The 72,089-nt window shown below is 36.0% G+C and overlaps 1 protein-coding gene and 2 long non-coding RNA genes across 24 annotated transcripts; all 3 read right to left on the bottom strand.

The window, feature by feature from the left end:
• Positions 1 to 19,324: 19,324 nt before the first annotated feature.
• On the bottom strand, positions 19,325 to 25,413 carry LOC145164673 (uncharacterized). Of its 9 annotated transcripts, none has more exons than XR_013739849.1 (15): positions 25,286 to 25,413; positions 24,846 to 25,201; positions 24,586 to 24,771; positions 24,370 to 24,498; positions 23,892 to 24,073; positions 23,666 to 23,803; positions 23,341 to 23,382; positions 23,205 to 23,252; positions 23,083 to 23,107; positions 22,252 to 22,333; positions 21,280 to 22,082; positions 20,943 to 21,034; positions 20,776 to 20,857; positions 20,195 to 20,351; positions 19,325 to 19,587 (listed from the first exon to the last, which is right to left on the bottom strand). It is a non-coding gene; the product is annotated as an uncharacterized LOC145164673 (long non-coding RNA). The 9 variants fall into 9 exon arrangements; XR_013739843.1 differs by having other exon boundaries at positions 23,205 to 23,238; XR_013739845.1 differs by lacking the exon at positions 23,341 to 23,382 and having other exon boundaries at positions 21,280 to 21,407; positions 21,812 to 22,082; positions 23,205 to 23,276.
• Positions 25,414 to 25,743: 330 nt separating this feature from the next.
• On the bottom strand, positions 25,744 to 60,072 carry LOC145164618 (transcription elongation factor SPT4 homolog 1-like). 14 transcript variants are annotated; one of them, XM_079083352.1, is made up of 6 exons: positions 59,866 to 60,072; positions 59,631 to 59,722; positions 59,434 to 59,495; positions 55,602 to 55,653; positions 29,861 to 29,924; positions 29,143 to 29,282 (listed from the first exon to the last, which is right to left on the bottom strand). In XM_079083352.1, the coding sequence occupies exons 1-6, from the start codon at positions 59,899 to 59,901 to the stop codon at positions 29,277 to 29,279; spliced, it is 312 nt and encodes a 103-aa protein (XP_078939478.1). In that variant the 5' UTR covers positions 59,902 to 60,072; the 3' UTR covers positions 29,143 to 29,276. The 14 variants fall into 14 exon arrangements, with proteins under 14 accessions (XP_078939473.1, XP_078939505.1, XP_078939478.1 ...); XM_079083357.1 differs by having other exon boundaries at positions 29,146 to 29,282; positions 55,602 to 55,657; XM_079083347.1 differs by lacking the exons at positions 29,143 to 29,282; positions 29,861 to 29,924 and adding an exon at positions 25,744 to 25,991 and having other exon boundaries at positions 55,602 to 55,657.
• LOC145108586 (uncharacterized) lies at positions 50,663 to 51,082 on the bottom strand. Its single transcript, XR_013708407.1, has 2 exons — positions 51,050 to 51,082; positions 50,663 to 50,956 (listed from the first exon to the last, which is right to left on the bottom strand). It is a non-coding gene; the product is annotated as an uncharacterized LOC145108586 (long non-coding RNA).
• Positions 60,073 to 72,089: the final 12,017 nt, after the last annotated feature.

Genomic DNA, 72,089 nt, shown 5'->3' with positions numbered 1-72,089 from the left:
ATGGTTACGAGTATCTTCACATTTACCTTATAATTCATGGCCTTAAGGTAATTAGTACCACAGAGTTTCTACATATAAAACTATGGTACTACAATATTTTTCCTTAATACATTAAACTTGGAACGTTTTTGACATAAAACGATAATGTAAAACTATATTTTGATAATGATAGTAACATTTGGGAAAAATGCTCTTTTAAACATGAAACAGCCGGGTCTTAGTAGAATACTACTTTTAGTAGAGACACTATTTATTTTAAACATGAAACAGTCGGGTCTTGGTAGAAGACTACTTTTAGTAGAGACACTCTTTCTTTTAAACATGAAACAGCCGGGTCTTGGTAGAAGACAACTTTTAGTAGAGAAACTCTTTCTTTAAACATGAAACAGTCGGGTCTTGGTAGAAGACTGCTTTTAGTAGAGAAACTCATTCTTTTAAACATGAAACAGTCGAGTCTTGGTAGAAGACTACTTTTATCAGAAAATATAGGATTTTCTGGAAGGAATTCAAATACTTTATAAGCTTTTATCACCATCATCTAATGAGATTATTTTGAGGAAAAACATGTATTTATATCAATGTCATTAAAATACTTATGAACTCACCAGCATTAAAATGTTGATCCTCTCTTTCAAAATAACTTGTATTCTCAGGTCGTCCGTAGACAGGTACACTCCGGGAGCTTTTGCGAAGTCAGCCTTGTACCGAGCTGCACCTTATGTTATTCTGTATATCTACTTCTGATGTTGTTGCTAAATGTAACCTATGTAAAAACTTATACTATTAATGCAATGGTTGTACTTTGATTACTATACTGCATGTGTTGTGATACTTGACATGACGTCCTCCACCCAGAACATTTCCGCCGTTCCGGTTTTGGGGTGTGACAGATTGGTATCAGAGCATTGTTTATAGTGAACTCAGTATATCAAATCATAAAAGATATACAACCTATAAATACAATGGGATAAAAACACTCTGACCAAGAGTTATACTTTAAAATATAACCATATTTTACAGAAGTATAAATACATCCAGAATATAAAATCCCGAACAAGTATCACAAGAAGAACAAGAATAAAAGTCTTTGGATGTTGAGCATTACCGTCAAACCTGGGCAGTTATGTAATCGTAGCTGGAATAAATATAGCCTGATCAACTATATTTATTCGAGATGCAACTAACGTGTGTTTGGGAGTGATGGTGGTGTTGCAATGAATCTGAAACTTACCATATAGGAATGCTAGAGCCGAACATAAAGTTTAAAATACTATAGGAGTATTTTATGATACTAAAAGACTAACAATAAACCCAAAGCATGTTCAGAAGTTCTAGAATCAAACATGTAATTAAAATACTATAGGAGTATTTTAGGAACCATGAATAACCTTGCGTAAAAACTAAAAAGACCCTTATGGATCGGTCTATGATTACAGAGTGTATGCTCCCAAGGTTATATATAGTGAGGATCTCATAGGCTAAGAATGTGTGGTTTCGTTCTACTTCCTTTTCCTTGTTTGGATGTGGATATAGAGTAGTATCACATATTCGAAGGTCTATTAGATCTAAGTTATATATGATTTGTGTACACTATGTAATCATAGAAGGACTCGATATGGATCACACATTAAAATGTTTTAATAATCCCTTAAGATTCTCTAGACATTCGCATTCTCGCATAGACTCCTTTAGAAAACCTTATCCACTTCAATAATCGGCAGAGGAGTCGATAAAGACCCAGAAGTGGTTCATTGAGAAGATTTCCAAGTAGGAAATAAATGAACAGTGATGAAACTATTGAAATCACCATGTGCCTATACCTTTTATGGACATCGGTGGGAAATTCGCCTGAATTTTCGAGATTCCAGTCATCCATTATGAAGTGATGACGATCAGAGTCAAAATCGGAAGTGAGGCAGAGCAGAAATTCAATATGTATACAGGAGAAGAGAACCCTATATAAGTACCCGAAGAAAACCAACGTTTATTCCAGTCAAGAGTAAACGGAGAACAGAAGGAACCAATGTATGAAACCCGAGAAGTGTTCTACCCCTATAAAGTCACACTAATAACCCCTAAATTAATACAACTTAGTGAGTTAGTGGTTACACTACTCACACTATGTGTTAGGCAAATCGTCTTTCCTGTCGCGATTAATATAAATAGATCGGATCACAAAATCTCAATTGAGAGTGATTAGCCCTTAGCATTCATGAATCTTTTCTTGTGTAATCTTCGTTCCGAAGTTCTTTCAAATCTTTTCAAAGGCGGAGAGTGAACCTCTCCAATATAAAGATAACTTAGTTGGAACGACACCCATTTTATGGCTTTCCGATACGTTTACTCTACCCTGTTACCTGCATCATAGGGATGTAGGTCGACACTTAGATAACCATAACTCAAAGCGCGGGAGAAATTTATCCCTATTATAGTAAAGAAAGATACGTCTAGGGGTAACCATCGTTTCTCATCAACTTGTGCTCCTCATCGTATAGGAAAAACCATGCCTCCGAAGAAACGTAACCAACCCGCTAGCAAGACACCGACTCTTCAGATCGATGAAGCTACGTTCCAAGCTGTAGTTTCAGCAGCCGTAACAGCTGTCATGGTTCACCTGAATGCTAACAACGCAGGAGCCGTAACAGCTGTCATGGTTCACCTGAATGTTAGCAGGAGCACTATCGGGAATCCCGATCATAGCAATGGGCAGCAGCAACCAGCACCAGGGTGTAAAGCCACCCAAGAACTCCAACCTAATCCCCTGAAGAGAAAGTTTGGGAGCAAGAAGGGGAGTACCTCGACTCAAGGACCTTCCGAAGGGCAGCAAGCTGAGGTAGTCAATACCCCTGTCAACCCACCTGTGTCGACACCAAGAAGGCCATACCTAGGAAATTTCCCCCACTGCAGCAAGTGTAACTACCATCATTATAGAGACTGTCGAGAACCCTTTGTGTTAGGTGCAACATGAAAGGGCATACTGCTCGCAACTGCAGAACCCCGGTTGAGTTCATTACATCAACCACAAATGTTGGGACCAGTCCAATATGCCACCTATGTGGTGAAATTGGGCATTTCAAGAGGGACTGCCCAACTGAAAGAAATGACAAAGACACAGGAGGAGTTTAACCCTAATACCTAGAGGAACATCAAGGAACCCGGTAGAATTTTGGTACGCTTCTCAACCTTAAGTAGCTAATCGAAAACTTTAAATAATCAATTCTAATTGTAATTACTCCCTCGTTAAGGCGAAAGTCGCAGCACTGTTGTAAAACTTAAAAACCCATCAGGTAAAGCTATGATGGCTTAGTATATACGTTAAGGCCATTTATAATTAGGATTGATAGACCTCGAGTGAGTTATGCGGCCTTATCTCATGTTCCTTATTTGGTTGTGTATTTAGGGCGGAGTCGCTCAGTCAACGATCCTTTTAATCTTAATTATACATGACTAGTGTATACTAGGCGATTATAGAGAGGCCTCGTGAGAAATCTATACATGAAAAGTACATCTTTCCAAAGTATCAGGACCCTAGCGTCCAGAGTCAGTCATGTCGGTCCAAGTATTCGCGGTAATAATACCATGGACGAACCCGAAACGCTAAGAACTTGTGTGCTCTATTCAGCACATGGTCCTATCAATCTCCATTCCATATCGTGTCGATGTTCGTTAATTTCGACATTACCGTCAGCCATGGTTCGACTTGGTTCGACCATGCGAGAATTCCAAGTGTTATGTAAAAAGAACTTTCACCTTATCCTAAGCGTCAAATAAAATTCATTTCGAACCTAATAGAAAACCTAATGCGAACCATCGGTTGTCTCTCTCATTCAACCTTTAGAAGTACCCAGGAGGGGGGTACCACGCGTTGTTGACCAACCCCATTAGACATTAAAAAGCGAAAGGCACTGCAGATATCCCGGAAGACAATAACCGCCCGAGGCCTACTCAATAGATCCTCCAGAAAGGCCACTTGCACCGCACGATCAAGTTCGTGAATCAAGAGAAAGAACTCGTGGGATTAACTTACTACTACTGAGTATATGCATTAGAGTGGTATATAATTTAGGTCAATAAGATTTAAGATGTGTGCTTCCTCCCTACTCCCTGTTCCTTGTCTGGCTGAGAGTCTGGGGTGGGACCACACATCTGAACATCCTGTCAGTCTCAATTTTATACGACTCATATACACTGAGTAATAGTGTTGAGCCAAGTATGAGGTCTACCACGAACCTTAAAATAAAACCCTTCATCATATACCCATAGGAATGGAGCTGAAGTCAAGAGAACAATTGTGGGTTGAGCTACTAAAATGACTACAAATTCGAAATTTGTTGTCATCCCGGTTAAGCCAACATAGTAGCTGACACCCTCAGTTAGGAAAAGTAACTCAAGTCGTAAGAGTCAAAAACATGGACTACGACCATCCATTCACGCCTGATCCCACGAATTAAGCATCTCAGTAGTGAGCCAAGAAACCTGGAAAGCTGTGACAGGATAAACCCTGATAAGAATGGATGAAAAAATTAGAGGTGCTGAGTGGCAGAGTCTGATGCCATCTAGATTTAACCTAGATAGAGAAACTCGGTAACATCGGAAAAGTAGTTGCAAGGGATGCTCGCACTACTCAAGCACTTCTTTCATCCAGATACAGACGAGAAGTGCCTAGGTCGAAAAGAGTTGTGATAGTGCCTCGTCATGTGAGAAAGTTACCGTCGCCCTATAGGTGATAGTCTGCATTCACCAAAGTTAATACTAGGATGCTAAGAACCGCATAATTACCTTCGCGACCAAGAATACTTGAGTAAAGTAGGCAGCGAGTTGCGTTAAGCTTTATAACCCAGGTCATAAAGAGATTGTGGACTCGACACCAGTCTTGGTGTTAGTCGACGGGTTATACAAGACCGCGCGCTTCCTACAAACTAGAGGAAACAACCATAATGGAGAAACTAATGGAGCATGTCTTAGAGATTTGTTAGACTACTAGGTGTTCCAAGGAATATTATCTCTAAGAGATAGTAGAACCACCTCCCGAGATAGTCAATCACTTCAGAAAATCTCTACAGGCGAATCTAGCCCTGATCACAGACTGCTATCCATGAAACAGCGAACCGAATGAGAGAACGATTCCTTCCGATTAGGGATTTTGTTGTGAAAGCATCTATTAGTCTATGATGAAAAATTTGAGTTATCTGTCGATGTGCTTGGTTTTGGAATGCTGAATAGGATTCTTGGCAATCTGGATTGCAGCCTCATTGTCACAAAAAATAGGGGTTTCTAGAAAGTTCAAACCGTAATCCAACAGCTGATGTTGGATCCATATGACTTGAGAACAACAGGCAGAAGCAGCGACATATTCCACCTCCGTCGTTGAGGTTGAGACTGTATGTTGTTTCTTGCACTGCCATGACACCAGCCGATCTTCCAGAAACTGACATGCCCCAGAAGTTGACTTCCTATCAAGCTCACAACCTCTGTAATTACTGTCAGCAAAAGCATATAAATCAAATTTAGAATTTTTCGGATACTAAAGACCCAATTTTGGGCTGCCTTTAAGATACGGAAAATTCTCTTGACAGCAATTAAATTGGAGTGTTTAGGATTAGCCTGGTAACGTGAGCATTGACAAACCACGAACATGATGTCTGGCCTGCTCGCGGTCAGATACATCAACGATCCGATCATCGATCTGTATTCAGTCTGATCTACGGATTCACCTTCAGGATCTGAAGTCAACAAGGGTCGCTCAGCCATCAGCGTCAAAGCAGGTTTTGCTTCTCTGAACCCGAACTTCTCTAGCATATCGTCAACATACTTGGCTTGATGGATCAGGATTCCGGTTGAATCTTGTTTGACCTGAAGCTCCAAAAACATGGTCATTTCTCCCAGAGAACTCATCTCAAACCTCTTCTTAATCACAGCTTCGAACTCCTTGCACAGTTGTGGACTCGTTGATCCGAAAATAATGTCATCGACGTATATCTGCATAAGAATCTGATCGGTACCAATATGCTTAATGAATAAGGTTTGATCGATTTTCCCCTGTGTATATCCATGCTCGAGCAAGTGCTTCGTAAGAGTTGCATACCACGCCCTTGGAGCTTGATGTAACCCATATAAAGCCTTGTCCAACTTGTAGACGTGATTCGGAAATTTCGAGTTGACAAACCTAGGAGGTTGATCAACGTAGATTTCTTCCTTCATAGTGCCGTATAGGAAGGCAGTCTTGATGTCTATTTGGTAAACCGTGAAATTCATGTAAGAAGCATACGCAAGGAAGATACGAATAGCCTCCAAGCGAGCAACCAGTACATAAACTTCGGTGTAGTCTAGACCCTCTATTTGTCGGAATCCACAAACGACCAATCGCGCCTTATTTCGCACAATAACTCCTGAATCATCTTGCTAGTTGCGATAAACCCAGCGCGTGTCGAGGGACTTCTTGCCTTTAGGTAATTCGACCAATTTCCAAACCCCTAACTTTTCAAACTGATTTAGCTCTTCATGCATTGCATCAACCCAGTTGGGCTCATTCAGTGCCATATTGACATTCTTTGGCTCTATTTGAGATATGATGCAAGAATAGAGACATGTGCTGACGTCTCCACTCTGACTCCGCATTTTAACACCTTCGCCCAGCTGACCAATGACGTTTTCGATCGAGTGATCACGTTGAAGTCTGGTGGGAAGCTCCTGGCAGATGTCGTTGAGCATTACGGGAAGGTTGTTGATGTTGATGTGTTCGTCATCTGCTGTATCAGACACTTCAGATGAGCTGGAATCACTAGAAGTGCTGGCCACATACTCGTTAGCAATCGGCTCAGGAAAGAGTAACTCCATGAAAGTCTGAGTTGCAGTGGAAGTGTCTCTGGTCTTGAAGTCTCTTTCCACAGGAGTAAGAGGAGTGGCTTCAGCATCTGGATCAGTTCTTTGACATGGCGAACCTGAGGAAGTACTTGTAACAGCTTCATCTACCGCAGGAGTCGTAGAGGGCACCATTGGTGGTTTGTACACAACAACATCTTCTTCTTCTTCAATAACTTCCTTCAAGTCGGAGCAGGAACCAGATAAATCATCTAAAGGCACATTTAACGATTTGAAAAGAGATGTGTAATCAAACAACCAATCTGGACCAACTCGGGCATCCGTCTCGTTCTCCTCCAACCAGCGCATGTCGAAGGATTCTACAATTTGTTTTGTCTTCTTGTTGTAGACCCTGTACGCCGTGCGAGCAGCATAACCCACAAAGTAACAATCATCAACCTTGGCGTTAAATTTGGGGTTGGATTCCAGATAAAAGAGGGTGCAAGGACAGCCAAAGATACGGAAATGACTAACAGATGACTTGTGACCGTAGAGAATCTCGTACGAGGTCTTCATCTGAGCTTTGTTGATCAGAACGCGATTTTGAATATAGCATGTCGTGTTGATCACCTCGGCCCAAAAGAAAGCTGGAAATTTAGAGTCACATAACATCGTCCTTGCAGCGTCTTGAATTGTACGGCTCCGCTGCTTAGCAACACGATTTTGTTGCGGTGTGCGAACAGCACTGTATTGACGCACTATCCCTTTTTCGGCACAAAAATGATCAAGAACGACATTCTTGAATTCCGTCTCATTGTCAGTTCTAAGCGCCTTCACTCGGTGATTGGTCTGATTCTCTATAATTACAATAAGCTTCTTAATCAGGTCAGCAATCCCAGCCTTGTTGGACAAAAAGAAGACCCACGTTAATCGTGAGAAATCATCTATCACTACCAAGCAGTATGAATATTTGTTGATGCTCAGGACGTTAACCGGACCAAATAAGTCCATATGCAACAATTGGAGCACCCGGTTGATCGAATTAACCTGTTTTGGCAGATGTGGCTTTCTGTGATGTTTTCCTTGAGCGCAAGCCACACATTTTTCAAACGTGATAAAGTGTTTAACAGGAAGCCCACACACTAGTTCATTCTTTGCAAATCAATTCAGGTTCTTGGCGTTAGCATGTCCAAGTCGACGGTGCCACAGCATAGCATTGTGCTCAGAAACCTTTGAGAATAGACAGGTGACCTGTTCAGGGAGATTGTTGTTCATGTCAATGATATATGCATTTTCGTCCCGTTTCGATTTCACAAGAATCCATTCATCTGGGATGACAATGCCTAGCTTCAAAATTAGACATTCCTTATCGGTGAAATGCGTAGAATATCCCTTGTCGCATATCTGAGAAACGCTTAACATACTGTGCTTCAACTCGAGCGCATAGTTGAAATTCTCGAAACTTAGCACTCCATTTGAAACTACTCCCCTTTGAGTGATTTTACCTCCATCTCCTCCCGCAAAGGAAACATAACCCCCATTAAATTTTTGAATGTCATGTAGTTGGGAGATGTCTCCGGTCATGTGCCTGGAACAACCGTTGTCGACATACCACGGTCTGACGACATTCCTAAGCGGTTGTTCCTACACAATGAGCGGGATTATTTAGATTTAGGGACCCAGGTCATAACAACCGTGGGTTTACCCTTAACATTCACAGACTTTTCCTTTTATTTTTCTAATTTTGAATTATCATCAGATACAGGATTAGAAGATGACGATGATTGGACAGGAGTTGATTTGGGCACCCACTGATAATTAGGTTTTCAAAGATTCACATGTCATTTAGAAATATTTTTCCTTTTCTTTAATCGTTTAGACTTTCAACTGGGATTAGTCGAAGATCCAGACGCACCCTTTGACGAAATTGACCTTGGCTTAGCCGTATACGATTTCGGCAAGGCACCTGTGGCTGGTTTAGTGAAAACCTGTTTGTTCATTTTAAGATCAACCCTTTTCTTTTCATTACTAACTTTCCAATCAGCATCACGAAAACGATATCTTGAGGACTTTCTCGTTAAAGACCTTCCTCGAGACTCATTTTCTCTCCTCGGTGTGAAAAATGTAGAAATGCCCTATTAGGACAATTTCGAGCAATGTGGCCGGCAGTTCCACAGTTAAAACAAAATTGTTTTTTATCATGAAAGCTGGTACTGCCTTTCTCTGATTTATTTTCTTTAATGACACCCTTACTTTTCCCACAAGTACATGTGCAAGGATCAGGTTGTGTGATTGGTGAGGGTGAAGTGGATGTGCTTGAAACAGGAACATCAATATTATCAAAGAAATCATCAAACATATCAAATAAACTTGAGTTATCAGACTTTGACGCAGAATCATCACAAGACACAACATTAGTTTTAGAATCAGAAATAAAAGTAACATCATTTGAAACAAAAACATCAGGTTCTGAAACAATATTATTATCATACACACTTTCTTCAGCTTCTTGCTTGAGTTGACTTAATGGTTGATCTGCATAGGAAGTAGAAATATTAGTATTTTCAACCTGAGGACCATTTCCCGACACAAATACATCAGGTTTGCTATATTTGAGATGTGTCTCTCTGTTTATTTCCTCTTTTATCAAAGGGTTATATTGATAGGTGTGATTAAAAGGAGGAGGAACTTTATCATATCCTAAACCCTTTTGTTGATTATCTTTGAATCTCAAACTATGTTCTATCATGGATGCAACTACTTCACTTGACACATCAAATTTTCTGAAATTAAAATCCGCATTTTCAAACTTATTTTTCAATGTGTCAAGTTCAGCAGTTAACTCCGCAAGTTGTTATGTCACATATCTATAGTTTGCACATTTATTGTTGTATTCTTCCTGAAGTTTCCTAAAATCTTTTGTTTTGGCTTCTAATTGTGCTTGTAGAGGCTTTTGTCCTTTCCTAAGTTGATATTTTTCGTATTTTAGGTCCTCGTTCTCTCTACGTAACAATTATATATGCTCAAGTAAATTTTTAACATTATCAATGCATGTTTGAGAACAAGAAATTTGACTTACCTCTTTCTTCTCAGGCTCTGGAGTAGTGGATACCATGAATGCAAATTGCAACTCCATCATTTCTTCCTCTGGGTCCACCTCAACTCTCTCTTCAGGAGTGTCATTGGCCTGGGCCAAGTAAGTATTTTCAGGTCCTGAAATGTTTAAGGCTTGAATCTGGTCCTCCCAGTCAAATGACTGAGCTACCACTGCCAGATTAGCAGTCTCATTGATAGCAGCAGAAGCTCCTCGATTGTTTCCAACTGGCACCATCGTTCAATCATTGTTTACCCTCCTGTCAGGCTTCGAACAATCATGTGCAAAGTGACCAGGCTCGTGACAGTTGTAGAAACGAAGCTTTCCCTTGTTAAAACCCACCTTCTTATCAGCATTTATTCCCCAATTGTTCTTCCCTGTCTTCTTTGCAAACTGCTTCGCCCTGAATACTGCCATCGCGATCTGCCATGTGATATCCATCTCTTCAACATCTTCAGGATGTATCTGATCAAGGTCTGCAAATGAAATTTGAGGAGGCAACTCTCCAGCAACAAAGGTGTTGTAGCAATTAACCAATCCAGATGCAAGAGCCATATTCTTTTCAGCATTTTTTTGGAGCAGATACTGGGGTAGGAGCTTTTGAGGAAGAAACAGCTTGTGTATAGGGCATTGATGGTGAAGCAACAAAAGGTGATGGTTGTGGAGCAAGAAATAGTTGACTTTGTGGTTGTTGAAAAACAAAGGCTTGACTTGGAGGAGAGGTAAAGGATGAAAAGGTATTGTTTGTGGAGATCCCGAGATTAGCAGCTGAGTAAGAATTCACATGATTGATTTCCCTTTGTTTGTCATCGAGATCACAAGCTTTGATGATTGCCATTGTTTCAGCCAGACTAAGTCGGTTAAGATCTTTTGTTTTCTTGATGACAGCAACATTCATATCCCATGCCTTCGGAAGAGAATTTAGAAGCTTCTTGTTGATTTCTGATCTAGGCACATAAATTCCGGCTGAACTCATTTCAGTAGTGAGTGTGGTAAATCGCTGTAATTGAGCTTCCAGGGTTTCTCCAAGAATATGATTAAACATATTGAACTTTTGTCTCCAGATCCTTATTGACCATTGTTGACTCTAGATCCTGAAGGTGAATCCGTAGATCAGACTGGATATTGATCGATGATCGGACTGCTGATGTATCTGACCGCGAGCAGGCCAGACATCATGTTCGCGGTTTGTCAATACGCACGTTACCAGGCTAATCATAAACACTCCCATTTAAGTGATGTCAAGAGAATTTTTCGGTATCTTAAAGGCAGCCCAAAATTGGGTCTTTGGTATCCGAAAAATTCTGAATTTGATTTATATGCTTTTGCTGACAATAACTACGGAGGTTGTGAGCTTGACAGGAAATCAACTTCTGGGGGATGTCAGTATCTGGGAGATCGGTTGGTGTAATGGCAGTGCAAGAAACAGCATACAGTCTCAACCTCAACGGCAGAGGCAGAATATGTCGCTGCTTCTGCTTGTTGTTCTCAAGTCATATGGATCCAACATCAGCTGATGGATTACGGTTTGAACGTTCTAGAAACCCCTATTTTTTGTGACAATGAGGCTGCAATCCAGATTGCCAAGAAACATGTCCAGCATTCCAAAACCAAGCACATCGACATCAAAGTGCATTTCATCCGAGATTGTTATGAGCCTTCGCTCATTCTGTTAGAACAGGTTCCCACTGCTAATAATGTGGCAGATTTGTTCACAAAATCGTTTAACAAAGCTTGATTTGATGTGTTGGTTGGATTTTTGAAAATGACTCATTTTGAGGACTAATTTTTATTTTAGGTAGTTTAAATTTGCGCATTTACCTTTCTTTTCTCTCCTATGCACAAATTTAGGGGGAGAAATAAAACAAAACAAAAATCAGAAAATTTTCAAAAATCCAAAAACATTAGAAAATCAGAAAAGCCAAAATTATGTTGCTAATGGTACGTGCTTGCTGGTAATGTGTTGGGAAGTGAAATCAACAGGTGATAAGATGCAATCTGAATTTGTGTAAGGTACCAAAGTTGAATTGTCTAGGCTCTGTGTTCAATGCATTGGTAGGCACGAAAGACTTAATTGGACTTGACTAGGTACAGATAAATTTAAGGAATTTAGAGACTTGATAAATCTTGACCTAGATAGATCCATTTAGCCTGACAATACGACGCTCGGGTAGGTTGAGCAGAGAGATATACATGGGAATCTGCGGATTACATAAATTAATCTGTATCTAGAATCGTGGTTTAACTTTTCCTCGATGTACGGACTCTGTCCTTAATTCCGGTATTGACGAGGCGACTGGGGAATTCCAATAAATTAGGTATGTAGAAGGGTATTTTCTTTCTTTCTTACTGTTAGCCATATGTTGCTTCCTCTGCTGATTGGAAGAGATCTGACATGGAATGCAACATATGCAACTTTGTCTCTCTGCATCTTCTTCTATGCAATTCTTTCTACCTATTAGTCATATGTTGTCTCCTTTGCGCGATCGAAAGATTCGACCTGGTACACAACATATGAACCAATCTACTTCTCAATCCCTCTAAATTCTGGTTAGTCATATGTTTCACTCTCTGCGTGATTGTAATAGATCCGACCTGGGTGTACAACATATGCATTCTAAATCTGTCTTCTCCCATAATAATTGTCTGCTCATCTAAAGCAAGGAGTATTTTGGAAGTCCCTGATTATTGGGGTATATCAGGAAGCGGGAAACATGTTCTAGTACAACTAAAACTGAACAATTAAGAGGTTGTCTGTAGATCTCGCTGCTCGATTTAGGTGGACAACAATATCCTTGGTCGTCGTCAGCTGAATGGTCCTTAGGAATTTTGTCTAGGAACGTAGGGTCATTCAATTGACTGATCACTGATAGAATGTCCTAATTTTGTCACAAATTTTTCGTGTTTAAGTGGACCACAATACCGACGATTGACCAGATCTATTCATGAAGATGGAGGTACCGAAAAACAGATTGAGGCTGTGTAATAACTTTGATCCCAAAATCACAAAATTATTATCTGTAACTGTGAAAAATAGAAATTAGTGTTAATTCATTTTAATTTCAATTTTTAATTTTAATTTTAATTTTATTTTGCTAAAAAACACAAATTAAAATATTTTTAGTTTAAATTTTTAGATTTTATTTTATTTTTATTATTTTTATTTTATTTTAATTTTGAGTCTTCAAAATGAATTATTCTTAAATAAATTGATGTATTGGGCTAGGACTTAAAGCATCTTGGGCATGTAGCCCATTAGAGATGGACCGGGATGGGTCCTGATATAAAAGGTGGAGTTCTCAGCCGTTAACCTCTTTACTCCCATTATCTGACCACGGTCGTGAACTCATACCACCGACTTTCTCTTTAGATTTTCTGATTCACGTCTTTCTTGTGTTTTCACCCGAAATTGCTTGTTGTTCTGTGTAGGTACCCTCAAAACGATCACATTCATGCTAAATCTAACTAGAATCGACATGATTTTAAGGGTTTATTGAACTGAAAATGGATTTTCGGCACTGTGGAGCGTTCACGGCCCTTGAAGGGTTCACGGCTGTCAACCCGTTTACGGCCGTGAACCCCCATTTTGAGCCGTGAACCCCATTTTACTCTAAATTAAATTTTTTACTTAATCAAATCAAATTTAAAAGCCTATAACTGTTAAATGAGAAAAACTTGGTGTTTATGGTTTAAATAAAATGTTTTCTCACTTGGCTTGGTTGGTGCAGATCAAAAATGGCTGAATTAAAGTTTGTTGAATTAAAGTTTGCTGACATTCACAACTTAGCTAGTTTCTTGGTTGATCCACCAGCAATCCAAACTGAATTCAAGTCCATGGTTCTTGGATTGAGAAGATGTCGTCTAGCTACTGCTCTTACAACTAGTCCTGTTATTTACCAAAGATTGATCAAGGAGTTCTGGAGCAATGCGGCAGTGCTAAAAGATGAAAATGATATAAAATCCATAGAAGCAGTTGTCAAAGGAAAGAAAATCTTAGTGACGGAGCACATCATCCGTGAAGTACTACAAATTAATGACAAAGAGCAGATCAGACTGAAGAAATCATCAAACAAATGGGCTACGAAGGGGTGTTTCCTCCAACTATTAAGAAGCTTCTACCCCCTTACTGGATATTTTTAGCTCATGCGTTCGTGAGCTGCATACTGAACGATATTCGAGTTTTCGATCTTGAAGCTGAAAACTCTCAGAAGTCTAAATATATCTACAACCTTCAGCTGAATCTGGGTGCTCTATCAGCGGGTTATTTTGACTTGAAAAACAAATTGATTGCCGAGTTTGGTGATAAATTCAAGACAATAGTCGAAGATCCAAATGTCACTGAAGTTTCTCCTAGCACCCATGCTCACCCTCAACAACAAGATATCATTGTGGATTCACCACCCACCAGAACCACAACGATTGTCAATCGTTTTGAAAAGGAACCTGCCCAGGCGTCTCCTCGGATTACTATCAAACATGCCAAAAGGAAGGTAACAACTGAGAAGAGAGAGGGTTGGCTTTTCATGAAAAATTCTAATGAGAACCGTTGTGTAGACAAACCCCAACTCACTGTGACCGATCTTGAAAAAAGGAAGTCTGGCGACAAGTTTGGCGATCGTTCAGGAATAAATATATGGGGATTTGATGATGAAACTAAATTGTGGGTGGTGAAGAGGAAATCCGGTAACTCGGAATATTACAAGAGCATTCACGACTTTTGTTCCTGGACGAGGGTCGATCTTTCTGAACTCTCAGTTGCTCCGTTCCACAATCCTTCCCACAACACTAGTGCCTTTAACTTCAAATGATTTCTAGAAAGGCATGTCAATGAAGAGTTTTCTAACATGAAGACAGCAGAATCACTCATTAGAAGAGACAAGGAGGTGCTCTATCCCAAAACCAATGAGCCAATGAAGATAGTGTTGTGGCCTGCCACAAAACAATTGAAAGAAATTCCTATTCCTTTACATTTAAATGAGGGATATCTTGACCGTATGGAATTTTGGGCTTTCAATGAGGTCACAGCCACAACAGTGATCAAGTTTTTTCGTCTTGTCAATGCTAAAGATCTTTTGAGTTTTAGGGAGCGAGATGTTCACACCTTGGCTCAACATCAAATTGTATGCAAGTCGGATTTACTGGAGCCAGCTGCAAAAGAGTTCACTTCAATGGTTGCGACAATAATTGAAAATAAGCTATGGCTGGGAGCAATGGGGAAATCAGATGTGATGCTGTTTGAGAAGTGAAGACAATAGAAGCCTTGAGTTATGGCTAGCCACAAACCAAGGGGGAGATTGATAGGTCATAGCTTTGTGGTTTGGGCTAGTCATTCATCTTGTATAAGTCTTGATAGGGTTTATGGTGTTTTTCTCATTTTGTTTTGTGTTCACGATTGTGAGGGTGTTTACAGCCGTGAACATGTTCACGGCCGTGAACCCTGTTTGCGGTTGGTCTGTTCCATATAAATAAGAGTCTGTCAGTGACGTTGTCAGCCTGTTTGCGGCCTATGTATGCATGCTCAAGGTGTACCTGACGTTTTTATGATATAAACGTGTGCATGCTTGATTTAATCCTTTCTCTACTCCATTATTATTCGGTTTGATTGTTGTTTGTTTGATCACTGGTTAAGATACTTGGAATCGGGACTTTACAAGCATGAACCAGAACAAGCTCCTCATAGAGTATCTTTAAAGCGAGCTCGGTAATCATCGTCTTCTAATAAATCGAAATGGCTATTTAAGAAGAATTCCGATCAGAACATTCGTGGAGACCAACCCCAACTCACAGTAACAGAACTTAAGAAGAATAAGTTTGATTCCAAGTATGGAGATCGTTCAGGAATTCTGATGTGGGGATTCCATGACAAGCTGAATATGTGGCTTGTGAAGCGTAAAAGTATGAATGTGGAGTACTACAAGGACAAACACGACTTTAGTTCATAGACGAGAGTTGATCTGTCTGAACTTGCAAGTGCTCCCTTTTCTAACCCATCCAATGATACACGAGCAACATATTTCAAGCTTTTTCTGGAGAATCAAGTGAAGATGAATTTTTCCAGGATGAAGAATGCAGAATTATTTGTCAAGCACTTCAAGGACGTATTGGATCCAAAGACTAACGAGTCGTTCAGAGCTGTGATGTGGCCCCCTACTGACCAAGTGAGACAGATTCATATAGTACAGAACTTTCAAGATGTTTCACTAAGAAATATGTTTTACTAGGTCTATGATGATGCCACAGCTTCTGCTGTCATCAAATTTCCAGACGATGTATTTCGATTGATCGACAAGAAGGATTTGCTTCAGTTTGGTAAATGGGACATTCACACTCTGGCTCAACATCAAATACATGTTGCTGATGAAATTTTTGAGATTGCTGCTAAAGAGTTCACGACGATGATTGCAAAGATTATAGAAAAGAAGATGTAGTTGGGTGCAATGGGAAGGTCGGATGTGCTCATCGTTGAAAAGGACTAAAACTATGCTAGCCTCAAACCAAGGGGGAGACTGTTAGGTCACATTTTTTTGGTTTGAGCTACTCATCTATCTGTATAGGTCCAATAGGGTTTTTGGTCATGTTACTTAGTGTTTGCGGTTGGGTTTACGGTCGAGTAGGGTTCACGGTCGTGAACCTGTTCACGGTCGTGAACCTGTTCACGGCTGTGAACATGTTTGCGGCTGGTATTGGTATAAATAGCGTGTCAGATGTAAGATAGACGTGTATGTATGTGTATTCCAAGTGTACCAGACGTTTACTGTCGTGAATATAAACGTGTGCATTTGTTGGAATCTCTTTGCTTCTACTCCTTCTTCTTGTTCTTATTGTTTTGATTACTTGATATGTGTTTGATCACTGGTTGGTTCCTGGATTTGGGACTTACAGATGTTCTTCTCTGTCCATTTCTTCCTGGGTCATATGTGTAGCAAAATAGTTGTGATTGAGAGGAGGAAGAACGCTACTATAACCTAGACCTACTTGTTTCTTATCCTTCCACTTCATTTGTTTTTCTATCATCGTTGCAACTTTCTCACTTTACACATCGAATTTTTTAAGTTAAAATCAGCATTTTCAAAACGGATTTTCAATGTGTCAAGTTCGTCAGTCACAGAGGCAAGTTGTTTCTTAATGAAGTTGTAATTCTCACATTTGTTACTATAATCTTCCTGCAACTGCCTAAAATCCTTAATCTTGGCCTCTAATTGTTATTTTAATGGTATCTGGCCTCTTCTAAGGTTATACCCCTCATACTTCAGGTCCTCATTCTGTCTACGCAATAATTTTATCTACTCACGTAAGAATTTATTAGTATCAATACATGTTTGAGAGCAAGAATTTTGACTGACCTCCTTTTTCTCCGGTTTAGGGGTTGTAGAAACCATGAATGCAAACTGAAGCTCCATCAATTCTTCCTCAAGGTCCATCTCAGCTCTATCTTCAGAAATGCCATTGATCTGGGCCAGATGGGCATTTTCAGGTCCTGAAATGTTCAGGGCCTAAATCTGGTCCTCCCAGTCAAATGACTGAGCTACCACTGCCAGATTGGTAGTCTCATTCTTAGCAGCAGCAGCTCCTCGGTTGTTTCCTACTAGCACCATCGTTCGATCATTGTCCACCCTCCTGTCAGGCTTCTGACAGTCACAAGCAAAGTGACCAGGCTACTGACAGTTGAAGCAACGAAGCTTTCCCTTGTTGAAACCCACCTTCTTTTCCGCATTCATTCCCTAATTATTTTTCCCTGTCTTCTTCGCAAATTGCTTTGCCCTGAATACCGCCATCGCAATATGTCATGTGATGTCCATCTCTTCAACATCTTCAGGGTGTATCTAATCAAGATCGGAAAATGAAATCTGAGGAGGCAACTCGCCAGCAACAAAAGCGTTGTAGCAGTTCACCAATCCAGATGCAAGAGCAATATTCTCTTCGGCTTCCTTTGGAACAAATACTGAAGCAGGAGCTTTTGAAGAAGAGGCAGCTTGTGGATAAGGCATTGAAGTTGGAGTAACATAAGATGATGGTTGTGGAGCAGCAAACACTTGACTTTGAGGAGTTGTAAAAGATGAGAAGGCATTGTTTGTAGATATCCCGAGATTAGCAGTTGAGTAAGAGTTCACATGATTGATTTCCCTCTGTTTGTCATTAAGATCACAAGCTTTGATGATTGCCATGGTTTCAGCCAGACTAAATCCATTAAGATCTTTTGTTTTCTTGATGACGGCAACATTCATATCCCATGTCTTTGGGATAGAGTTTAGCAACATTTTGTTGATTTCAGATATTGGCACAGAGATTCCGGCAGAACTCGTCTCAGTAGTCAGTGTGATGAATCGTTGAAGTTGACATAAACAACATAAAATGAGTTATAGAATTACCTCTTGTTGTAGCTTGTAGTTTTGGCCTTTAAGAACTTAGCACCTCAAATATGATGCCTCAAATGGTTCACAAACACCATGAAAAAAGGAATTTTGAGAGAGAATATGGAGCACTAAAATTCGGCTATGCTTCTCCAAGAATGCATGTTCAACCAATTTTAGGCCAAAGGGGTGTCATATATATAGTGTAGGAATTCAAGGGTCATGGGTAAACCCTAATCCATACACTTAGGTTATGATCCATATTTCATGTGGGCTAACTCTTCATGGATACTTACATAAACTTAGCCCAACATGGATCAATAGCCCAAACAATATATATATATCACTGATTTACACAATTAGTCCTCATTAATTCAATTAGTCTCTTTTGATCACTAAATTAATTCCAAATTAATTATTACGTGGGGGTCGGATGCGACAATTTTTTCCGTTGTTTGTTTATACTTTGAACACTGTTATGTGGTAGCTTTTTAACATAATAGGCAGTGTTTATGATGATAAAAAGAACTAATCTGTAAATATTCTTTCATGAACTATTTGTTTATACTTTGTTTATACTTTGAACACTGTTGTGGGGTAGCTTTATTCCGATTGTTAAACATGTTATTGATTAAATATATGATAAAAAAAAGTATTTTGCCACCCTAAATGCATGCACAAAAGGCGAAACTGGAAACATGTGGAAGCATTAGTATAATGGACATGAGTTGAGGTATTTGTTTATTGTTTTCGATGATTTTGCTATTACAATGGACATGCTTTTACATCTTTCTGTAGAAAAATATTGCATTCAAAAAGAATACATGACACACCCGCTTTCCAAAATGCTTCAAAAAGTACATGGGTCACTGAATCTGGATAATCCAGGATTTAGTTCCATCTATAGATTTTGGCCATTAATCCCTTTGCGACTTGGGTACAGCTTTTCTCGTTGGCAACCATGTAAATGTTAATGGATTTGGAAGAAAAAAACAGGACAAATAGGTAAATACATAGTATCTTAATACATTAAGCCGAGTTTTTGGCTTAACCCATTAAATAAGTCATTTACTCCGGATTAAGTCAAAAACAAACAATAAATAGATTGCATACCAGTTTATTTATCAAGATTTTTAATAGAAAAAGAAATCAAATATTCGTCTTCACTATATAACATTACTACATAACAATAAACTAAGTTAATTCAAATAAATACACATGTTGTATACGGCTTCATTTCAGGAGGGGCCACTCATTTGAAACTTTCATGAACTTCTTAATTTGAGCAAACATATGTGGTCTGTCTAAATTGCATGCATTGGTCCTCTGCTTAGCAGGCTCCTATATCACGCAACAACAGAAAGAGAAAAGATTCAATTATTGAATTATTGGGTTATAGAAAATTATATATTATAACTTATAAAGATGTAAATTTTCAGGAAATAAAAAAATAGAAAAAAAGCGTGTTAATTTAAAGTACATTGTTATTTACTGCGTTTACCACCTAAATATGGGAATTGCACCAAATGGCAATGTGTTTTGGCTTTTAGTAAAAAAAGAAAAAAAAAATGCAAAAAACAGAAATAAAAGTAAAAGATTACTAATAATCCTATTAAAATGGCAACGCATTTTGTAGATTAACCTTAATTTTTTTTACTAAAAAACATTTACATATTTGTCTAAAACTAAAAGATTACTAATAAACCTATTAAAATAGCCAAACAAAAAAATAGACTTTGTTTAAAAATAAAAAAATAAAATAAAAAACCTAAATCGACAATAAAGGACCTAAGACAAAGCCATTTGATATGGTGCAAATACATTGCCCATGTAGTCATGATTTCCCAACACTACAAAATAAAAAATAAAATCATTATATATTTATATTATAGAACAATTTTATCCTTTTACTATTTTCTCTATTTAGTTTCATAGTAAACAAAATTACCTGAGTAGCATTGTTTTTGTAAGCTCTTTGTTGTATATATTTCACTAACTGATTCAACAAACAAAGGATCTTTATTCTATGTTAATCCATCGTCGTAAAAGTCGTCACCAGTTGATATGATGAAGTCCACATTCAATTTCTCTCCCATTTTCCCCATCTAAAATGTAAAAAAAAAAAAAAAAAAAAAAAAATACATGTTTTAATATAACTGCTTGTTAAATGTGTAAATTATGATATAATATCATAAAAATTAGACCGAAGGAAAATACATGTTGTAGAAGAAAATATCATGATACACGTTTTAATATTACTTATATATGGCATATCTACAAAACTGACCATACCATAATGGAAATTAAAATAACAAAGGACCCAATTTCTTTGTGTTTACCGAAATTACACTAAAGCAGCTCCAGAGTTGATTGAAATTAACAATTCTCCAAATTCAAGAAAAGCCAGCACCGTTGTTTAAGTATTAGAATAGCCAAACAGGTTTAATGAAATTACGTTGAAAAGGAATCATCTGTGTTGATTAATATTTTTTGGAGCGTCACAGTAGTCATCCTTAAGAAAAAAATTACCTTTTGACACTTCCAATAATTTCTTCCCGTAACCTGTATGGCCATGTTTTTAGGTCATCTTCTGTTGATTTCAGTAAAAGATCTGCACTTTTATAAATTCAAGAATAAGATAAAATAATTATAAAATAAATACATAAATCTGAAAAAAGAAAAGATCATTTAAATACCTATAATAAGGGGTTATTTTTTTCTCATTAAAAGGCGATCGACCAATATGGCTCTTTGTGCGTCTACCGAATGGATCAAATGCTTACCTCCTCTATTCATAAAATAAGCAGCAATGAAAGTAGAATTTAAAATTGAAGCAAATATCGAAGGAGCACCACACAGGAAAAGAAACCCAATTCCATATGAGCACAAAACCTCTACCACTGCCTCCTTTGTGACCCACTCTCAAAGCAAGAAAGAATCAAATTCCATAATGGCGGAAAAGCAATCGTGCAACAGAGGACTTAAAGCAGAGAATGAAAAATATAGAAAACGGATATAGAAATATTATGTTACCTGTACCATCTTTGTTCTTCAAAATACTAATGATCTCCATCTGTGCTTCACATTCTGTTTACGTTGTTCGCTTAATTCTCTCTCCCCGCCAAAATTGAAATTGGAAATCAAAACTTGAAATCGGAAAACTGAGACAATGGAAAAAGACAACACTTAATGGATAAAACATATCAAATACTTGGTCAAAGCCTGTCCAAAAACTGTATAAAATTCAATCTTTTTATCATATGTTATATCAAGGTCAAGGTAAAAAAATATAAATGCTCAAGAAAAAAAGTCACAAGAATGTAAACAGAATGTGAAGCTGGCGACCTAAAACAGACAAAGGAATCGGTAAGACTCACTCCATCATAGTTAAAACTACGTGGGGAGTCCCCGCGTTGCGGGGTCGGATTTCTGTTGTTTGTTCTTTTTGTAAATGTTGTTTGATCAACTATTTGTTTATAGTTTGAGTATTGTTATGGGGCAGTAATATTGTTTCGTCATGGATAATTTTTTTGTTGTCGGATAAGCTATTTATCGAAATATATACTTCATGGGTTTATCCTTTGGTTGATGGGATCGAACCGAAGAGCCGGATTCCACGGATCAAATACTTCATGGTTTTTTCCTCATTAAGTGTTGTCTAAGTATAACATTGGCTAGCTCAAAAAACATTTGATAATATGACAACACACGTATCTGATAAAAGCAAAGTCACCACAGCAAAAAAAAAAAAAAAAAAACAAAATCAATTTGTTGATTAGTGTGTGTTCCAGTATGTTAATAAGTTCAATTGTCGGCTTTCTTAGATTCCATAAGTCCTGAGAAAAGAAAAGAAAAAAAAACATATCAAAACTTTGGGATGTTCAATCGTCGGCTTTGTTAGGTAACTTCTAAAATTGAAAATTAATCTAAAGTTCATGCATAACTTAAAAAATAAATAAATAAATAAATAAAAATTATTCGGATGTTCAAGTATGGTTTATTTACCTGATTCTTAGTTGAAGATTAGGCATCGAACAATATCCGTTGTTGCCCATGTGGCGAAATCTGTTGTAATAGTGGAAGGCAACTGCAAACATTATATTTCAATGAATTACCAAAAGTTCTATTTAATTAACTATTAAAAAACATATCAATTAGCTGATAATAGTGGTTAAATTTGTAACAAATAGGAATATATTTTTCCTTTTGGTAAAAAAAATGAAAACAAATTGCATAAACCAAATAAATGTGTAAATTCAAAGTACGTTGCTATTTAGTGTAGCTGTCAATTAAAAATGGAAAATTGACCAAATGGCAATGTATTTTGGTTTTTAGAAAAGGAAATGAAAACAAATTGCAAAAAACAAAAAAAAAAAGTTCAAATAGAAAATTTGCTGCTATGTACTGTTGTTGCCACCTAAATTTGAAAAAAAAAACCTAAATCTAAAAAAGAATTGAAAGTGAGCCACTGTTAGATATGTATGAATCGAAAGTCAACCAAAACTTGTCATACTTTGCCTAAAAGTAACATCTAATATTTTATTAAGGTTATTCTAATGTAATTCTATTAAATTTGTTTAAAATTTTCAAATTCAGGTATTTTAGTTAAACTGTATACACGGGAAATTTTCGTTAAAAACTCTTCAAGTCAGTAACTTTTACCAAAGAAGCTGTATGCAATGGCAGTTTGGTCAAAAACTATGAAATCATGAAGTTTTTAACCCAAAAAAGAGTATGCGGTGGTTACCAACTTCCTTTGCCATTTTACATATTACATAAGAAAAATATACTGCACACGTGTCATCAATGGAGAAACATCTTTGCAAACAGAAATACCTCTCTCCAAGCATTGTTCAGTGACCTGTCATCAATGGAGAAACAGAATTCAAAAAACTAAAAATAAAGATAAAAATTCTATTAATTTTAATAATCTTCATCAATTTTAATATGAGGTGTACCTCTAGAAGTCGTTTTGTGGCTTCATCAACATTTCTACATAAAAATGTCTTTGAGGTATCAGCATGATAACCCTAATAAAAAGATGGATAAAAAAATATATAATATTTCTATAAAAAAAGAATATGATAATCTTACATCTAAGTAAACGGTGACATCAATATTTATAATATCTCCATCCTGCATAAAAGAGTAACACCCAAATTGGAAGCAGGTGGAGAAAGCGAAGGAAGGCAGACGACAAATGCAGAAGAACAACAGGCAGAATCAGTTAAAACACATAACCAAACCATTATAGCAGAATCGAGCAAAATTAACAATAAACAATTTGTGTTCTTAATATTGAATCTCAAATTACTAATCGAAATCAATAATTTTCTTACTCCTAAATTCAATAGAAAAAATTAGTTAAAGATAATCCTAAATTAATCACTCAAAATTGGAAACAGTAGATGTTTTTTACCTGCTTGTCCTTTTCTATCCCTTGATACCATTGTTGTGTCGAATCAATTGCTGAAAGTCTAGCGATTCGTAGTTCTGGAGTAAAAAAAAACCTCGACACAACCGTTGTGTTGAATGGAGTAGCCAAATTTGTAGGGTGCTTCAAAATACATCAGAAAAATGTTACAGATAAAGCAAAACAATGACATAAAAATAATAGTATGTCACCTCTGGTTTGGAAGTCTAACCTAAAGCTGCAATTTTGGAAGTCGGTGTCGGTGGGGGATTTAGCTGGTCGATTTGAGAGATATGCAGCAACTAAGAAGCAGGCGTGGAAATTTTTATGGGCTTTTAAAAAGGAAAAAATAATAAGATTCGGTTCAGGCATTTTATCGAGCAGGTGGTGTGCATAAATATTAGTTTCAAATTCCTGTGAAAATTAGATACATAGAAGAAAACCCCATTTCAGCTAAAGAAGAATATGGAAGAAAAAAACAAAGAAAATGTGAAAAATACAGTCTAGCATCATCCTCTGATGTTATTTTAATATGTGCACATTCATGATTTCATCAGAATCTATCAACTTAATCACAAAGCTAATAAAATAAGGATCTGAACGGGTAATATAATATGCAAAACGTGAATAAAGTGTTGATGAAAACAATGAATAAATAATTGAATCTACGTATGAGTTTGATCTGAATTGGTATGTATATAAGAATATACCAACTACATGAAGCATCAAGCTGTTATTTATTTCCACAACCGGGAGGTCTACCCCTTCGTCTCTTCCCTGAAGACGGTGTCGAAGATGAGAAGTCACCGGATTGTCCTGCCGCTGGACCATGCGCGTGCCTGGGAGGAGAAAGAGGATGAACACAAACCTGAAAATAAAACAAACTAACAACGATGGATTGTACAGAAGAGAAAAACGAAGGTTACCAATTACCACTCCACGCCAAACAAAAATCTATGCCCGAATCAGTTCTTGGTTGATGTTAGAACAGAGAAGGTGAAAATCGAAATGAAACACTAAAAAAAATGTACAGCTGGTGAAGATGTCGAAATTTTAAATCAAAATCGACGACAACGGTAGGCAAAGCTAGACTTCACTTCGTTTCTAATACCCTGGATGAACGCTAAATCAGCAACAAATCTGAAAATCGAATTGTATTAAAAAGCTGAAATCAAAGATTGCTTACCTGCAAAAGGCGAATTGACAGTGGTATAGAGGTTGAACCCTAAATCAGCAAGAAATTTGAGAAGAACGATGATAAACATAGCAGAAGCTGACGGTGGAAGGAGAAGGTGCAGGGACGTCGTAGAAAGAGAGCAAGAAGGTTGATGAAAACATCGGTGTACATACCGGATTTCTTTAGCTCCTTTGGTGCTTCAAAGTCATCCATGGAGTCTTTGGCTGTGGCTGATGGCGGTGATGGAGTCCGAAAATCGACTTTGGGAAGTGGAATAAACCGACAGATAGATTCTAAACCGAACCACTACCCCCAATCGTGGAGCGCTGGGGTCAGGAGGTTGAAGAAGACGCACCAGACAAAACCTGATGAAGAAACGTAAGCAACGGTGGTGGTGGCTGAATAGAAAAGACTGAAACAATTAGAAAGCGGTGGAAGCGGCGGCTCACCTTCTCTAGCACCTCCGAAGGAAGAAAGAGAACGGAAGGTTTGGATGCTCATCTGAAATTTCGAAGATATGGACGCAGGGGAAATATCAGGAAGCGGATAAAACCAAACGATCATCAACACGTTTATAAAAGAATGTGAATATTTCCATAAAATGCCCAAACGGAAACAACACATCCATAGACTATTCTTGCCAAAAAGCACACAACTTCACTATTCATCTTGCAAGCCAAGTTTAATATATATATAATAATGTGGATCATCATATTAAAATATAAATCTAAATAAAATAATGAGAAAGTAATTTCATTTATGGAATTCGTAGCTGTTATGCCTCTTGAAAAAAAAACAAAATAATAATAATAATAATAAGTAGAACGTTACCGAATACAATAGATCCATCCAATCCCATCCCATCTGTTTAAGCATCATAATCCTAGTTTTTACATAGAACATAAGGAACAGTATATGTAGATTTTTAGATGCACAATAAGAAAAAAAGTGAGTTTATCATATGGAATCACGGTCCAAGAATAGAAAAGCGAAAGGAAGAAGCTCGTAACTCTTTTACCTTGTTAAGATAGGATAAAGGGAAACAAACATCAGACCTTTGTATTGTGACTTTTTTTACAATGTTTCATCGCCAACATTTCCTTTCGAGCCTTCTATGAAAGGAAAGCATATCAGGAGGTGTCCATTCATAATCAACTGAAATGGTTGATTCAACTATCTGTTAGCGTATCAGATAATTTGAAGGAAATTACCAAAACAACAAAATAAATGTGATAGGAAAAAACACAAAAGATATCAAAGTGGTGGTGAGGTGTGGAAAAAGTAACCTGAACACTTGAATTACCTGTTAACATAACAAATTACTTCCAATTATCAATTATGACCACGACAAAATATTCCAACTAATGAGAGAATTGTGAAAAAAGTACAAAACTAACCTGTTCCTAGTATGGTATAGGATTTAACAGCAACACGTGCTGATGATATATGGTCCACTAGCATGGCATAGACAGCTCCGGCGCGCCAGCCTCGCCTGGCGCTCCCTTGACAGCCTTGCTGGGGACTCCCTTGCCAGCCCTGCTGGGGACTCTCCTGCCGGCTCGGCCAGACGCTCCCTCGCCTTGCACTCCCTTGCCATCCTCTCCTGGTGCGCGCCCGCCAGCCCCGCCCGGCGCCTCCGGGCGACCTCGGCCAGCTCCTTGCTAGCTGGGCCTAAATTGGGCTGGCCCAAGGCCTGACCTAATTGTCCCCTATATAATGAACAGTACCTCCTCCATGGAGGGGGCTCTTCCCCAAGTGGTTCAGCCGCCACTAGATCCTTCCATTTGGCTCAGCTGCCACTATACTCCGGCCGGGTGGCTCAGACGCCACACGCCGCCGTCAACCACCATACACCACCACTAGCACCAAGATGGTTCCCTCCAGCTATGGAGAACCATCTCAGATCTTCTAGCTGATCTAACTTGACCGTCGGAGTCCGCTCCTGGGGCACAGTCCCTGGGACGGCTCTAACGACTTTGCACTGTGATATCCAGATCTCCGCCGCAACAGAAGACCAGAAGAGTCGCCGGAGGTCGATGTCGCATCATTTGACGCCATCCCGAATTCGAGCAAGTAGAAAAAGCCTCAGGTTTCCTCAGATCTGATTATTTTCTAGTATCATTTGTTCAGATCTGTTTATTTTTTTGCCAAGATCTGTTCAAACTTGCTTCACCATATCTTAGATCTGTAGATCCATCATATTTTTTAGTTCAGATCTATGGATCTATATGATTTCCTTCACTCAAACACTCCCCAAGTGTACACAAATCTTCTTAGATTTGTTCTTGGTTCATATTTGGGGGTTTTGTTGAGAAGGATGAAGAGAAAATAAATTTTTATGAGCTTTTCGTTCAGATCTCTTGATTTGTTGAGTTTTTCCCGTTCAGATCTTCAGATCTGTTGAGTTTCTTGCTCAGATATCTAGATATGTTTCGTTTTAGATCATTTGAGCAACACTCAGGTTTTAAAAGACATCATAAGATCTAATTTTCGTCTATATTTTGATGGGTTCTTCAGCAAGTAGTGAAGAAGGAATTTCTCATGAGTTCTTAACCCATTTTCGTTTTTATTTTGGTGTTCTTTCTAAGAAATCTGAGAAGAAGAGAAGTTTCTACTCCATGTTTAGTGTATATGTTTACAAAAAAAAAGAACGATTTTTTATTTTTGTATAGAACTTCAATTTCTGAAACATTTACTTGTACATTCAGCCATATGGCTTGTACATTTTACAAAACCCTCATAAAGAAAAAGAGAAGGGATGAGAAGTTATGATGGGTCTTAACCCACTTTCAGTTTATATATTTTTCAGAAAATCCTATTTGGTTTAGGATTCTCAAGTATTATTCAAGTTGTTTGCAAATTTGAAAGAAGAAATAAGTTTCTATTAATTTCTTATCTTCTCAATTCCAGAAAACTCATTTTTCATTGTGCTGTAATCCTTGAACATTTTCAAAAGCTAGTAAAGTTACTTTTACCCCTATGGTTTTACCATTTTAATTAATGGTTAGTCAAAAAAACGCATATACAAGCTAGAAGACAAATGCATAAAAAAAAGCAAATATATATGCGCAGAGAATATTTTACAGCTCACGTTTACAGTGAATTGTGAAAAATATTACAACAATGAGTTGTCACTAGTAAGCCTTGTCACTCTTAAGCCGACAAAAAAAAAAGGGGGGGGGGGGGGGGGGAATTACCATGGCTTACAGTTTACTGGTTCGTCAAAATAAAAAAGAAAAAAAGCGGGTGTACGGATGATACAAAAAGTAACCAATATAAAAGAAGGGAAAAAGAGATAGTATACAAAATGGTGATTCATTTTCATATCAACAAAGAAAAAACCAGATACAGCAGTTGTATGGCTCTTTGTCGTTACATGACCGACCAAAAAAAAGGGAGAGGGGTATGGGTGTATACAGGCTGTACACCATAAGCCAAAAGTTAAAAATGTGGGTGGGACCCATGTGGTCCAATCCTCAATGGACAGAAAAAGCAAAATCGGGCCCCACTTGGCTCTCACAAACCACCGGCGACGAGCCAGTCAAACATTACCGGAAAGTTGAAGTCCGGCCATCTCTCACCCATCCGAAGGCAAAACCCTCAGTTGACCCCACCTAGTTCACACTCCTTCGAAACCTCCATGGTGGTGGCCTGGGTTCTTCGTGTCTTTCTCCCACCAAAAGTAGCCCTTGAAACCACCGCGTCGACCACCACTCCCTCACTATGACGTCACATTTCCGATCTCCTCTCTCAGATGGTGTTTTCCGACGAGAAATAAAAGCAGGACCATCCAATAAACCAACACAGCTGGCGGAGACGCTGCTTTGATCCCCGGTGTCTGTCAAATCCGGCGCAAACCACCTGCCTGCTCCGACTTTCCTCCATAGTGGACGCCTTCCATCGAGAAACCTAAGGTCATCGATTCGCCTGACTACCTTTAAGCGACGACCAGATATTTCGTTGTCACATTCCGATCCCTTTGCAATCAACGACGGTCACTGACGAAGGAAATACCAAGACCAGATATTTCGTAAGTTCGCCGCCTCTCAACACCTGTGGGGTTTTCCAAGATTGATAGTTGATGTTGATTCATCATCATCTATTATTGTTGATACCTACGATCCAAAGCAACACAACGAAACCCTAGACAGAGAGATGAAAGAGGACACAAAAAATCCAAAACAGAACCCCCCCCCCCCCCATTAGACGGAGCATCTGTCACACCCCGATCATTGTCGGAATCGATCAAGGCGTGATATATTGTTCAAAGTCTCACGACAACTATGTTATAATATGATTAGATTCAATTAAGTACTAAGTATGCAAACAAGATCCACAACATACAAATACAAATCCAAATACGAACAACATTTATTACATCAAATTTAAATAGTCTTGTGGATTTCTAAGGCACAACCTATTTTTCATCAACTTCATTCTTCAAATCTGCATCATGGGTAAAAACAAGTCAACTACGAGAGTTGGTGAGTAATCTAATTTTAGTAGAGAAAATTGTGAAGTTGAAACATTTATAATTTGAAATTTGTTTTCTTTTGAAGTCGGCAAACAATTGTATTTGAAATAACGGTTTATAAATCAAAAATTGATTAACAAATGATAACAACAACAATAAGTCCTCACCCTATATATACATATGTATATATATATATATATATATATATATATATATAGGATGGAACATCTAATCATCATACACACTCAACCACGTGCGATCAATCACCTTAGCGTCCCAAGGCGGGGTGGTCAACCCAATAGCACTATTATTGTCCATAACGTACCTCAAGAATACGGGCATAGTCATGGAGATTAGACTAAAAATGGTAATGCACTATAAGTACATGTAGCGTAAACAAACAATAGTTATACAATTAATGACTCACGTATAAATGTCCCAACAATGTCTCAATTGTGATAAAACAATAAAATGAAGTTGGAACATATTAGAACCACATGATACACCCCAAAAGTATTGAAAATTATAAAATATGGGGTAGATTACTCACATTAGTCCCAAAACGAAATGCGTGTGTCGTACGATACACGGTTCGGGTCAAAATGGTGTAGAACCTAATATAATTAATAGTTTTGGTTTAGGAACTGCTAAACGAGAATGGAGAATTAATACAAATAATTAGACACATATTCTTATATTAGACGAATTAACAATAATTCATTTTGATTAGAATATTAAGGTATTCATTTGTTAAATGAATTTTAAATTGAATTAATTACGTTGCATAATTAATTTATATTTTCAATTTAGGCCAGATTTTAATAATTTCTTATTAAAATAATAACTTGCCAAATTATAATTATTTACATATTTTAACAATTATTTATATGAAATAATCATTAAAATGCATTTTTACATGCTTAAATACTTACGAAAATGGTTTTAAATAGTAAACAGTATTGAAAAATTATGAAATTATTAGGAAATCATTATTTCATACAATATTAATTACTGTAAAATTTTTATATTTTTCTGAACTGTTTTAGTATTTATTTAATACTTTAATGATTAAACAACAACAAAATCCGAGAAAAATAATAAATGATTCCCAAAAATTCTGTAAAATTAACCATAGTTTTATAACATGATATAGAGCCCATTGTATAGGTTTCGGATATTTGTGACTATGGGAAGTATTTTTTATATATTTCATTATTAATTAATCAATAAATTCATAAATAATAGTAAACAGTAATATAAATGCATGAAACTTCATAAATTATGTTTAATCAATATATGGGTCATCCCAGAATTTTCTCAGAATTTATTGAATGCAAAAAGTATTTTATGTGAATTATTGTCCTACTTTATTGCAATAATTATAGTAATTCAATAAAAATAAGTTATTTTCTGAAAATTTCCAGAACTTCTTATTTTATTGATGGGATTCTGGGAAAAATCAGGTTTATGCATAAAATGAATTTTAGATAGTTTGGTGGATTTAATTTGTTTCTTGTATGAATTTGAAACTTTTAACAACATACCTTGATGAATGCTTCAAGAGGGATGAAGATTTGAGTATAATAGATTGTACTTGGCTGGAATATGAGTATATCTTAGATGAATTTCGAGATTGAGAGTGAGAGAAAGAATAGAGAAGGTTTAAGTGGTGAAGAGAATAATGAGTTGGGAGAAAAAGGAAAGGAAAGTGGATGGGAGGTGTGAGTGGGAGACCATGGGAATAATCTTTTTGCTTTTGGTGGTCTTCATAATTTCCCACTAACACAAGCATCTTTTACATAATTAATATAAGAGTTTTATAAAATTTAATGTAAAGTTTATAAAAATAGAGTTTTATAAAATTTAATGTAAAGTTTATAAAAATGGAGTTTTATAAAAGATAGGTTATTATTTGATTATAACAATCTACTTTGATTTGAAGTTTAATTATAGCATTCAAGTTTGATTCTTTTAATTTAATTAGAGCATTATACTTTGATTTGATTTTAATATGGTATCATAATTTAATTTGATTATAGTTATAACGTTGTACTATACTATGTTGCTATTAACGTCAATTTATATCGTAGTGTATGAGTTTTGATCCTATTAGCGTCAAGTAATTTTGAGTAGGGTTTATTAAATTTCCAATTGGGTTGGGTTGACCCGAATCCATTTTAGGCGGATGTCACAATCTCCCCTACTTTAGGAAATTTCGTCCCGGAATTTAAGAAGAGAGTACCTTAAGAGAAAAGTTATGGGTATTTGGTACGCATAAGATCCTCACGCTCCCATGTATACTCAGGTCCACGTGCCGACTGCCACCTGACCTTAACCAGGGGAATGCGACTTCTTTTGAGTTGCTTTTCCTTTCGATCGGCAATTTCCAAGGGTTTCTCGGTAAATTGCATTGTCTCGTCGATTTGGATATCCTCGAGAGGAACATGAAGGTTCTCGTCTGCTAAACACTTCTTGAGGTTGGCTATATGAAATACTGGGTGAACTTTCTTAAGCTCTGTTGGTAGATCCAACTCGTAGGCTACTGGTCCGATCCTTTTTATGATCTTAACGGGCCTACGTAGTGTGGTGCCAATTTACCCTTGCGTCCAAATCGAACCACACCTTTCCATGAGGACACTTTTAACATGACCATGTCACCCATGGTAAATTCAAGCGGTTTGCGTCGCTTGTCGGCATAACTCTTTTGTCGGCTACAAGCTGCGAGAAGGTTATCGCGAATCTGAGTGATTTTGTCGGTTGTTTCCTGGATAAGCTCAGGACCAACGATTGGAGAATCCACTGTTGCGCGAATCACGTGGGACTCACCAATTTCATGCCAGCAAATAGGAGATCGGCATTTACGGCCATACAATGCCTCAAATGGTGGCATCTTGATGCTAGAATGATAACTGTTATTATAGGAGAATTCCACCAACGGTAAATGAGAGTCCCAGTTTCCTCCGAAATCCAAGACACACGCCCTCAACATATCTTCGAGTGTTTGAATTGTCCTCTCAGATTGACCATCGATCTGAGGATGATAGGCGGTACTGAGATCGAGGCGGGTTCCCATGGCTGTTTGAAGTGATTGCCAAACCCGAGAGAGAAATCTCCCATCATGATCTGAAATGATGCTGAGAGGAATGCCATGCCGACTAACTATCTCGTTGATGTAAATCCGAGCAAGTTTTTCGACTTTGAAATTTTCACGGATGGGAAGGAAATGAGCGGATTTGGTCAAACGGTCAATGATTATCCAAATGCTGTCGTGTCCTTTTGTGGTACGGGGAAGTTTGGTTACGAAATCCATGGCGATCGCTTCCCATTTCCACCTGGGGATTTCTGGTTGGACCAATAGTCCAGAGGGTCGTTGATGTTCTACTTTGACCCTGGAACATGTAAGACATTAGGCCACGAATAAAGCAATATCCTTTTTCATTCCCGACCACCAATAATTGGTTCTCAGGCCATGATACATCTTGTCAGTGCCCGGATGAATGGAATATCGGGTTTTATGGATTTCTTCCATCAGGAATATACGAAGATTGTCACGATCTGGGATCCAGATGCGATCTTGATAATAGAAAATACCATCAGATTTAATTTCCAACTCCCCATCAATTCCCGTGGGCATGTCATTTTCGGTAATTGCCGAGTGTTGGGCTCCTCGAATTCGGTCGCTGAGATTGGACAAGATAGGAGAACATATTAGATGAAATGCATGGGCATGTTCTTTCGACTTAACGCGTCGGCTACGACGTTTGCCTTGCCCGGATGATAGCGTATTTCACACTCGTAATCATTTAGGAGCTCGACCCATCGTCTTTGCCTCATATTGAGTTCCTTTTTATTAAGAATATGTTGCAAGCTCTTGTGGTCGGTGAAAATTACGCATTTAGTGCCGTAAAGGTAATGCCTCCAAATTTTAAGAGCGAAAACCACGGCACCGAGCTCCAAATCATGAGTCGTACAATTCCTTTCGTGGATTTTGAGTTGTCGTGATGCGTAAGCTATAACCTTTCCCCTTTGCATCAAAACACAACCTAAACCGAGATTGGAGGCATCGCAGAATACCACGAAATCTTCGGATCCTTCAGGGAGTGTAAGAATCGAAGCGTCACACAAACTTTGTTTAAGGGTTTGGAAAGCGTATTCCTGCTTGGGTCCCCAATCAAATGGTGTACCCTTGCAAGTGAGAGAAGTAAGCGGTAAAGCAATCTTTGAGAAATTTGAAATGAAACGCCGGTAATACCCGGCTAAACCGATGAAGGACCGAATTTCCTTGGGGGTACGTGGGGCTTTCCAATTCTGGACTGCTTCAACTTTTGCGGGATCGACTAAAATACCCTTATCACTTACAATATGACCAAGGAATTGTACCTCATTTAACCAAAACTCGCATTTCGAAAATTTGGCGTAGAGTCGATTTCCTTGCAACGTTTGGAGAGTTAGGCAAAGATGTCTTTCATGCTCTGCCTTTGTCTTGGAGTAAATGGGGATGTCATCAATAAAGACGATAACAAAACGGTCGAGATAAGGTTTAAATACCCGATTCATCAAGTCCATGAATACGGCAGGGGCATTTGTTAGGTCGAAAGGCATAACGGTGAACTCGTAATGACCATAGCGGGTTCGGAAAGCGGTTTTGGGGATGTCTTCTTCCCGTACTCGAAGTTGGTGATAACCCGAGCGAAGGTCAATTTTTGAGAAGCATGAAGCTCCTTGAAGCTGATCAAAAAGGTCGTCGATCCGAGGTAACGGATATCGGTTCTTGATGGTTAATTTATTTAACTCCCGATAATCGATACACATACGAAACGAACCATCTTTCTTTTTGATGAAGAGAACCGGGGCTCCTCAGTGGGAAGTACTAGGGCGGATAAATCCCTTATCGGTTAATTCTTGGAGCTGACTTGCCAATTCTTGCATCTCGGCTGGAGCCAACCGATATGGAGACTTGGCTATGGGAGTAGCCTCAGGAACAAGATCGATGCGGAACTCTAGCTCACGTACTGGAGGGAGTCCAGATACGTCATCAGGAAAGATGTCGGGAAAGTCTCGTACTATCGGAATATCTTCGATCTTCTTTTCTTTGACCTTTGTTTCCACCACATGGGCTAAGAAAGCCATATATTCTTTTCGTAGATATGATCGAGCTTGAGTACATGACATAAGACTAAGCTTTTTCGAATGAGTCTCGCCATAAATACGAAGACTTTGACCGTCGGCGAGAGGAATACGAATGAACTTATCGTAACATACTATTTCAGCATGGTTTTGGGATAGCCAATTCATTCCTACGATGATGTTGAAGCTACCAAGTTCCATAGGAACTAAATTGACAGAAAATTTATGACCGCAAAAATCGAAAGTGCAATCTTGGATGACTGCATTGAGTGAAACGTATTTTCCATCGGCGACTTCTACGGTAAAGTACTCATCAAGAATCGTGCGAGATGTGTGAAGTATGGGCTCAAATTCCAAAGACACAAAACTTTTATCGGCACCTGAATCAAAAAGTAATGATGCATAACAGTCATTTATGAGAAACGTACCATTTACGACCTTGTTATCGGTCTTTGCTTGGGTTGCGGTAATGACAAAGGCTCGGCCTTTGGGAGCTGGAACCTGCATTGTTGGATTTGCCTGGGCTTGGGTGTTGATGATATTGACTAGCCTAGGATACGCGTTTCTGAAATGGGTGGGGTCACCACAGTTGAAGCATGTTCTAGTTGGATATCGGGTTTGTGTTTGCTGATTTGAGGGTAGATAGAGTGGTCGCTGAGGTTTTGGTGCACGACATGTGTCCGCCAAGTGGCCATAGCGACCACAATTCGTACAGAGGCGACACGGGCTGGTGGTCATATGGTGATAGTTACAGTGGTTACAGAGGGGGTGAGGTCCGGTATACGGCTTTTTATTCGGTTGGGCTTGTAGGGTGACTTGGGTGATAGGAGTACCAAGGGTAATAACAGCATGGTTGTGGTGATGACTATTCCGCTTCTTTTTGTCATGTCGGTGGGAGGACTCGGACTTGACAATTAGGGGGGTCTCAGGGGTCGGCTTTTCAGTTGACATCTTTGAACCCTTGCGTGGGAGGACACCATCGTTCATATTGTCCTCGTTGAGTTGACCTGCTATTTCAATGGCGGATTCTAGGGTAGATGGCCTGCTGCTGGTCACCGAATCACGGATCTGGCGTGGTAACCCTTTGATGTAGCGGCGTATTGCAATTTTCATTGGTTGAACCATGTGAGGTAGGAGTCTCGAGAGATCATGGAATCTATTGGTGTAGGTCGCGTTGTCGCCTCCCACCTGTTTCAGATTCCAGAATTCATCCTCGAGAGTTTGCAATTCGCTGTCAGGGCAGAACTTCTCCATCATGCGTTCCTTTAGTTTTGACCAGGTCATTCCCAAGGCAACAGCCTCTCCCTTTGCCCGTTTTTCTAGGTTCCACCATGTGAGAGCATGACCTTGGAGGCACCCTGTAGCATGACGGACCATCAGGTCCTCAGGACACTCGCTATGGATGAAAGTACTCTCCATTTCTTCAATCCATGTGAGGAGTGCGGTGGCACCATCGATGCCTTTGAAGTAAGGCGGATTGCAGTTACGAAAGTGCTTGAACGAGCAACGAGGAGTGGTTGCTGGAGCTTGTGGCTGAAGAGAATGAAGTTGGGTTGCAATTGTTGGGATGACGTTTGCTACCTCCTTGGCGATAAGGGCAGCTAGCCTTCGGTTGTTGCGAGCAGCGTATGGGGGTCGTAATGCCATCTACGAGAAACACGCATATGGACTTGTGAGTTATTTGTAAATTGATTATGGAAATAAAGTTTTTAGACATTGTTGGGTAAAATAATTGTAAAACACTTGTTGGCCCACACAAGTGCTACATGTTTCACATTTAGTAACCATGGAAAGCCCAAAAGGTGCCCAACACTCCTAACCATGGCCTAACAAGTGTTTTACAATTATTTTACCCAACAATGTCTAAAAACTTTATTTCCATAATCAATTTACAAATAACTCACAAGTCCATATGCGTGTTTCTCGTAGATGGCATTACGACCCCCATACGCTGCTCGCAACAACCGAAGGCTAGCTGCCCTTATCGCCAAGGAGGTAGCAAACGTCATCCCAACAATTGCAACCCAACTTCATTGTCTTCAGCCACAAGCTCCAGCAACCACTCCTCGTTGCTCGTTCAAGCACTTTCGTAACTGCAATCCGCCTTACTTCAAAGGCATCGATGGTGCCACCGCACTCCTCACATGGATTGAAGAAATGGAGAGTACTTTCATCCATAGCGAGTGTCCTGAGGACCTGATGGTCCGTCATGCTACAGGGTGCCTACAAGGTCATGCTCTCACATGGTGGAACCTAGAAAAACGGGCAAAGGGAGAGGCTGTTGCCTTGGGAATGACCTGGTCAAAACTAAAGGAACGCATGATGGAGAAGTTCTGCCCTGACAGCGAATTGCAAACTCTCGAGGATGAATTCTGGAATCTGAAACAGGTGGGAGGCGACAACGCGACCTACACCAATAGATTCCATGATCTCTCGAGACTCCTACCTCACATGGTTTAACCTATGAAAATTGCAATACGCCGCTACATCAAAGGGTTACCACGCCAGATCCGTGATTCGGTGACCAGCAGCAGGCCATCTACCCTAGAATCCGCCATTGAAATAGCAGGTCAACTCAACGAGGACAATATGAACGATGGTGTCCTCCCACGCAAGGGTTCAAAGATGTCAACTGAAAAGCCGACCCCTGAGACCCCCCCTAATTGTCAAGTCCGAGTCCTCCCACCGACATGACAAAAAGAAGCGGAAAAGTCATCACCACAACCATGTTGTTATTACCCCTGGTACTCCTATCACCCAAGTCACCCCACAAGCCCAACCGAATAAAAAGCCGTATATCGGACCTCACCCCCTCTATAACCACTGTAACTATCACCATATGACCACCAGCCCGTGTCGCCTCTGTACGAATTGTGGTCGCTATGGCCACTTGGCGGACACATGTCGTGCACCAAAAACTCAGCGACCACTCTATCTACCCTCAAATCAGCAAACACAAACCCGGTATCCAACTGGAACATGCTTCAACTGTGGTGACCCCACCCATTTCAGAAACGCGTATCCTAGGCTAGTCAATATCATCAACACCCAAGCCCAGGCAAATCCAACAATGCAGGTTCCAGCTCCCAAAGGCCGAGCCTTTGTCATTACCGCAACCCAAGCAAAGACCGATAACAAGGTCGTAAATGGTACGTTTCTCATAAATGACTATTATGCGTCAGTACTTTTTGATTCAGGTGCCGATAAAAGTTTTGTGTCTTTGGAATTTGAGCCCACACTTCACACATCTCGCACGATTCTTGATGAGTACTTTACCGTAGAAGTCGCCGATGGAAAATACGTTTCACTCAATGCAGTCATCCAAGATTGCACTTTCGATTTTTGCGGTCATAAATTTTTTGTCAATTTAGTTCCTATGGAACTTGGTAGCTTCGACATCATCGTAGGAATGGATTGGCTATCCCAAAACCATGCTGAAATAGTATGTTACGATAAGTTCATTCGTATTCCTCTCGCCGACGGTCAAAGTCTTCGTATTTATGGCGAGACTCATTCGAAAAAGCTTAGTCTTATGTCATGTACTCAAGCTCGATCATATCTACGAAAAGAATATATGGCTTTCTTAGCCCATGTGGTGGAAACAAAGGTCAAAGAAAAGAAGATCGAAGATATTCCGATAGTACGAGACTTTCCCGACATCTTTCCTGATGACGTATCTGGACTCCCTCCAGTACGTGAGCTAGAGTTCCGCATCGATCTTGTTCCTGAGGCTACTCCCATAGCCAAGTCTCCATATCGGTTGGCTCCAGCCGAGATGCAAGAATTGCCAAGTCAGCTCCAAGAATTAACCGATAAGGGATTTATCCGCCCTAGTACTTCACCCTGGAGAGCCCCGGTTCTCTTCATCAAAAAGAAAGATGGTTCGTTTCGTATGTGTATCGATTATCGGGAGTTAAATAAATTAACCATCAAGAACCGATATCCGTTACCTCGGATCGACGACCTTTTTGATCAGCTTCAAGGAGCTTCATGCTTCTCAAAAATTGACCTTCGCTCGGGTTATCACCAACTTCGAGTACGGGAAGAAGACATCCCCAAAACCGCTTTCCGACCCCGCTATGGTCATTACGAGTTCACTGTTATGCCTTTCGGCCTAACAAATGCCCCTGTCGTATTCATGGACTTGATGAATCGGGTATTTAAACCTTATCTCGACCGTTTTGTTATCGTCTTTATTGATGACATCCCCATTTACTCCAAGACAAAGGCATAGCATGAAAGACACATTTGCCTAACTCTCCAAACGTTGCAAGGAAATCGGCTCTACGCCAAATTTTCGAAATGCGAGTTTTGGTTAAATGAGGTACAATTCCTTGGTCATATTGTAAGTGATAAGGGTATTTTAGTCGATCCCGCAAAAGTTGAAGCAGTCCAGAATTGGAAAGCCCCACGTACCCCCAAGGAAATTCGGTCCTTCATCGGTTTAGCCGGGTATTACCGGCGTTTCATTTCAAATTTCTCAAAGATTGCTTTACCGCTTACTTCTCTCACTTGCAAGGGTACACCATTTGATTGGGGACCCAAGCAGGAATACGCTTTCCAAACCCTTAAACAAAGTTTGTGTGACGCTTCGATTCTTACACTCCCTGAAGGATCCGAAGATTTCGTGGTATTCTGCGATGCCTCCAATCTCGGTCTAGGTTGTGTTTTGATGCAAAAGGGAAAGGTTATAGCTTACGCATCACGACAACTCAAAATCCACGAAAGGAATTATACGACTCATGATTTGGAGCTCGGTGCCGTGGTTTTCGCTCTTAAAATTTGGAGGCATTACCTTTACGGCACTAAATGCGTAATTTTCACCGACCACAAGAGCTTGCAACATATTCTTAATCAAAAGGAACTCAATATGAGGCAAAGACGATGGGTCGAGCTCCTAAATGATTACGAGTGTGAAATACGCTATCATCCGGGCAAGGCAAACGTCGTAGCCGACGCGTTAAGCCGAAAAGAACATGCCCATGCATTTCATCTAATATGTTCTCCTATCTTGTCCAATCTCAGCGACCGAATTCGAAGAGCCCAACACTCGGCAATTACCGAAAATGACATGCCCACGGGAATTGATGGGGAGTTGGAAACTAAATCTGATGATATTTTCTATTATCAAGATCGCATCTGGATCCCAGATCGTGACAATCTTCGTATATTCCTGATGGAAGAAATCCATAAAACCCGATATTCCATTCATCCGGGCACTGACAAGATGTATCATGGCCTGAGAACCAATTATTGGTGGTCGGGAATGAAAAAGGATATTGCTTTATTCGTGGCCAAATGTCTTACATGTTCCAGGGTCAAAGTAGAACATCAACGACCCTCTGGACTATTGGTCCAACCAGAAATCCCCAGGTGGAAATGGGAAGCGATCGCCATGGATTTCGTAACCAAACTTCCCCGTACCACAAAAGGACGCGACAACATTTGGATAATCATTGACCGTTTGACCAAATCCGCTCATTTCCTTCCCATCCGTGAAAATTTCAAAGTCGAAAAACTTGCTTGGATTTACATCAACGAGATAGTTAGTCGGCATGGCATTCCTCTCAGCATCATTTCAGATCGTGATGGGAGATTTCTCTCTCGGTTTTGGCAATCACTTCAAACAGCCATGGGAACCCGCCTCGATCTTAGTACCGCCTATCATCCTCAGACCGATGGTCAATCTGAGAGGACTATTCAAACACTCGAAGATATGTTGAGGGCGTGTGTCTTGGATTTCGGAGGAAACTGGGACTCTCATTTACCATTGGTGGAATTCTCCTATAATAACAGTTATCATTCTAGCATCAAGATGCCACCATTTGAGGCATTGTATGGCCGTAAATGCCGATCTCCTATTTGCTGGCATGAAATTGGTGAGTCCCATGTGATTCGCGCAACAGTGGATTCTCCAATCGTTGGTCCTGAGCTTATCCAGGAAACAACCGACAAAATCACTCAGATTCGCGATAACCTTCTCGCAGCTCGTAGCCGACAAAAGAGTTATGCCGACAAGCGACGCAAACCGCTTGAATTTACCATGGGTGACATGGTCATGTTAAAAGTGTCCCCATGGAAAGGTGTGGTTCGATTTGGACGCAAGGGTAAATTGGCACCACGGTACGTAGGCCCGTTTAAGATCATAAAAAGGATCGGACCAGTAGCCTACGAGTTGGATCTACCAACAGAGCTTAAGAAAGTTCACCCAGTATTTCATATAGCCAACCTCAAGAAGTGTTTAGCAGACGAGAACCTTCATGTTCCTCTCGAGGATATCCAAATCGACGAGGATATCCAAATCGACGAGAACCTTAATTATGCAAAGTAATTAATTCAATTTAAAATTCATTTAACAAATGAATACCTTAATATTCTAATCAAAATGAATTATTGTTAATTCATCTAATATAAGAATATGTGTCTAATTATTTGTATTAATACTCTATTCTCGTTTAGCAGTTCCTAAACCAAAACTATTATTTATATTAGGTTCTACGCCATTTTGACCCGAATCGTGTATCGTACGACACACGCATTTCGTTTTGGGACTAATATGAGTAATCTACCCCATATTTTATAATTTTCAATACTTTTGGGGTGTATCATGTGGTTCTAATATGTTCCAACTTCATTTTATTGTTTTATCACAATTGAGACATTGTTGGGACATTTATACGCGAGTCATTAATTGTATAACTATTGTTTGTTTACGCTACATGTACTTGTAGTGCATTACCATTTTTAGTCTAATCTCCATGACTATGCCCGTATTCTTGAGGTACGTTATGGACAATAATAGCGCTATTGAGTTGACCACCCCGCCTTGGGACGCTAAGGTGATTGATCGCACGTGGTTGAGTGTGTATGATGATTAGATGCTCCATCCTATATATATATATATATATATATATATATATATATATATATATATATATATATAGGGTGAGGACTTATTGTTGTTGTTATAATTTGTTAATCAATTTTTGATTTATAAACCGTTATCTCAAATACAATTGTTTGCCGACTTCAAAAGAAAACAAATTTCAAATTATAAATGTTTCAACTTCACAATTTTCTCTACTAAAATTAGATTACTCACCAACTCTCGTAGTTGACTGTTTTTACCCATGATGCAGATTTGAAGAATGAAGTTGATGAAAAATAGGTTGTGCCTTAGAAATCCACAAGACTATTTAAATTTGATGTAATAATTGTTTTTCGTATTTTGATTTGTATTTGTATGTTGTGGATCTTGTTTGCATACTTAGTACTTAATTGAATCTAATCATAATATAACATAGTTGTCATGAGACTTTGAACAATATATCACGCCTTGATCGATTCCGACAAGGATCGGGATGTGACATTGGATAAGGAGGCTGTGGGAAGGATCCGAAAGCCGATAAACCAAACAATGATCAACACGTGTATACAAGAATGTAAATATTTCCATAAAATACCCAGGTACAAAAACAAAACGCAAACAACACATCCAAGGGCCATTCTTGCCAAACAGTTGTCAACTTCACTATTCAAAAAGATGGTCATCTTTAATATATATATATATATATATATATATATATATATATATATATATATATGAATTAAATCATATGAATTCATATTAATATATTAGAACTTATAATATATTAATAAATCATAAATAATCTCTTTTCAAAAGTTCATCATATCAAATTGCTCTCCTGAAGACAACCCAAATAGACCATGCTACTATTGTGTCAACTACATACCAATTATAGTTATGGGCTTAGACATCTAATCCAACAGTTAGTCCATATTAGTGTGACGGTTAACCACACACGCTCCACTAACGACTTGGCAATGTGCAAAGTGCAATTTAATAGAATAACATCATTTTCACATTTTTCCTAAAGTAACTAAGATTGAGAATTTATGAAAAACATTTAGTTACTTTTATAATTATCATTATACTTTTTAATGAGAATTAATGTCCTACCCTACCTTTTCGGCTAACAACCCTCCACTAGTCAAGAGTGTTGTGGGTAAGAGTGGATACCCAATGGCGGTAATTTATAGGTCCCTTCCTTAAACACCACCTATAGACCAGTTTCGTGAATGAGGTCTACTAACAGTAAGACTGACTTGTCTTATATATGTATATAAGTATTAATCTTTTAATATTATAATAGTATAAGGGTTGAATTTTAAACTTTTAAAATTCTAGAGTTCAAAATTTAATTTTTCATAAATGAGACTTCTCAAATTCCAAAACTTGAGGACAAATTTTGAACTCTTCAAAACCTCTTGGATTTTAGAACTTAATGTTTCATAAATGAGACTTTTTAAATTCCAAAACTTGAGGACAGTTTTTGAAACTCTTCAAAACCATTTAGATCAAATTTTACACTAATAAAATAATCATATAATTTTATCTTTAACCAATTTTACCTAATACCACTCATATAGCAAGATAATTCAAATTCTACAAATAATTAGTTTTTCACAAAATCAAGTAATTATCTTATAATTTGACAATCGTCATTTAATTGGATGTGGATAATCATTACCTTATCAATAAAATCGAATTTTATGAATCAAAACAATTTGGGGTAATGAGCCTAGTCCAAATCTGGCCAAAAACCCAAAAAAACTGCAACCTGATTTTGTTGTATCTTGTAGAACTTGGCCTTATAAGAGCTTAGCACCTCAAATGTGATGTCTCAAATAAGTCACAAACACCACCAACAATTGGAGGACAATGAGAGAGAGCTTGGAGGCACCAAAATCGACTAGCTTTCTACTTGGAATACCCTTGTGTACTGATTTTGGAGCTAAGGGGTTACATTTATAATGTAGAATTCCAAGGGTCACTTGTAAACCATAATTCATCCACTTAGCTTTTAATCCAACAACACTTCATAAACTCTCATATAAACTTAATCCATTACTAATCAATCATGGATCATTAGCCCAAATTATATATATCACTGATTTACATAATCAATCCCTTTTAATTCAATAGTCTCTTTTGATCACTAAATTAATTCTTGATCAATACCAATTAAATAATATGATTTCTCAATTAATATATTATTCTTATAATATATTAATAAATCACAAATAACCTCTTTCTCAACTATCCATCCTATCAAATTGCTCTGGTGAAAGCAACCCAAAAAGACCATGATACTATCGGGTCTTCAATCATCACCGGGTCTTCGGTGACTTTGGGGTCTCAAGTGACATTCTTCCTTTTCTTGGAGGGTCTGCCTCCTTTGGATGCAGACTTTGTTGGAGTCTTCCTTTTGGATGTTGTCTTGACTTTCTTAGATTTGGGCTCCGGTACTGGACCAATGGTCTGCGGTATGGAGCTAGGCAAGCTAGAACGATATGTTGCTTTATCATTCGTAGCCTTGATATGATCAGTGACCGTAGATTCAAATAGTCCAATTGAGGTCATGATATACATAAGTAACTGTCTAATGAGACCGAAGATAGATTGGTCCTTATAAAGAGAAAACAAATAAGTCAATGATATTCTTTAGTGAAAACAAAAAATATTAGCAATTACTTACACAACATCCAAATGTCAAATGATAGAAAAAAACGCAATGCAAGAAAAGTAATTAATTGAGTTATGAATATTCATCACACACTATACAATCCTAGTATCTCTTGTCCCCTCAAATGTGATAACAATAACACCTTTGTTTTTTATTTTCTTCTTTTGGTGATCCCATTTAATTTTTTCTATGTCTAAGTGACAAACAACATGTAAGACGCATGACGGTTAATAAGGGATGCCCATTTCTACAATCAAAAGCACCCCACTACAAATACATTTCCTTGTATCTTCGAAGGACCGATTCCACTGCTTCCATATCCAGTAATCAGTTTGAGTCTCAGTAAAACTGTAGACTAAAATGATTAAAGAGGATCGAAAACCAAAAGTAATGTGTATCTCTCTCTCTCTCTCTCAATGCCCATGGGTTTGTTCTAAGGGTTGATATACTAGCTATTGACACCCATATTTGCTTCACATGGCCATGACATGGAACTCAAGCTAGCTTGTTTTTTATACTTCATTTCAACCTGCTCACTTCATACATGCTTAGTATAATGTGTTAGGTTAATAATAAAGGCATCTTAAGGATTCAAAAGTGAATTAGAAAACTCTCAAGTAGCCATTAATTTACTTAATAATAGCATGTATAATGTCTTAAGCTCTTCTTAACTTTTACAAAAAAAAAAAAAAAAAAAAAAGAAAGAAAGAAAGAAATTTGAAGCTTTTAATCCATTAGGCTCTTTGTTTAAGGTTTAATAATATGTTGTAGTTTAAATATTAACTCAGTGGTTGTCCATTAACAGTTTAAATTTTGATTTAAAAGGACTAAAATGTCAATTTATCTAAAAAACTACCAAATTTTTACTTATGACCCTTAATTTTGTACTTTGACAATTTACACCCCAACCGATTTTTCCTTTACAAATTTGATACTTTCAAAAGTGACCAAATACCCCTTCAAGGTTCTTGAGTGTATGCATGACTCCTATTTACAATATTTCTTACAAATAGGGTTTATATATTTTATATCCTTTAAACTAAATGTCATGGTACTTTTTTTTATATATAAATTTTAGATATTAATTATAATTCCTAATATTATTTATACTTTAATAATCTTTATTTAAATATGAATCCTTTTGATGGTTAAATGGTGGAACCTCTCATGTTGAAGAAAATGCTAAGGATGAAGCACAAAGTCCATCAGGTGAGCAAACTCAAGAGTTGTTGGAAGTATTTGATCTTAAGGGAAAAGGTTCATCACCCGAGCAGACTCAGGAGTTGGAATTTCATGATTTAGTTTAGCAGACTCACGAGTTGTTGGAAGTATTTGATCTTGAAGGAAAAAAAAGGTTAATCAACCGAGCAGACTCGGGAGTTGGAATTTCATGATCTAGGAAAAGGTCTAGTATCTAAGGGACAAAAGAATCAAGATCTTCCAGGTATGTCAGAGCAAGAACCCAATGTAGATAACGATTTTGTTTTGTTTTTGTTAGGAGGTTTGTCACTGTCTAATAGACATAAATAAATATGTGTGTGTACATACAAACACACACTGACTGTTGATATTAATACTAAATGTCCGGAATGCGAAATTTAAAAATAAAATGACCGTTAATTTACACGAGCTACGTATTTGTGAGGCATTGTGGAGGGTAAAAGATTACCTTAATTTTGGTCAAAGGGGTAGCGGTAAATATTTATTTCATCATATATATATATATATATATATATATATATATATATATATATATATATATCCGGTAGGAAATGAAAAAAATAATAATAATAATGTTAGAAAGATTTATATCAAAATGGTAGAACTATAAATATATAATATCAGTTTTTTAACAGATTTTATAATTTATATGATAATTGAGGAAATCATGTTTTGAATTATATAACTAAAAGTCCATTTTTCTTGGTAATTATTCCATAAATGGAGAAGAAAAGATAGAAACCGTAAAGGATATTTGTTGAAAACATAAAGAACTCATCTTTAATTAAGTGAATCTATTAAATGGGAGTTTAATTGCTTGATTTAATTTGTAGTTTCATTTTGTAATTTTTCATAAACAATCAACACTTTAGTGGATACTTAATTGATGGAATCAACGACTTTTTAAATCAAGCAGTTAAACTCCCATTTAATAGATTCACTTAATTAAGGATGAGTTCTTTATGTTTTCAACAAATCTCCTTTATAGTTTCTAACATTTCTTCTCCATTTATGGAATAATTACCAAGAAAAACGGACTTTTAGTTATATAATTCAAAACATGATTTCCTCAATTATCATATAAATTATAAAATCAGTTAAAAAACTGATATTATATATTTATAGTTCAACCCTTTTGATATAAATCTTTCTTACATTATTATTTTTTTTCATTTCCTACCGGATATATATATATGATGATGAAATAAATACTTACCGCCACCCCTTCCACCAAAATTAAGGTAATTTTTTACCCTCCACAATGTCTCACAAATACGTAGCCCGTGTAATATAACGATCATTGTATTTTTAAATCTCGCATTCCTGCATTTAGTATTAATATCAACAGTCAGTGTGTGTTTGTGTGTACACACACATATGTATTTATGCCTATTAGACAGTGACAAACCTCCTAACAAAAATAAACATAATCGTTATCTACATTGGGTTCTTGCTCTCACATACCAGGAAGTTCTTGATTCTTTTGTCCCTTAGATACTGGATCTTTTCCTAGATCATGAAATTCCAACTCCCGAGTCTGCTCGGTTGATTAACCTTTTTTTTTCCTTTAAGATCAAATACTTCTAACAAGTCGTGAATCTGCTTAACTAAATCATGAAATTCCAACTCCTGAGTCTGCTCGGGTGATGAACATTTTCCCTTAAGATCAAATACTTCCAACAACTCGTGAGTCTGCTTAACTGATGGACTTTGTGCTTCAACCTCAACATTTTCTTCAACATGAGAGGTTTCACCATTTAACCATAAAAAAAATTCATATTTAAATAAAGATTATTAAAGTATAAATAATATTATGAATTTTAATTAATAACTAAAATTTATATATAAAAAAATACCATAACATTTGGTTTAAAGGGTATAAAATATATAAAACCTAAATGTAAGAAATATTGTAAATAGGGGTCATGCATACATTCAAGAACTTTTGAGGGGTATTTGGTAACTTCTGAAAGTACCAAATTTGTAAAGGAAAAACAGGTTGGGATGTAAATTGTACAAGTACAAAATTCAGGGTCATGATTAAAACTTTGGTAGTTTTTTTAGATAAATTGACATTTTAGTTCTTTTAATTCAAAATTTAAATTGTTAATGGACAACCACTGACTTAATATTTAAACTACAATATATTATTAAGCCTTAAATCAAGAGCTTAATGGATTAAGAGCTTCAAAGTCAAGAAGAGCTTAAGGCATTATATTTGCTATTATTAAGTAAATTAATGGTTCCTTGAGAATTTTCTAATTCACTCTTGAGTCCCTAAGATGCCTTCATTATTAACCTAAAACATTATATTAAGCATGTATGAAGTCAGCAGATTGAAATGAAGGATAAAAACAAGCAAGCTTGACTTCCATGCCATGGCCATGTGAAGCAAATACGAGTGTCAATAGCTAGTAGATCAACCCTTAGAACAACCCATGGAGAGAGAGAGAGAGAGAGAGAGAGAGAGAGAGACGCATACACATTAATTTTGGTTTTCGAGCCTCTTTAATCATTATAGTCTACAGTTTTATTGAGACTCAAACAGATTACCGGATATGGAAGCAGTGCAATGGGTCCTTCGAAAATACAAGGAAAGGTATTTGTAGTGAGTTGTTATTGATTGTAGAAATGGGTATCCCTTATTAACCGTCATGCGTCTTGCAAGTTGTTCGTCTCTTAAACGTAGAAAAAATTAAATGGGATCACCAAATTGTAGAAGAAAATAAAAACAAAGGTGTTATCGTTATCACATTTGAGGGACAAGAGATACATGGATTATGTAGTGTGTGATGGATATTCATAACTCAATTCATTGTTTTTCTTACATTGCGTTTTTTTCTATCATTTGACATTTTGATGTTGTGTAAGTTATTACTAATATTTTTTGTTTTCACTAAAGAATATCATTGACTCATTTATTTTCTATATATAACACTTTTTATGACTTGCAATAATATTTTTATACAAAAAAGTATTTCGATAACATTAAAAAAATATAATTTAGACAAAGAGTAAAAATAACCATCTTTTTCACATATAATATCCCAAAAGATTCAAATTTCTTATACTTTGCTAGAAACTAGAAACCTATAGAGGTTTATTTATTTAGTGGTTATTAAATTGTTTTACCATTTCTTAATAGCAAATAAACACACGTAGTACCCCTGATATAAGGTGGAAAACTACTACAATATATAAAATATTTTGAACTCAATTTGCAATTGACCAAATTTCCCTTAAGCCCTTTTTGTCTAATAAATTGTTAAATGTATTTAATAAATACCGATTGGCTTCCTATATGTATAGTTAATAAAATGGTTAAATAAGATAGAAATATTTACTTGACAATCAACTACAATGGATGTCATTTACATGGGGTATTATAATGGAAGGGATAAATATACAACAAATTTATATTTTAGGGACAACGACGTAGCACATCCTGCACCATCGTGATTATATACCGACGCACCACAGTAGCCTCCTTCTCTTACACCATCGTGATTGAAACCATTGCCACGGTCGTTCCGATGTCGTGTACCACTGATGTGAACACTACATTCCGCCACCCCGCCACCGTGTCCCACCACAGGATATCGTACCCTCTAACATTCATTTTTTGTACGCTACCATTAAACTCTTTATCAGATTTGAGAAAAAAAAACGAAGCAAACTGATAGAATACGAAGAGGAAGGTAGGAGAGAGAGAAGAGAGGGGTTGGGGGGTGTTGTTCCTGGTATGGAAAATTGTTCAAGATCTTATTTTTAGAAGAATTTCTCATGAAAAAATGTTATCAACTCTGTTCATTCTTTTTTCTTTGTGATATAAAGTTAATTTTCTTTCTTACTTTGTGGGTTTAATGTATTTGTTTCATGATTTTCACGTGTATTTGTATGCATCTGTTCCAAGGTATCTCTATTATAATTTAAATTTTATTTCATACGTATTTTTTTTCGTTTTGTAACAAGTTTTGCGAAAATCACTCTGTAGTTCATCTTTATTTCAGTGAAAAGACATGTGACCTTTGTAGTTGTTTCAAAACAGTTAACATGGTGAGTTGAGTTTTGTAAATGTTATTGTTGGGTTTCTAATATGTTTTTTGTTTAGTTATTGTTAATCTTTTAGATGAAACCTGATAAAATAAAAATTAAAATATATTAAAAAATATTAAGAGCTCAAAAGTTTTCCATTATGACTAACATATATTTTTGTCAGTTTAAAAATACCCATGATTTATAATAACGTTGCGTAAACGTATGAGATAAATGATGGAAAGGGGCAAAAAAGACAAACAAATTATATTTTGATTGCTAGACTACTTAAAATACATAAAAATAATGTCTTTAGTTTTGAAAAAAACTCAAAACTAAATAGGTATGCATGAACAAAAATTATTATTAATCTAATTAGGTTTGCAGTAAAAAGTCCTACTAATATATATGAAGAGACCTATTATATCACTTTTCCTTACATATTCTCTCATCTACTCTCCCACCATCATTTCACTATTCCTATCAAAATCTAATAAAACTTAAAAAAAAAAAAAACTAATAACTCTTAATTTTCTTATTTTATTATTTGATAAACAATTTAATATAAGTGTTATATTTTCAATCTTTTATATTAATTAATTAATTACATTTAAAGATTAGTTTATAGAATATAAATATAAAAATAATGAGATAGTATGTCTTCCATTTTAATGAAGTTGCGCAAATTACATATAATGGATTACATGATGTTGATTTTATAAGCTATTTTGTTTATCTGTCAATAATATTGGTCATGGCTTAATTTTACTTTAAATGTAACAAGTTTATTAACTTTTATAACTTTAGCTTATGTCTATTACATCAAATGCTAATTTTATGTATAAAATGAAAACATATTGAATTAATTCTTTGATATGTAATAAAGATATTAATAACTTTGATTATATTAATATAAAAAAACACGAGACGCGGACATAGGGCGTGTTCGGAAAAATTAGCTGGTAGCGGGTAGTACGTAGCTTGTAGCTTGTAGCGTTTTGTTAAACACGACATGAAGTAGCATTTGGATTTGGAGCGTTTTGTTTAAACTAAACACCAGAAGCTTGTAGTGCCGAACGAGACTTTCTGTTCAAAACGGAGCGTTTTGTCAAACGCTAGAAACTAGAAGATCTCAAACGCTCCGTGCCGAACACGCCCATAATGATTTTCTATAATATATGGATTTAATCTAAAATTTATCGTGTTTATCCGTTATTTTATATTTACATTTTACTAAATATGATTAACATTTACCTAATATGGAAAATAAATGATAAGTTTAAATAAGAAGCAACTCTTATATTAAAGCATACTAGACAACAGTAAAAATGCAAAAAATTTATAAATAAATAAATAAAATAATATTAGTTGTAGCGATGAAAACCGAGATTTTGACAAATTGTACAAAGACCAGGTGCGAATAAGTTCAAATTTATGAAAGTTTCTTTATTAGAAAGAAAAATTTACGTGATAAGTCGATGATTTTGATAAATTGTATAATGACCAAGTGACCGACCAAATGTGTTTGATACATCTAATTTAACTTTGGCAGGTTTGGTCATTTTCTTATAAATCTTCAAAACTCCGATATTTTTTTGACAGTTTTATCCCCTAGACAAAAACATTTCACACTTTGGTCCCTATCTTCAAATAATTTTTCACTTTGGTCCACGTCTTAAAATATTTTTGTATTTGAGTCTTAATCTAATCGATGCCTGGAAGATAATTACATGTCGTTAGTGCGTTGCACGTGTAAAACTAATCATGCAACTAACGTCGATGCAATAATATAATGATGGTCGCACAACCTTTTAACTATGATCTTCCGGAAAGTAACCGATGAAAAGAAACAAATCGTCGAGCCCGCTTTCAGCATCGCGCGAGTATCCTATTAGTATATATATATATATATATATATATATATATATATATATATATATATATATATATATATATATATATATATATTCCGGATCAAATAAGAGGAAAATATTTGGTAAAAAGTGAAGAAGTAATATAAACACATTTAAGCCGATATCAAAAACTTCTATTGAATCAAATCTCTTTAATTCTCTAATATTAAATATAAATTTTCATTTCCTAGTCAATTATTCATTAGAAATGAAACAACAAATTTAATTAGTCAATTAAATTCCAATTGAATCAAAACAAATTAATGCTCCAGTATTGAATATAAAAAGTCTCAGTATCCACTAAAGTGTTGATTCTTTATGCAAATTACAAAATGGAATTACATAAACTCCCATTTAATAGATTCACTTAAATTAATTAAGGATGGATTCTTTATGTTTTCAAAAGATCTCCTTCACAGTTTCTAGTTTTTCTTCTCAATTTTTTGGAATAATTACCATGAAAAGCGGAGTTTTAGTTACATAATTTAAAAAATGATTTTTCAATTATCATATAAATTATAAAACCAATTAAAAACTGATTTTATACATTTATAATTTTATTCTTTTGATATAAATCTTTCTTACATTCTGATTATATATATATATATATATATATATATATATATATATATATATATATATATATATGCGCGCGTGTGATGATGAAATAAATACTTACCGCCACCCCTTAGACCAAAATTAAGGTAATCTTTTACCCTCCAAAATGCCTCACGAATACGTACCTCGTGGAAATTAACAGTCAGTGTATTTTCAAATCTCGCATTCTTGCATTTAGTATTAATCATCGTTTTAAAACTCGTCAGAAGCGTAGGCCTTGAGGCGCGCCTTAAGGCGAAGCGGACCATGGCCGCTCTAGGGCCTCCGCCTCTGTGGTTGGATATGAGACGTACGCTTCGTCCAGGTGAATCGTAGATGAATCGGTAGAGGCGGTGCGTTTTTCAGAAGCGTACGCCTTGATTTTTAGTCTAATTTCGACTTATTTCGACTTTTTTTTCTTTTCCAATTGCACCTGGTCTGCATCGCATCTTGTAATTCTTCCTCAATTGATGAAATTGATGTTCCATACATTCAATTGAGTCTACCAGATGTTGTTTGGATATCTAATTTCTTGGTTCCCACAAACAAGCATTCTGACCCTTGGAGATTCAGTTATATATTATTGTAGTTTCAATTATATGTTTGGTATTTTATTTTGTATTTACTTTTCAACTATATGTTTGGTATTTTGTATATATATCCGTTTTTATACCTTTCAATACATGTTTATAACTAAAATAAGCTTTCAAACCAATAACATTTCAAACCAGTACATATATCCGATGTATCCACAGTGTCATTGATCATGTCCTCCGGTCCTCTTGATTGATTTTTAGGCATCAAAAATTTTTACCAAAAGCAAATGAACTTTGAAAATCTAATTACTGAGATACAAAGGCAGAGGTAGATGCATCTTGTAATTCTTCCTCAATTGATGAAATTGATGTTCCATACATTCAATTGAGTCTACCAGATGTTGTTTGGATATCTAATTTCTTGGTTCCCACAAACAAGCATTCTGACCCTTGGAGATTCAGTTATATATTATTGTAGTTTCAATTATATGTTTGGTATTTTATTTTGTATTTACTTTTCAACTATATGTTTGGTATTTTGTATATATATCCGTTTTTATACCTTTCAATACATGTTTATAACTAAAATAAGCTTTCAAACCAATAACATTTCAAACCAGTACATATATCCGATGTATCCACAGTGTCATTGATCATGTCCTCCGGTCCTCTTGATTGATTTTTAGGCATCAAAAATTTTTACCAAAAGCAAATGAACTTTGAAAATCTAATTACTGAGATACAAAGGCAGAGGTAGATGCATCTTGTAATTCTTCCTCAATTGATGAAATTGATGTTCCATACATTCAATTGAGTCTACCAGATGTTGTTTGGATATCTAATTTCTTGGTTCCCACAAACAAGCATTCTGACCCTTGGAGATTCAGTTATATATTATTGTAGTTTCAATTATATGTTTGGTATTTTATTTTGTATTTACTTTTCAACTATATGTTTGGTATTTTGTATATATATCCGTTTTTATACCTTTCAATACATGTTTATAACTAAAATAAGCTTTCAAACCAATAACATTTCAAACCAGTACATATATCCGATGTATCCACAGTGTCATTGATCATGTCCTCCGGTCCTCTTGATTGATTTTTAGGCATCAAAAATTTTTACCAAAAGCAAATGAACTTTGAAAATCTAATTACTGAGATACAAAGGCAGAGGTAGATGCATCTTGTAATTCTTCCTCAATTGATGAAATTGATGTTCCATACATTCAATTGAGTCTACCAGATGTTGTTTGGATATCTAATTTCTTGGTTCCCACAAACAAGCATTCTGACCCTTGGAGATTCAGTTATATATTATTGTAGTTTCAATTATATGTTTGGTATTTTATTTTGTATTTACTTTTCAACTATATGTTTGGTATTTTGTATATATATCCGTTTTTATACCTTTCAATACATGTTTATAACTAAAATAAGCTTTCAAACCAATAACATTTCAAACCAGTACATATATCCGATGTATCCACAGTGTCATTGATCATGTCCTCCGGTCCTCTTGATTGATTTTTAGGCATCAAAAATTTTTACCAAAAGCAAATGAACTTTGAAAATCTAATTACTGAGATACAAAGGCAGAGGTAGATGCATCTTGTAATTCTTCCTCAATTGATGAAATTGATGTTCCATACATTCAATTGAGTCTACCAGATGTTGTTTGGATATCTAATTTCTTGGTTCCCACAAACAAGCATTCTGACCCTTGGAGATTCAGTTATATATTATTGTAGTTTCAATTATATGTTTGGTATTTTATTTTGTATTTACTTTTCAACTATATGTTTGGTATTTTGTATATATATCCGTTTTTATACCTTTCAATACATGTTTATAACTAAAATAAGCTTTCAAACCAATAACATTTCAAACCAGTACATATATCCGATGTATCCACAGTGTCATTGATCATGTCCTCCGGTCCTCTTGATTGATTTTTAGGCATCAAAAATTTTTACCAAAAGCAAATGAACTTTGAAAATCTAATTACTGAGATACAAAGGCAGAGGTAGATGCATCTTGTAATTCTTCCTCAATTGATGAAATTGATGTTCCATACATTCAATTGAGTCTACCAGATGTTGTTTGGATATCTAATTTCTTGGTTCCCACAAACAAGCATTCTGACCCTTGGAGATTCAGTTATATATTATTGTAGTTTCAATTATATGTTTGGTATTTTATTTTGTATTTACTTTTCAACTATATGTTTGGTATTTTGTATATATATCCGTTTTTATACCTTTCAATACATGTTTATAACTAAAATAAGCTTTCAAACCAATAACATTTCAAACCAGTACATATATCCGATGTATCCACAGTGTCATTGATCATGTCCTCCGGTCCTCTTGATTGATTTTTAGGCATCAAAAATTTTTACCAAAAGCAAATGAACTTTGAAAATCTAATTACTGAGATACAAAGGCAGAGGTAGATGCATCTTGTAATTCTTCCTCAATTGATGAAATTGATGTTCCATACATTCAATTGAGTCTACCAGATGTTGTTTGGATATCTAATTTCTTGGTTCCCACAAACAAGCATTCTGACCCTTGGAGATTCAGTTATATATTATTGTAGTTTCAATTATATGTTTGGTATTTTATTTTGTATTTACTTTTCAACTATATGTTTGGTATTTTGTATATATATCCGTTTTTATACCTTTCAATACATGTTTATAACTAAAATAAGCTTTCAAACCAATAACATTTCAAACCAGTACATATATCCGATGTATCCACAGTGTCATTGATCATGTCCTCCGGTCCTCTTGATTGATTTTTAGGCATCAAAAATTTTTACCAAAAGCAAATGAACTTTGAAAATCTAATTACTGAGATACAAAGGCAGAGGTAGATGCATCTTGTAATTCTTCCTCAATTGATGAAATTGATGTTCCATACATTCAATTGAGTCTACCAGATGTTGTTTGGATATCTAATTTCTTGGTTCCCACAAACAAGCATTCTGACCCTTGGAGATTCAGTTATATATTATTGTAGTTTCAATTATATGTTTGGTATTTTATTTTGTATTTACTTTTCAACTATATGTTTGGTATTTTGTATATATATCCGTTTTTATACCTTTCAATACATGTTTATAACTAAAATAAGCTTTCAAACCAATAACATTTCAAACCAGTACATATATCCGATGTATCCACAGTGTCATTGATCATGTCCTCCGGTCCTCTTGATTGATTTTTAAGCATCAAAAATTTTTACCAAAAGCAAATGAACTTTGAAAATCTAATTACTGAGATACAAAGGCAGAGGTAAGGCTTACCTGATATGAGAAAGGAAGAGTTGACAAACAAATCGAAGGTAGCTTTCCAAATCTGACTGTATGCAAGATTTAAAAATAAATAAATAAATAAATTTGATTATAAACCAATTTATAGTTTCATGAAATTAGAATATCCCTATCCAACAACAAATCTGAGTTTATGTTAGGGATAAATGAGGTCAATGCAATATGCCACCATAAAAACAATGAATATTAAAAAACGTTGGGGTTAATCTCATAAAAAAAAACCTTAGATTTTGTGTTTTTTTTCCAGATTAAACCTCATCTTTAATTTTTTCATGAAATAAACCTTATATTTTTTCATTTTTTATGAAAAAACTCTCAACCTTCTAAATGTTTTCAAATATATCCTCAACTTTTTTAATTTTTCCAGAAAAAAAAAACCCTCATATTTTACAACTTTTTTTAGAGAAAAATGACTAAAAGGGCCATATCGGAAATATGAAAAAATGCAATGTCTTTTTCATTAAAAGAATAAAGACGAGGTTTAATCCGGAAAAAAGAGAAAATATAATGCCTTTTATGAGATTAACCCAAAAATTATACATATTTGGCATAAACTGTAGCTATGTTTCTGAAAGATTAAACAAACGCATGTGTAACTACCATGCAATCAACCATTGATGTGCATAACAAAGAAAACACAAGGGAAACATAAAATCTTGAAGAACCCTAAAAATTGAAAAGTTAATTGATTTTGTTACTATTAATCGTTAAGAAATCAGAAAAGACAGCATTTTTAAGGCATTAGAGAAGTAGTGGTTTCAACAGGAAAGGATTATGATGAACATTAAAAGAATGTTGTGAAAGAAGGGTCCTATATCCGCCTTACTCTACTTTATAACAGTAAGTTGATAAGGTCCACATTTTTTATTTATTTTAAAATTATGTTTAATGTTAACTATGATCAGTTGATTTAAATCAATCTTTCTATACAACATCACTTTTCAGTAAGTTGATTTAAAATTATGTTTAATGTTCACAAAATGATGGCTCGTGAACGGGAAGAAGAAATAGCATTCCGAAATGTGATGTTGACTTGGATGAAGCAACCGGATCCTGAGTTTTTTCCAGATTCGATCGTGACGTTACTAGAACCTGTGGCCGATGATGCTCCTAGGGATACTTTTTCTGGAATTTCAGATTCAATTCCTATGAGTGAGGGTTTTGTGTGTTTCTCCCGTGACGTTACTAGAACCCGTGGCTGATGATGCTCCTAGGGATACGTCTGTACTTCTTCGGTCACCCATTGATGCTCCTAGGGATACGTCTGTACTTCTTCGGTCACCCATGTTCCTATGAGTGAGGGTGTCACCCATGTTCCTATGATCCTATGAGTGAGGGTTTTGTGTGTTTCTCCCGTTACTAGAACCTGTGGCTCATGTTCCTATGAGTGAGGGTTTTGTGTGTTTCGGCAATTCCACTCTGAATACATCACAAGAGGTGGAGCGTTTTCCATGGGCAGTGAAGAATAAGAAATTAGCAGAGTTCAATGGCTTTGATACTTCTCTAGTCACTTCTGAACCGATGATCAAGTGTTCCGAGTGTTTATCGGATGACAATTCCATCCCGAAATCATCAGAGGTGGTGGAGAGCTTGCCAGGAACAGTGAAGAAGATTGCTTACCAAGAGCAGATTCAGAACACGAATCTCCACTTCAAGATTAATGGTACTTCTCCTAACTCTCTTCTTCGTCGTCTCCAATTAAGCGTAACAGGATTCAACATCTCCATTGGCTTTGGGTGATGACGATCAGGACTGCCTTGACACAGAGTTGGAACAGGATTCCAAAACACCACCGCCGTTTCTGATACCACCATCACCACCTCCATGGTTCGAGACTAGTGTCAAGGGTACAGGTCTGAAACAGGAAAAACCAAACAAGTTTTTGAGCTTAATCCTCCGTGACGGGGAGAATTCCGGTGGGGAAGTTCCGGGAGCAGAAAAATCGGTGATAGAAGAGCAGCGTGCAACGGATTTCCATGTCGAGAGGCTGACAGAGCATCAACGGAGCACATGGGAGAAAGCGGCTCCGTTTAACAACCGTTTAGAATAGGGTTATCTAAGTTACCCTTCCAATGGGCTTGAAAATGACAATTGGGCTGCAATTGATTCATGGGGCTCACAATTGTTGAATGGAAATATGGACTTGGTTTTAACTTTTAACTAGCAAACAAATTATAAGCCCACTAGTTAATCAGGCCTCTAATCAACGCATTGTTAATTGGAATGAAAATAACGACGTTTATCCTAATCAACTGCCATCTCCGTCCCCAAGTCGCGCAGAATGTTAGGAACGGAAGAAGAAGGACCTAAGTTTTCACGGTGGTCCTCAAATCGGCTTGTCTCACAAATGTCATAAATACAAAGAAGACTGCAATCACTATTCGTGGGATGCTAATCAGGTACTAACTGGTCAATTGTCAAGGAAAGCTTCTATTGGATCGTGTCAAATTTTGGAGTTCTTTGGAGTTGTGGCTAATTCTCAATCAAAAGGTAAAACTGTGAAATTAAAAGGAATCAATTGTGATATTACAATGGTCATTGTGGTAATTCTTGTAGTTAATAGGGCTACCCACATTTTAGTTCACCCACAGAGAGTAATTGCTTTAGAGGTACCTGGCTTTGTGTTTAGTGGGGTTAAAATCACATTCTGTAAGAGACTTGTGGCGTTGATTATTGAACAATACATGAATTCAAACATTCAAATGGGTAGTTGTTCAGATGTGATGAAGACATTAGTTTTGGCACCCGGGTTTCTAGCTATGGACTTTCAGGGGATCAATAATATGAAAATGAGAGATAGACATCTTGTGTTTAGGGTAAATGAATCAAAGCTGCTACAGGATTATTCTGGTTCTGGAAGAAGTAATAAGGGTAAATATGGAAAATGGCTAAGATCTGTTAGAGAGAGAGAGAGAGAGAGAGAGAGAGAGAGAGAGAGAGAGAGAGAGTAATAAATAGGTAGGAATGATTTCATTTGGAGGCATGGAGATATTTTGGTAATAGTGATACTCTTGTATAGGCTCAAGTCTTATGGCTGTGAGAGAGGGGTTTCCCCTGGAACAATCTCTTGATTGTGTTTAATTTTCATAATCTTTCGTACAATTCTTCTTTGTATTCGTTCAATTTCATTAAATCCTAATTTCAGTTCTTCATCATTATGCGTATGGCATTGGAAAAAATATTATTGCTAATAATTTTGACAAAGATAGCCAAACAAAAATGGAATCCAGGGGATTAAAAATCGTGTGTGCAGAGCTTCAAAACGAAGGCAGAAACTTCAAAATCGTGTGTAGAATTTCAAAATCAATCCTACCTTCAAAAAAATTCTTTATGAATTATGCTTCCAATTTGTTTTCTTATTACGACATTATACTGAATACTCCATCCAATTATATTTATAGCAATGAAATTTGGTTTGTATTTGCGTTTCCATTCCTCTGGGAATATAAAGTTTTCATGAGGCTGATTTTTTTAAGTACAATAATGTAGTTAGTAATAGGAAGTAGGATGTAAAAATAAACAAGACAATGGAAGTATGCTGCTATTTAGTTATAGTCAGAAGCAAAGATTGTTTTTCTAATTTTGCAATTTTTTTTTCTTATTTGTTGGTTTTATACAATTATAGCAATGTAAAATATTGCTTTGTATTTGGATGATAATAGATTTTTCAAAGCACAATGAAAGTAGGATGTTATAAGAAACAAATTAATGAAATCACATTGATATTTCTTGCATGTAACATAAAATATAATATATTTTGGTAAAAGCCAAAAGCAAAGATTGTTTGGACTTTGGAGTTGAGAACCTGATAGGGCTTCTGAGACTGCAAGTGTGTACTGTGTAGCAACCAGGAAAATATTAATTTGCCTGCAAACCAGAAATCTCAGGTCAACAAAAAAAAATTCTTCTAGACTTGAGTCAAGGAACTAAAAAGTTGGATAATTTTATACAGAACCCAAAAAATGCTATTCGGACTATGCTTTTTAGGGTGTAAATCATTACCCTGTTAAATTAGGGGTAGTGCAATCCGTGACACGTTCATGATCCTCCTCCATCTTGAACAAACTACAGTTCTCACTTCGTGATTCTCGAAACTACAGCTCAAAAAATGCAAATGGCTCAAAATTACAAAGTACAAATGGTTAACCTCAAAACAAACCAAAATCGGTAATACAAAACCTTAGATGGAATTTTAGGGCTAATAGATCAACGATGTTAGGGAAAATGAGTAGCGAACCTGATTGTGCGTTTTCACCAGCGGCAACGAAGACATTCTCGAAGTTCATGGCCGAAGCTCGTCGGAATTTGCGCGGCGCTCGTCATCCTTTACCTCTCTTTGTCCGGCGCTTTCTTGAAAGACGCCGGTGGATTGAATGATATACGTAGAGAGCAGTGAAAGTTTATAGGCAAAGAGGAGGGTGAAAAAAAATATAGCTAAATTAAAGAGGTTGGTGGGCGAAGTAAATGAATATTAAAACTAGCTTTTATTATCTAGCCTAACAATTCAATTGTAACCTATATCCCTACGTTGACTACATTTGAGTTTTGACAACAAATATAATTGGGTGTTTTTCATTTTTCAATACAATTACATGGTACATTAAGTTTAAATCCCGAGAAATAACCGATTAAAGGAAAAAAAATACTTATAAAATAATTACAAATTGTAATAACTAATCAAAGATTTGAAAAAAAAAATTTAATTTACAAAGATGGAAGTTTTTTTCGTAAGTTTTATAATGATTAGTTAAAACTGATATATAATACATTATTATGAATATCCGATCTATATTTCGCATATATAGATATTTGATAAAAAAAATGATTTTGTACGATACAATAAAGAGAGTGTTTGGGATTGTTTTTCAAATGATTTTTTGATTTTTGGTTTTCCAAAAAGCTCAAAAGATGTTTAGTAATTAAAAAAGTTATTTTGAAATTAACTTTTTGTCAAAAAGAAAAAAGTTATTTTGAAATTAACTTTTTGTCAAAAGAAAACCATTGTTTTTCAAAAATCAATAAATATTGTTTTTTTGTGACTTTTAATTTCTTAAAAGGTAAATTACATTTAAACCCTTACAACTACCCAAATAATGACATTCAATTCACCCAACTCTTTCAAAACAGATATGTTCATGGTTCACTCCATTCCACTGTATCAATCGGGGTTCACCACTTCCAACTCTCGTTTTTCTCCCACCGGCAATCCTCCTCCAATCAACCACCGTTGTTGGCGTCGCCTACCTCCATCTTCGATCTGGTAAGCTTCAGCTCCAATTTGATTTGTTTGTTCCGATTTCCAATTTTTAGTAAGAATATGATATGTACCTGTGTTGATCTGTTTATCGTTCACTCCACTGTATTGATTTGTTTGTTCCGATTTGCTTCTAATGCAGCTCGCAGCTCACCAGTAGTTAATTTATTATACTTTTTAATATTGTGTGTATAGAGAAATCGACATGTATCTATCTTGTATTATGTTGTGTTAACATGTGTGGTGTGAACAAGTACATATAACACAAATAACAATTAGAGAAATTAATTATTGTTTCCATTCTTTCTGTTTTGATGAACTAGAATTCGTGAAAGATTTAGTGGAAATTTGTAAAATTGGTCAAATATGTTAGAAAGGTTAATGAAATTGATGAAATTAGTGAAATTGCATATAACGTTTACATTTTTTTCTGGTTTGCAGTCTCTTATTTCTTTGAATTGGTATTACTTTGGTTTGATGTTAGCTTGGTATTTAGTTTGTTTAAATGTTGATACTATGTAATTCTCAAATAATGGACGAAAACAACACTAATGTTGTTGATTGTGAAACATCTTTAAAAAAGAAAAAACCAAAATTCGTATAGATAATCTTACCTTCATGGTGTTTGTCGATGCGTGCTTGATTGAACTAAGAAAAGGCCATAAACCCGGTACCCACTTCAATAAGGTTGGGCGGGAGAATTTACAAAAACACATGAAGGAGAAAATAGGCTACAACCTTGAAAAAAAACAACTAACAAACAAATAGGAGAACATGATAAATGAGTGGAAACTTTATAACCGCTTAATGAGGCTTGAAGTCGGACTCGGTGGAACAAGAAGCCTAATAGAGGCATCGCCTAAGTGGTAGGAAGAGAAAATAAAGGTATGATTTACTATTCTTTTTAATTATTTTAAGTTATGATTCCATAGGGAAATCGATGAATTAAACATTATCTTTTTGTCTTGCAAGAGAATAAAGAATATGCCAAATTTAGGAACATAGATTTAAGCACATTTGAAGAGAAATATGCTCTTTTGTTTTGGGTTTCCGTTGTCATTGGAGATCAGAATATGTCTCCATTACAACTTCAAAACAATACAAATCCAAACGAAGAAAATATGGAGGGCAAAGAAGATAATGATGAAATCAATTTAGATTATGATGAGCCTATTTTCCTACTTTCCATGAAAGTAGTTCAAGTAAAAGAAAGAAGTCTAAGATTGGTTCCAACAACCGTTCAACCAAGAGTGAAAGTTCAATTTATGAGGAAAAAGTAGATGCTTTATTGGATGACATATCAACAAAAAGCACACAAACTTTTCCACAAAATAATCAATCCCCAACAATAGTAGATTGCATGGTCATTGTCATCAAGTTTCTGTATTTTCATGAAGGGTCCAAAGAATTTTCACAAGCATTGCTTGTCTTCACCAAAAAGAAAAATCATGAAGCTTTTATGTTTCCAACGATTGATGAAGCCAAGATGGAGTTCCTTAAGTTACTTATGAAATAATAATTTGTCATTTGACATCATGTCTTATCGTTTTATGTGTTACGCTTTGACATTATGTGTTGTCCTTTGACATTTATGTATTTGACATTATATAATATGTATTATTGTTTGTCGTTATGTAATCGACATTACATATTATTTGTTATTGTTTGACATCTTTTTATTTGTATTATGTAGGATGGATAGTGATGATTCTAATTCACCCGATGATAATGAAGAATGTTGGGTGGAAGAGGATAGAGAATTTGAAATGTATGTGAATTAGCTTTGAAAGGGGTAATACTAGCTCCTAACATATGTACGCCGTGTCAAAGTTCAGACCAGACCACACAGGGCACATGTTTATTAATAAAGTTCTAAATGGCCACCCTAGACAGTATTATGACATGTTTAGATTACACGTACCAAATTTTAGACAGTTATGCATATATCTTGCTACAAATTACGGACTGCAACAAACATGAAATCTTTCTATTGAGGAGTCTGTAGGAATGTTCTTGATGGCTTTGGCACATGGGTGTAGCAATAGATTTGTGTAAGAATTTTTTAATCATTCGGGAGAAACGATTCATAGGAATTTCCATACAATTTTGGCAGATGTGCTAAAGATGAGTGCCGACATCATCAAGCCACACGCAAACTATAATGATTATTTTCCCGAATATATATTTATAACCCTCGGTATCATCCAATGTTCAAGGTATTATCTAATGTTCAATTACATGGTAGTCATACTTTAAAAAATGATTTATTTGTGATATCTTTTTTGTATTTGAAGGATTGCATTGGTGCTATAGATGGGACACACGTTAGGGCATCAGTTCTACAAAAAGAGGAAGCAAAGTACATTGGTTGAAAGGGATATGCAACATAAAATATAATAGTTATTTGTGATTTTAAAATGTGTTTTACATTTGTATGAGTCTGTTGGGAGGGGACTGCACATAACACAAGAATTTTCAATGAAACCTTACATAGACCAGATCTTAAGTTTCCATATCCAACGGGTGGTTAGTATAATTTTTTTAGTAACACAAGTTTTATGTTTTTAATACTTGTTAGAAACAAATAACAAATGTTTGTTTCATTTACAAATAATTAGTACGTTGTTGATGTAGGATATCCAAATACCAAAGGGTATCTTGCTCCATACATGTAACATCCCAAAAACAGTGATAAAATTTTTCATTTTCAAAATCATCAATTCCATACATCATAAGTCTCAAAAACAACCATGGTACAAACTATTCAAAACATCAGAGTAAAAGGAATCACAATTGCGGAAACGTGAGTGAAGAATTGTTGTATCATCACAGTGGGTCATTCCCTTTCGTACCGGAAGTATCTAAAACCATAAATATAACTGTAAGCACAAGCTTAGTGAGCTTCCCCAAAAACCACATACAACCTACACATAAAATAATATAACAGCATGCAGCCGTGTCAGGTCTGTATTAACCCCTGGGTCCGAATCAACCCCAAGTAACAACGAGTAGTTATGTCAAGACCGTACCAACCCCCAGGTCCGTATCATACCCAAGTCCATAATGACTCTGAGCCGAGATTGGCTCCATGCATATAACATAAAATCATAGCTGTAATAGCCATATAGTCACATACATCCTACGCATGCAAATTATTTGGCCGGTATTGGTGCCTTCGAGCCACTAGTATAGCGAGGAGACTCACCTCACAAAAAATGCTCAACTACTACAACTCTTACTAAAATAGTACCGATACTACACACCACCTAATCAGTCAAACCAAAATAAACCTTAAGCTCTTGCTCAAAATTAGGTGTTTGGCTAAAAGTCAACTCAAGTTAAGAGTCAATGGTCAAAGTCAATGGTCAACGTTAACTTTAGACAACTGTCACATCATGGCCACCCATTTCCATTTCATGGCCCTCTAGTAACAGCCATTGTGATTTTCCCCACCGCCACATCGTGGAGACCCGAGCCACGCCATGAGCACTAGGTTTCAGCAGCTTAATGGATTAAGCTGCTTTCTTCGATCCAAGAGGCTCCAAATTTCAGATCTGGTCAGAAACAAAGTCTAAAAGGATAAAGTTTTCAACTTTACCCGATAAGACCATCCAAAAAGGTAGGGATTACATGGAAAAAGCACAAATTACATGGAAAAAACATTATAGCTTGAGAAAACCATGAGCTTCAATAGCTTTACGTCGAATGTTAGTGATTACAACATTGGTCAGTGTTTAATTGAGTCGTGTGCCTCCTAATAACTTATTGACACGTTCATGTAGATATATTTAATCGTATCGTGGTCCGGTCATATGTTTAATCATTAGATTTAATCGATACGTAGATATTACAAGCAAAAAATTAAGTCGATGAAAACCAAACACAATAAACAATTTTAGAAAAAGTTTTATACCAAGAAAACATTGCACATGCACGCATGCATACACACACACACACACACACACACATATATATATATATATATATATATATATATATATATGTGTGTGTGTGTGTGTGTGTGTATGTGTGTGTGTGTGTAAAAGATAAAATTAAAACCAAAAAAGATTAAGAACCCTAGGAACCATCATTTTTAGCTTATAACTAAGGGTATATTTGTCATTTCTCAAATACATGTTTATAAAACTTAAAAGGGCCATTTTTGTCAATCTTACTTTGAGTTTTATGTTCTTTTTTTAATTTAATTTAAAATATCTTCTTTGTAAGCATTGTAGAATGTTTTAACTGTGCATGTTACTTTGAATTCTATTTCCTTTTTTTAATTTAATTTTAATTTTTTTTCTTTTTAAGCATTGTACTTTGAAAATACAAGGTTATAGTTGTGTGAGTATTTGATTGTGTGTGTTTCAAGTACAAAACCGTTCGAGAAAAACAAAAAAATAATAACAATGTAGTTTTCTATATTTGTGCATTATATCAACCTACTTTCATTTTATGTTTGAAAGTTGAAATAAAAAAGGAAGCAGAAATAAACGATTAAACGTTTGATGCAATGTATCTTCATTTTTATGTCTAATATAGCAACTGTACGTTGAGTTCTATTTCCTATATTCCGTTTTGTATTAATGTTTTTAAGCATTGTACTTTGAAGTACAACGTTATAATTTTATATGTATTTGACTGTGCCTTTTGTCATGAACAAACAAAGAATAGCATTTAGTATTTTCTTTGTTCATATATTACAACAACCTACTTTTATTTTTTTTCCAACAAAAAAAAGCATTTAGTCTTTTATTTATTTTTACATTACGACAACTTAATTTCATTATCTTTCCGACCAAAAAATAGCATTTAGTCTTTTCCTTATTTGTTCATTGCAGCAACCTACATTCATTGTCTGTTTAAAAGTTGAAAAAAATAGGAAACATAAATGAAAGTATGATGCTATATTAGACAAAAACAAAATGAAAGTAGATTGTTTTTTCTTGCATTTAGTCCATGAGTGGGTTAAATGCAAGAAATGACACTTTACTTTCATTTTTTGTCGAATATAGCATCATACTTTCATATTGCCTATGAAACTATAATATGTTGCAAAATATATTTTTTGTCGAAAAAAAGTATTATTACATAATTACAGTGTTTTGATATAATTGGAAAGAAACAGCTAAACAAGTGACTAAGTAGGCGTGTGAAAGCACATTGCTATTCCTCTCAGTTTTCCAAATCAGTGGTGAAATGCAAGAAATAACAATATACTTTCATGTGTTAGTGTAATATGTAATCATAATTTCATTTCATAAGTTATTGTGTGTATGTTATTATGTATGTGTGTATGTGTGACTTAGTATGTTATTGTGTGTGATTTTGAGAAACTTGTGTGTAAAATGTACATGTTATTTCTTGCATTTTTCCTAAATAGGTCTAAATGCAAGATATCACAATGTACTTTCTTGTGTTTGTCTAATAAAGAATTATAATTTCATTTCATTTTCTTAGCTTTTTTTCAAGATAATTAAATTTTATAGAAAGAGAATTAAAATTAAATAATAGAAATAGAATTAAAACTAAATTAGCCACTACATGGGCTGAATTCAAGAAATAACACTGTACTTTATTATCTAATATATCAATGTATTTAATGTGTGACTATGTTTCAAAATTTGTATTTTCGATTGAGTTTTGGTGAATTAAGTACTGTTGGTAGTATTTTCATATTTGGTTTCATTACTAAGTATTTAATATTTTCTTTATTCAACATGTGTAATACCCGGGTTTCTAACATAATAAGAATTGTAAAACTATTAATCTCTAAAGATTTTGATGTATTTTTATGACCTAAAGATTGCCATCAAAAACGAAAAACATATAACGCTATAAAAAAGGATTTTCAAACCAAAAATATATGATGTTTAATATATGTCCAATCGAGCTAATTCATATCCTCTAATAGATAAAAATGAGACAATCTCAATGGCATATTCAAATTATATATATATATATATATATATATATATATATATATATATATATATATATATATATATATATATATATATACTTATATTTATAGGTATATGTGTGTGATGTAGGGATGATATTAATCTAATGGATGACTGTGATTTACAATTTTACAATTCATTAATGCGGAATTGTTATGCAACAAGTGGGTGAACCTTTAAAATGAAGTGGGTTAATAGGAAATTGCATTTAAAGTAGAATGCTGCAATTTGTATTTTCAATTATAATTGAAAATACGAATCATATAGATTCTAATCTATAGATTGAACTCTAATTTGTATTTTCAATTATAAATGATAGATATTGGTTTACATGGGTTAATCAAATCATATATATATATATATATATATATATATATATATATATATATATATATATATATATATATATATATATATATATATCGTTTTAAAACTCGTCAGAAGCGTATGCCTTGAGGCGCGCCTTAAGGCGAAGCGGACCATGGCCGAACTAGAGTCGCCACCTCTGTGGTTGGATATGATACGTACGCTTCGTCCCGGTGAAGCGTAGATGAATCGGTAGAGGCATTGCGTTTTTTAGAAACGTACGCCTTGATTTTTAGTCTAATTTTGACTTATTTTGATTTTTTTCTTTTCCAATCGCACCTGGTCTGCATCACATCTTGTAATTCTTCCTCAATTGATGAAATTGATGTTCCATACATTCAATTGAGTGTACCAGATGTTGTTTGGATATCCAATTTCTTGGTTCCCACAAACATTCTGGCATAAATTGGAAGCATCGAACCAAAATTTATAAAAATATATGTTCGGACCCTTGGAGATTCAGTTATATATTATTGTAGTTTCAATTATATGTTTGGTATTTTATTTTTTATAAGATATATAATTTTTATATTTACTTTTTAATTCTGCATCGGGCTTACGCATCTTGAGGCAAAGGGAAAACGCCTCGAGGCGTGATTCCGTTCTTTTAAACCTTGGTATTAATATCAACATTCAGTGGGTTTCACACACACATATGTATTTATGTCTATTAGACAGTGACAAACCTCCTAACAAAAACAAAACAAAATCGTTATTTGCATTGGGTTCTTGCTCTGACAAACAAGGAAGATTTTGATTCTTTTGTCCATCAGATACTACTAGACCATTTCCTCGATTATGAAATTCCAACTCCTGAGTCTGCTCGGTTGTTGAACCTTTTTTCCTTCAAGATCAAATACTTCCAACAACTTGACAAGTCTGCTCAACTATATCATGAAATTCTAACTCCTGAGTCTGCTCGGGTGATGAACCTTTTCCCTCAAGATCAAATACTTCCAACAATTCGTGAGTCTGCTCAACTGATGGACTTTGTGCTTCAACCACATCATTTTCTTTAACATGAGAGGTTCCACCATTTAACTGTCAAAAGGATTCATATTTAAATAAATATTATTAAAGTATAAATAATATTATGAATTTTAATTAATTTCTAAAATTTATATATAAAAAAAAGTACCATGACATTTGGTTTAAAGGGTATAAAATATATAAAACCTAAATGTAAGAAATATTGTAAATAAGAGTCATGCATACATTTACGAACCTTGAAGGGGTATTTGGTAACTTCTGAAAGTACCAAATTTGTAAAGGAAAAAACAGGTTGGGGTGAAACTTATCAAAGTACAAAATTCGGAGTCATGATAAAAAATTTGGTAGTTTTTGAGATAAATTGAAATTTTAGTCCTTTTAATTCAACATTTAAACTGTTAATGGACAACCACACAATTAATATTTAAACTACAATATACTATTAAGTCTTAAACCAAGAGCTTAATGGATTAAGAGCTTCAAATCTCATTCTTTTTTTTTTGTAAAAGTCAAGAGCTTAAGGCATTATACTTGCTATTATTAAGTAAATTAATGGCTCCTTGTTATTTTTCTAATCCACTCTTGAATCCCTAATATGCCTTCATTATTAATCTAACGCATTATACTAAGAATGTATGAAGTGAGCAGGTTGAAATAAAGGATAAAAACAAGCAAGCTTGACTTCCATGTCATGGCCATGTGAAGCAAATATGGGTGTCAATAGCTAGTAGATCGACCCTTAGAACAACCCATGGACAATTAAAAAGAGCGTATATGCACTTATGAATAGACGTTGTAGAAACAGAGAGAGAACTGAAAGAAATTATCGAGTTTAGGGCTCATACTTGCTATAATTAAGTCTTAAAACTTCCCTGTATACAATCATCCAAATAAATCCCCAAGTGTTGTAAAAGGATTAACCAAGCAATTTCAAACAACAAGTTGGTATGATTTAATAGAGTGGATAAACAGATGCAAATTATAAATCTTAATGATGCGTTTTTTTCTAATTAGTCACATAGCGTGAGAAATGTATGGAAACAACGAATGAAAAATAACATTAAGTCTAACTTACGCAGGAGAAAGTAGAGCATTGAAAGAAAAAAATGAGGGAGATAGAGCGAGAAAGGAGAGATAGATGAAGAAATAAGAGCAAAAACCCATTAACATGGCAATAGAAATCGTACAATTTTTTGTCCTGTATCAAAATAATCAATGAATATAAAAATGAAAAAACATTATAAATGGTTCTGTTGGAGCATGGAAATGCTCTACAAATAATGAGTGGTAGTTAGGTTATTTATTTCTCTTTATTGTATTTTAGGTGTTTTATCTCTCCCTCCTATATAAAGGGAGAGGTGGTCATTTTCTTATCACTACTTTTCTCAATGTAATTCTAGACAGAGAGAATTGGTGGGATTTCTCCCACCTAGGGAGAGTTTCTCTCTCCCACCAATGTTCTTCATGAATATTATTTTTATCTCTCTTTCTTTTCTTATCTAAGAATTTACTCATCATGTTCTTTATATATTATATTTTTATACACGATAAATCTCGTGATTTTTCTCTTCCACATCCACCGTTTATACAAAATTGGGTTCTATCAATTGGTATCAGAGCCAAAGTGGTTGCTTTTTGAACAAAACTCTGATTTCTAAAAGCCTTCTATACCACTAAAGCTCATTCCTCTTAAAAAAAACAAAAAAAAAACAACAAAAAACAAGGAAATATGGCACAAGCATTATCTCTCAATGTCTCCAACAGTGTGGGTGGTTCTAACCGGGCCCCAATACTGGTTGCAAGTGAATATCATCACTGGTCACAAAGAATGGAAATATATCTTAAGAGATTTGGCCGAGATGTATGGAGATTTGTGGAGGAAGGACCTCATATTCCTGTTCTCACTCCTTCTTAGACTGACGATACACAAACCAGACTAGGTGGAGGCACAGCAGCTCTAGGCCGACCTACGAAAGATGATCTTGACAAAATGGAAAGTGATGCCATCGCTTTCTATGAGATCTCATGCGAACTTGCCCCAGACAATTTCGACATCATTATCAACTGCAAGTCAGCCAAAGAGATCTGGGATGTCCTAAAAATTTTGGATGAAGGTTCAGAACAAGCTCAAGACAAGAAACTCACAACTGCACTCAACGAGTTCAACAACTTCAAAGCTCATGCTGGTGAAAGTATTGAAGACTCTTTTAGAAGATTCAATCTCATTGTCACAAAGCTGTCCAATGCGGGTACCTTCCGGAGTAACCATGAAACCAATCTTCAATTTCTCAACGGTCTAGGAAAACACTGGACTACGGCCAAAATGATAGTTCAAGGAGATAGGAAAATTCATACACTATCTCTCTTCAAGTTGTATGGATAACTCCAAGCACAAGAATCTATTGTGATGAAAGACTGTGCAGACTTCAGAGGTCCACTTGCTCTCTTAGCCCAAACCTCGTAACCCAGAGTCACTCAATCATATAAACCTTACCCCATTTCGTATGACAACCCACCGCAGTCTTATGAAGCATACACAAAGTATGATGATGAGGAAGAGTTCCAGAATGCAATTTCCCTAGTCAGCCAACAGTTCAACCGATTGCCACCATCCTCTTTTCATAAAAACCAACAGTTCACAAAACCTCCTTTCAACCGAAACTTCAATCCGCAGAATAATCACTCTCGATATCCAAAAAATCCTCACCCATCCCAACCTCAGAACACTCATCAACCAAAGGAGGCACCGCAGTCTTCCAAGCCTAGTGACTCTAGTACCTCAACCGAGGTTAAGGATGATGTCATTATTTGCCATAAATGTAACAAAGAAAATCATTTTGCTAAAGATTGTAAAGCAAATGTTGTGAAGGATAAAGCATTCTATCTCATAATGGCTCAAAAATTGGAAGAAAAGGAGAAGGCAAGGGCCTATGTAGCACAAGTCAAAAGGAATCACCAAGTTTGGTCCTCAGGAGATGAAGATAAAGATCTCCACAACCTCAAAGGCAAAGGAAAAATCTGCATGGTAGAAGCTGCAGATGAAGATGGCTCAACAAAGCTCGAAAAGAACTACTGCTTCATGGCAAAAGAAGGCACTCTAAGCATCATCGAACATGTAAAACTCATGATTTGCACTAATAATTATATTATGCATGAATGTCAACCCTTTTTGGACAATCTTAATGACACATGTGATGCCGTCCTTTCAGACTATAACAAAGCTCTAGATGAGAAGAACATTGTGTCCCAAGAAATATTTCATATGAGAGGAAGACTAGAAGACCAGAGACTGAAAGTGACTATGTTAGAAAAAGATTTAGTGTTAGAAAAGGATGCTAGAATGTTATGTGAGACTCAACTAGGAATAGCCTTGAATCAAAGAGACTTACCTCAAAATGAAATTGTATGTTTGAATCTATTAATTGAAAAGTTGTTTAATGAAAGTGAGGCTATTGAAAATCTTGTTAACAATGGGACGGTTGACAACACGTATAACTGGGGTTGGTCTAATGGTTATTCAACCAAAGAATCCTCCCCTCGGTTCAACAAGGACCGACCTTATGTCCCTTCGGATAGAGAATTCCATTTCCCTGTCAATAGCAAGACTTTTCCCGAAGACATTAGAACTCACTTCAGTAGACTCCATAATCTGAGCAATAATTGTGTCATTGAGGAAGACATTCCTGAAAATTAGGATCATTCAAATAATCAAAAACACATACATGACACAACTTCTACAGTTGAAGAAGAAATTCTTATAGAAGAATCTAATGACTGCCCAAAATGAAGTCCCATGAACTGCAGTTCCGGACCGCAGTCTGTCCCACTTGTCATAAAATGTCCCACCAATGAACCATCGTGGACTTCTTCTGCGGTAGTCCAATCCTC

Source organism: Lactuca virosa, chromosome 1 (genome assembly GCF_052849685.1).
Source record: "Lactuca virosa cultivar CGN04683 chromosome 1, Lactuca_virosa_CGN04683_v6, whole genome shotgun sequence".
Classification (NCBI taxonomy): Eukaryota; Viridiplantae; Streptophyta; class Magnoliopsida; order Asterales; family Asteraceae; genus Lactuca; species Lactuca virosa.
This window is presented reverse-complemented; position numbering and strand designations above follow the sequence as displayed.

Bases quoted from the DNA above. Each gene is read 5' to 3' on its own strand.
- LOC145164618 (XM_079083327.1), bottom strand. From the start codon at position 59,901: ATGTCTTCGTTGCCGCTGGTGAAAACGCACAATCAG. The intron at 59,723-59,865 runs GTTCGCTACTCA...TTTGAGCTGTAG, and splicing joins TGGTGAAAACGCACAATCAG to TTTCGAGAATCACGAAGTGA. The intron at 48,815-55,601 runs GTAAGCCTTACC...AATGAATGTTAG, and splicing joins CTCTTCCTTTCTCATATCAG to AGGGTACGATATCCTGTGGT.